Source organism: Coffea arabica, chromosome 3c (assembly GCF_036785885.1).
Source record: "Coffea arabica cultivar ET-39 chromosome 3c, Coffea Arabica ET-39 HiFi, whole genome shotgun sequence".
Classification (NCBI taxonomy): Eukaryota; Viridiplantae; Streptophyta; class Magnoliopsida; order Gentianales; family Rubiaceae; genus Coffea; species Coffea arabica.
Window position 1 is genome coordinate 31037382 of NC_092314.1, and position 72089 is coordinate 31109470.

Sequence of the window (72089 nt, forward strand, 5' to 3'; positions counted from 1 at the left end):
GTCCTGATTACTTTGCAGATAATGCACATTTAAAAGGGAAAAAATCAACCGAAGATAAGGAGACATGTTAGGTTGAACTTTGAATCTATTAAACGTAAACTATTTCTCTAAAAGCACAACTTTTACCATATGCCATAGCAGCTAGAGAGAGCTGAAGTGCCATTTCATTCAAGAGTTCATTATGCAACTATAAAAAAATGCACTGAAGTCAAGTACAATCAGCCAGAGGAAAGATGATAGACAATAACCAGTAGCATTCATTATAAAAAGGGACTCCTTGATTTCAAACTGGTATCTGAAGACACAAACGTAACAAAAGATAGACATTTAGCTGTCTCTAGCTGCCAATCTGATTCTCTCTAGTTTCATTAATAGACGTATATTACTGTATCAAAAAGCATGAATGACTTGTGCAGGAACATGAGCCTATCTTAACAAAGAACCTTTACATGACATCACCATATTGACAATTCCCACAATTTTCAATGCTAGCTAAAGTCCAGCCAAAGTCCATCTCTGGAAGAATAAAACTTACAAGCATCTTTTATGTCTTCAATCTAATGCATATCAGGAAGTCAGGCAAACCTCTAGTTTAGGATTTTCAACTGCTCTTTACTAAAAAATTTGGTAGAGTCATAATTCTACTGTTATGTATTAAGACAATGACTTCACCTTGACCTATGCACTACATCCATCATGCAAGTGGCACAGACAAAGAGAAAATTAAAATTACAATCATGTTCACTTGATTTCTCATCTTCATCTTGACACTATCGGCACACAATTAACTGCAATTACAATTTTCAGACCATCATCCTAACAGTATGAGTTATACAGCTAACTTATTAATATTTGTCAAACTTCCCAACATCATTAAAATCTGGTTCAAATAAGACATCCATAAGTAAAAGCATCATCAAAATAACCAATTTTCGCTGCATATATATTTGACACATAACTGACGCATAATATTTCAAGCATAAACTCTGAAATTTAAAATGCTTAAAGCTCCGAAACTGTTAAGAAACTGGCTATTTTTTTTCTTTTTTTCTCTTTTCCTTCTCCCCTAATCCTTGGGTAACAGAAAATTCTATTTTTTTGTTCCAAAACAAATAATAATGCCCACAAAATTAAATTTTTTCTTCAACCCTTCAATTCTTTTCTCATCAAATTCCACAATCCCTTTACAAAATATAATCAATCCCACGAAACCAAAACAGTCACGACAAGATATACATACATTTACCTGAAGGGCTAATTCTACTTCGTTTTGCCTTTGCAGCTCGTATAAAGTATCCAACAAGTCGGCCTTCATGAGTCTGCTGATTCTATTGGCAAAGACCTCTGCTAATTTGCCTGGAGATTTTGCTAATTTCAAAGATTGGACAGCTTGTATGGCTTCTGGAGACAACACCCTTGACCTCCACATTGGTTTTCTTGGTCCAATCTTTCTCGACCCGCATGTAACTTTTAGCCTTGATGGGGGCATAGGCAGACTGGGAAAAGAGAGATCGAAGTTTCGGTGCAAACCCACTTGAGGAATGCTCGATTTCAGTGAATCCATGAACGAAATAAGGCAGGACTCAGGAGGAAACAGAGAGAAACAAATTGGTTTGACCTTTTTCCTCTCTTTCCTTCTTTAGTATTGCGGTTGTATTTCGCCGATTCTTTTCTGGGGACTAAGGTTAATTGCAATATGCACCCCGGAGTTGTCATTAGCTTGAATTTTACTGTGTTAAACTATTGATTATAGCACTTACATACTTGTAATTTCAATTGGTAGCATGTCGCTCAAATCAACTAAAAATCGATGAACTCGACCTATTTTAGCAGTTAAAAGACTTTAGTAGCCCTATACTAGCAATTCTTTTTTCCAAAAACTTTATCCATTCTGGGATAGTAAGAGAATTCCATTTGAAAAAAATACCAAGGATAATTAGTGTTTTAACTAATTTTTTTGTATATATTTCTATATACAAAATCTAAACAAGGTTTGGTGTTAACAAAATATGTCATTTTTTGAATTATCAATTCTACCCTTATTATTAAGGGCTAAATGGTTACAATATAGTTACAATTAAAAACTAAAAAGTCAATATTTGTCTTTCCACGATAATGCATTTGTTCTGATTTGATTTCTCCATGTTATCTACACCTCCATATTCATCCGATGGTACTTAAAACACTCTAAAACTACTACATATTTGTTAGAGCACTTGTCCCTTCACCATTGATAAATAATCATGATTTCATTTTACTTGTATAATCCTGTGTTTTATTTACCAACTTTTATGCTTTTTTTTCTTTCATGTTTACACATTGTTTGTATTTCTTAGAGCATCATATGTTTTTTAATGCGCACACAAATTGAGTGTGTCCCAATCACTAGTATTTATAAAGCATGAGGTCTTATTTGGTGTAAAACTTTTCGCCTTTTTTTATTATCCCATTTTTACCCTGTCATAAGTAAGTATTTATGCAACATAACCGTCACAAGGAAACTATAGATGGTTATTAGATTTTAATAACACCCGAAATATGACTATAAACATGTAGAGTTGGCGATTTATAGTTGACTTCTACTTTTTTATTACAAAATAAATATTTCTTTTTTTTTAATTTGGACACCCATGGAGTATGCTTTTTCCACTAATTTAAATAATGTGCCACAAATTATTAGTGTTAGGTTTTGAATTGGTAAGATTGATACTTTATGATCCTAAGTTTTTGAATGGGTAACATAGATACTTTATGATCCCTAAAAAAACAAGTTTTCGCAATGCACACTGCGAATAATCTTACGTATAACTGCTAATTTATTAGGTGCATGATTGAGTTATTAGATAACTCAAAATGTGTAAAAATATTATAGTTATTTTAATTCGTAATTGATTATCCATAGTAACAACCAATAGTTTCTAAGGTTATACAAAATTGAGATAGTGGAAACAACAAATATCAACAATTTTCATTTTAAAGATGTAAACGAGAAAGAAAAAGAGGAGGAACTAATGGCAAGAGAAAAAATGAAGTGAAGAAATGGAAGAAAGGAATGAAAAAATAAAATAAAAAGGATGATTGTAATTTTCATTAACATTTATTTAGTGTGAGGGCAAAAAGTATCTTAGATGTGAGGGAAACTTAGTAAATGGGTACCATTATGGCTAATGTATTGATTTTCAAGTACCTATGCAAAAGTCAATGAATTCACAATTCCCAATCTGTGTAAGAAAATTCTTTTAATTTTCGGGAAATTTTGGTTTTTGATATAATTCTATAATATTTATATTTTATTTGTTTCTAGAATAAATAAAAAAGAGTTAAAATGAAAAATAAGCAAATCATGAAGTAAACATAAAACAAAAAACAGGAACAAAGTTGAAGAACGAAAAAAGGTGGAGAAGTCATTATCCTCACTATTGTTGCAACTGCCTATCTGTTACGCCTACTTGCAATCTAAGAGGGGAGTGAATTTGGTTATATTGAACTAAGAAAATTATGACAAAACACCCAATTTTAACTAGTCAAATTCACCTAAGTGAACGCACACTTAATTAAGCTAAATAGCAATAAAAATAAGGCAATTTAACCATACAAACAAGTAATGAAGCAATAAAAGGTAAAAAGAGTTTCAAACCAAACAAACTCCCAAGTTTCTTTCAAATTTGGAGTTGATTCTTCCATAGTAGTTTCTTCAATTGATGGCGCAACAAACCACATTGTACATAAGAAAAGTCACTGTTTACTCACGATAAATATCCTTTAGTTGAGTTAAAAAGTTTTACAACTTCACTCAATATAACCCTCACTATATTAAAATTGAATGCCTCTAACCAATTAAGAACTACTACACTTTTCAATCTCACCAAGATTACAATTACATCTACACACAATAGTATTTTCTCTCAAAATCCCTCTTACAAAACTTGTAGTCTTGTATGCAAAAGTCTCTCTAATATTCAGACCTGGAATTATTTATGAATAATGAACATTTTCCCTAAAAGTCTCTCCAATGGTAAAAAACTAGCTATTTGAGCTGTTAGGCATTCAATAGTTCAATTTTGTGTCTAAAGGTTGTTGAGTTGGTCTTGACTAGTAGTTTGAAATGTCAATGTAGCATTCAAGAAATGCATCTGATAAAAGCAGAGAATTTAGCCAACTTGTCAGACGTTCGATAGGCATGTTATGTGTTTGAAACATTGTCCAATTATCGAAATTTCACTTTCTTCATTTTTTGGATGTCCAATTCTTCTAACCAGTGTTAGAAACTGCATTTGACCCTAAGTGATAAGTTTTATTCAAACTTATTTTCCTCATTTCTTTCCTCGTTGAGTTTGGACCTGTTCCTAGCAACTTTCTCATGAAAAGATATTAGTCCAAATCATTATTTTGGCTTGTTAATCATCAAAGTCAAGCATTGATCAATCTAGGTCTTCACCATCACTTCCCAATTGATGTTTTAAAGTGCAAATGCATTGGAAGGTCCTTTTTATCTCATTTTTGCTTTTAATTCCCAAGTTCATGCAACTTATTTGAATGTTTAGAGTTTTTTTAATTTAGGTTTTCTTTGTGTATGTTTTTACTAAATTCCTTGGTAATTTGTTTGCAATTTTGGGATTGTCTACTCCTTTAATGTGACATAAATAATTAGACTTTTAGTTGGATTCCTAACTTGAGCCCTTCTCCACTTGGAGTTTTAGCAGATTTTCTTGAACCTTTTCTGTTTGAGACATGCTTGATGATAGAATAAAAGAAAACTTTGGTTAGTGATTTTGTTGAGAGTTAAAGACGTGTGGTATTGTCCAGTTTGTGACAAAGGGAGAACAAATTAGGCTCCCATATCTAACGCCCCTGACCAATATTGTCCCACAGTTATTCGCCCCTACTTGGGCCGTGGGTTTTGTTCCTGGAGGTGAGGTTATAACCCACAACAAGTGAAGAGCCCAATCTCTACAGGTCAAGAAACCCAGCACCCCTCCAAAAGGTCTCGATCAGGTGGGAGAGACTATTACAGGCTATTAAAGCAGCCCCAGGACTTCCTCCCTAACCGATGTGAGATCATAACAATCCATCCTCCTCATAAGAGACCCAGCGTCCTCGCTGGCACATCGGGGTCGGGAGTCGACTCTGATACCAACTCTAACGCCCCTAACCAATATTGTCCCACAGTTATCCGCCCCTACTTGGGCCGCGGGTTTTGTTCTTGGAGGTGGGGTTATAACCCACAACAAGTGAAGAGCCCAAACCCGCAGGTCAAGAAACCCAGCACCCCTCCAAAAGGCCTCGGTCAGGTGGGAAAGACCACTACAGGCTATTAAAGCAGCCCCAAGACTTCCTCCCTAACCGATGTGGGATCATAACAATCCATCCCCCATAAGAGACCCAGCGTTCTCGCTGGCACACCGGGGTCGGGAGTCGGCCCTGATACCAACTCTAACGCCCCTGACCAATATTGTCCCACAGTTATCCGCCCCTACTTGGGCCGTGTGTTTTGTTCCTGGAGGTGGAGTTATAACCCACAACAAGTGAAGAGTCCAAACCCGCGGGTCAAGAAACCCAGCACCCCTCCAAAAGGTCTCGGTCAGGTGGGAGAGACCACTACAGGCTATTAAAGCAGCCCCAGGACTTCCTCCCTACTCTAACGCCCCTGACCAATATTGTCCCACAGTTATCCGCTCCTACTTGGGCCGTGAGTTTTGTTGTTGGAGGTGGGGTTATAACCCACAACAAGTGAAGAGCCCAAACCCGCAGGTCAAGAAACCCAGCACCCCTCCAAAAGGCCTCGGTCAAGTGGGAGAGACCATTATAGGTTATTAAAGCAACCCCAGGACTTCCTCCCTAGCCGATTTGGGATCATAACAATCCACCCCCCATAAGAGATCCAGCGTCCTCACCGGCACACCGGGGTCGGGAGTCGACTCTGATACCAACTCTAACGCCCCTGACCAATATTGTCCCACAGTTATCCGCCCCTACTTGGGCCGTGGGTTTTGTTCCTAGAGGTGGGGTTATAGCCCACAACAAGTGAAGAACCAATCCCGCAGGTCAAGAAACCCAGCACCCCTCCAAAAGGTCTCGGTCAGGTGGAAGAGACCACTACAGGCTATTAAAGCAGCCCCAAGACTTCCTCCCTAACCGATGTGGGATCATAACAATCCATCCCCCCCATAAGAGACCCAGCGTCCTCGCTGGCACATCGGGGTCGGGAGTCGGCTCTGATACCAACTCTAACGCCCCTGACCAATATTGTCCCACAGTTATCCGTCCCTACTTGGGCCGTGGATTTTTCTTCCTGAAAGTGGGGTTATAGCCCACAACAAGTGAAGAGACCAAACCCGCAGGTCAAGAAACCCAGCACCCTCCAAAAGGCCTCGGTCAGGTGGGAAAGACCACTACAGGCTATTAAAGCAGCGCCATTACTTCCTCCATAGCCGATGTGGATCTGTGTGTACCTATTGTTATTTGCTTATGCTTATAATTATTTTAATATTATCTTTACACCTCGACCTTAGATTGATTTAGATCAATGGAGGGCACTCATAGTGGACGAGGCCATGGGCGTGGAATTAGGCAATCCACATCTAAATGGGGTACTGTGGAAACCTCATTTGGACCAAACCCTGAACCTAGGGTTGATCCCAATGTCCAAATAGCAGCTGCCATGCAGCAAATGACTGATTTGCTAGTCCAAGTGGTGTACCAACAAGGTCACAACCCTAACCCCAACCCTGGGAACCCTGATAATCACGTGGAGATCGAGGACCGGGCCCTCGAGAGGTTCCAGAAGTTTGCCCTACCAAAGTTTATTGGAGGACCTGATCCAGATGTAGCCGAAAGGTGGCTAGAGAAAATGGTGGATATTTTTGCTGCCCTGCACTATACTGAGGAACGACAGGTGACTTTTGCTATTTTCCAGTTGGAAGGGGTGGCCCGTTCCTGGTGGAACGTTATTCGGCAAAAATGGGAACGGGAACAAATGCACAGGACTTGGGTGAATTTTATGCGGGAGTTCAACGCGAAATTCTTCCCTCCTCTAGTCTATGAGCGGAAGGAAGATGAGTTTATCTGATTTCGCCAAGGGACCCAATCTGTAGCGGAATATGAAAGCCAGTTCACCCGCCTATCCAAATTTGCCCCTGAGTTGATTATGACCGAGCAACGGCGGATCAGGCGATTTATCTAGGGCTTGAACGTGGAGATCCAGAAAGATCTAGCCGTATCCCAAATTAACGCCTTCAGCGATACCGTAGAGAAGGCGCAACGAGTAGAGAATGCTAGGTTGCAGGTGAAAAACTTCCAAACCAAGAAAAGGGGCTTTCCTGGGAGTAACTCTGAGCAAGAAGGTACAAGTACGCCCCCTAAGATTGGAAAGGGAAACGGGGAAGTACGACAACCGGGGGTGTCGCGTGATGTCTCTCAGGGGGGACCGGTCTCTACTACTCGTGGTCCCTATGGAGGCAAATTGTTGGAAGAAAAAGGGAAAATGTCAGCGCTGCTGAAGTGCCGATCATCGGATTGCTGACTGCCCAGTTCGATTACGAAAAGGAAAAGGGACCCAGCAACCAATTAAGACTAACCCTGGACAGTCGGAAAAGGAAGGGACTGGATTGAAAGTACCGGCTCGGGTATACTCTTTAGAACACCATCAGGCCCCTGACTCGTTTGAGAACGTAGAAGGTACGATCTGTTAGGTACCCTAGATTTTGAAAGATTCCGTTGATAAGAAAATTTAGAGGACGAAATTTCTTTAAGGGGGAGAGAGTGTGAGAACCCGTAATTTTCTTAATTGCTAGGTTTTATTTTCTTTTAATTGCACGCTTTTCCACATTTTATTTATTCAAAAAATTGTGAAAATAATTTTTATGAGTAAAGATGGTTTTGAAATCATTTTTTCTAGTATAAGTTAGTTTATAAGGTTTTAAGAGTGTATATCGGATGTGGGACCTACTAGTGCGGTAAGTTTAATAAAATTCAGTCGATTAGGTTAAGTTGTGTATACCGGGTATAATTTATCAGGTGTGAAGAGATAATTAGAAGTTACCTAAATGAATTATCATTGGAGAGACAAAATGATAGAGTTGCATTAAATAAGGGTGACAAGTGTCACCTTGTGGTTTATTCTTACCTTTGACTATTTTACTTACCTTTACCAATTAACCAAAATTGATCAAAAATTCATCACTTTCATCCTTCTCTTGGCCGAATTTCTTCGAGAGAAAAGAGAAAAAAATCCTCCAACTTCCTACTTCATAATCTTGCTCCAATCTTCAAATCTAACCAATAAAACTTCAAATCACTCCATAAAAACTCTTCTCTAGGTAGGATTAAGGTTCTTGGTGAAGTGATTTGGAAGAAATTGGTGCTAAGTAGCTTCCTTTCTTGAGGTTGCAAGATGAGTAGCTAGGGAATTCTTTCCTTGGTATTGATAATGTCAAATTAATGACTTATGGTGGCTAAAGATGTGATTTGGTGAAAGATTTCTTGATTTTGGTTGAGATTGGTGATTTTTCCTATTTATTCATGATTTTTCTATTTTTATATATTTAATATTATGTGACCATGGATGATGGTTGGGAATGGTTTAGAATGAAGCCATAGTGCATAAATTGTGGCTATTTGCGGAAAATTTCAGCTTTGAAAGGAAATTTCGGAATTAGGGTTTCAATTAACCTCATTCTGCCTGGTACTATTTCCTCTAGTTAGAGGCCGAATTAGCCTTAGGCTAAAACATGAAAGTTGTAGAGAATGATGTTTTATAGTTGCCTGCAAAATTTCAGCTCAATCGGAGCAACGTAGCCTGTGAAAAAACTGAAATATCCCTACTGCCCTGTTTCTATCCGAGCATGCTAATCAGCTTATGTAATTGGTTATTTTGACCAGGAATACTACCGAATTGGTTGTTGGTATCTTATTAAGAATTATAGCCTTGTATCTTAGCTTTCAAATGGCTTTGGAATTACTTGAATTGGAGTTGTATGTGCTGAGATATGATCGAATGAATCAGGACTACCACAGTAAACTTCGAACTGGAAAATCTGGGGTTGCTTTGGTAAATTTGACCTAGATACATTGTAAACTGGACTGAGTGGCCTTCTTTAACATTGTAGCCCTTTCTTTTAGCTTCGAAATGGTGTATATTTCACCCCAATCCGATAAGCATAGCTTAGGTTCCGATCGAAATATCAAGAGACGTCAAATCTGCCTGTTTGGCCTATTGTCTTTCAAATTGGTTTTCGGTTACATTATTAAACTTGTGTTGTAATTGACTATATATAAAGGGTATTGTGACCCTAATTAGATGTTTTAATAGCTTGTGAAGTATATTTGAGGTTGTGGTTGATTTGGGTTGAATTTGGTGATGAATTGTAGGGTGAAAAGTAAGAAAAATAAGGGGAAACGCTGTTAAAATTTTCGCAGGAACCCCGGAGCAGTTCTGGGAAATCTGCAATATCTGGATGTCAAAGTATCGAAATTGAGTTCCGTTTATTGTGTTTTAAACTAGATTCACAAGGCTATGAACCGTGTAAATTTAGTCTCTGGTTTGATCTGTGGGATTTATGGTGATTTTTCAAAGTTAACTGAAATTGTATACCTGTTCTGCCTTTTTCTGGTTAAGACAGCAATTTGAGGCTCGAATTTGATTGGCTTGTGATCTGAATCTTCTAAATGTGTCTTCTGAGAAATTTTACCCCTTTGAGTCTATTTTCCAACAGTGTAAATCTTACCAATTTCAGATTTAAGAATCCTAAGATATGATTTTTCAATTAGGGGTGTGCAAAACTGGAAAAATTCTGTTTTCTTGGAATTATTCTCGCTTTCAATTTCACCTTGAGATATGAGCTAGTACATCATTGTAAGTATAATTTTGAGAGGAGTGAGGGGTTTTGGAGTCGTGTATGTTCTTAGGACCAAGCATTTTTTTTATTCTTAAGCCGTCTTTTATTTTTTTTCCGTACTAGTATATAACTTGGAGAGGTACCTGACTAGTAATCGAACCTCAGTTGTGCATCCTATTTACTCGGTTTTGGATGAGAAAATTCCAACTGTTTTACCTTTGTTATTCTTAGGGTTTCACGGTGATTAGGCCACTTTGGGTGGAAATTTTGGAAGGACCTGTACTTGAACTGGTGAGTGTACCACTCCCCTCACTTGTTGTTTAACTCGGTTTCTGTACATGCAATCTGTGATATGAACGACTGAACTATCTGTTTATTTTGTTTGAGACGAGGGTGTACTTTATCATACTCGTTCTCTTGTCTGTTCATATGCCAATTTTTGGTGCGAATCTGAATCTGTTATCTGTTCTGACGTCGTTTGGAAGCTTGTATCCAACGACTTTTCTGTGACCTTTGAGCTCAACACCTGTGGCTAGTTACTCGAGTCAAGCCGGCAAGGGTCTGGTCGATTAGATAACGAACCACGGTAGTCTGTTTTGGGATCTTTGGGTATTGAGACCCTTGATTCCGGTATACTCGAGTATTACCACTTCTGAACTGATTGGAGTTTGGGCCCGGTAGGGGTATGTGAGGTGGAAGGAATCGGAGAAAGTGGAGTCTACGGTATTGGTTACTCCTTTAGCGTTGACGGAGTGTCAACTATTATTTCGATCAAGCTCCGGTGAAGCAAATGGGAATTTGGCTCCTGAGAGCCACCTGTATCCTTCCTATTTGAATCATTGTGTCTAACTACTTTATTTTACATCTGGCATGTGTACCTGATTTGTTAAACGTGAAATTGCTATGATTTTACTGCTATATGTCCGGTATCTCATTGAGCGCAAGCTCACCCCTTTCTGTTACCTTTGTTTTCCTTACAGGGTTCCATGTTTTGAAACCAAAATTTTTGGAAGAAAAGAGTTGAGCTAGTTGTAGGACTTCTCTTGTTTATGCTCCTCTGTAACTGAAACCCTAATTGTATTTTGTGTGGCGTGAATACTCTGGCTTGTATTTTGGGTTCACTTGTTCAAGACTTCGATGTAAAAATATGTATAAGTGTTTCACCGACGTTCTATACTTCCGTATGGTTTGGTAAGCTCTGTTGTAACTGTTGGTGGTCTGCAATTGTTCGTTTTCTTAGATCATTTCGAGCGTACTATATTAGGTTTGTGTGAATCAACTCCGTAGTCCTGGCGAGAGTTGGACAGGCGGTCCGCTGAACCCTTTGGTTCTCCTTAGGGTGAGGTGGGGCTGTCACACCATAGGCATTTCGAAAAGAGGTTTAGAGATCTTAGTGTTGGTTTTTGGTGATTTATCTCCTTTTTTTTAAAAAAAAATTTTCCTATTTGTTGATGTGAGACGGATCTAGACGAACACCAAGTTGAGTGGATTTGCGGAACTTTGACCCTTCTAGAATCACGAGCCACGAACTAAGGAGATTCCTTAACCTACGACTAGCAAATTTAGTGAACCAAAAGTATAGATAGAAGAACGCCACAATCAAGGAGACTACTTGATTGATAAGTTCGATGAACAACTTGAGACTAATGCTCAAGTATTCAAAGGAAATTCTCTTGAGGCAAGAGAGAGTGAAATAACTCACATATATTTTATAAAATCTGAACTGTCTTTAATGAATGAAAACCTAGGCTATATATAGCCTTACATGACTCAAACCCTAGAAGGTCCAATGGACGATCTTGCCCTTCATTAAGGGTAAAATATCTAACAACTAATTGGCTAAATTAAGACTCTAAAATTCGGCCAAAGTGAAGTGGAAATTGACCGAAATTATTAATGCTAACAAAAACTAATAATGGTAACGAAAACCCTAATTAGCAATCCAGCACTTAGCAATCTAGAACTCTGTGGACTAGTCTTCACTTGGGTCTTCCGTTTGAAGGAAAGTGTATAGAGTAGTTTCTCCATTATGTAACCCTTCAATGGACCTCAAGTCATCACCAACTCGTTCTTGAATCGTGCAAACAAGAGCTTGAAGTGATTCTTGAATTCTCCTAGCACGCGCTCTTGTAATTGGACCATTGGGTATTTGCATGACTTGAGCACTAGAAGTTTGAGCAGCCTTGAGCCCCTCCTCATTAGTCCCCTCCTCTTGAAAGCGATTTGTCCTCAAATCAAACTCATCGTCTGCATGAAAAGGACTCAAGTCAGAGACATTAAAAGTAGCATGTACCCCATACTCACCTGGAAGTTCAAGTTTGTAGGCATTGTCATTGATACGCTCCAAGACTTGGAATGGACCATCTCCCCGTGGAAGTAGCTTACTACGCCTTTTGACCGGGAACCTCTCTTTGCGCATGTGTATCCATACCCAATCACCAGGCTCAAAGACCATCTTGCGGCGCCCCTTGTTGGCACCTTGGATGTATTGAAGTGTACGCTTCTCGATGTTGGCGCTCACCTTAGTGTGTAACTCACGTACATAAGCAGCTTTATTCTTACCATCCAAGTTAACTCTCTCATGAACAGGTAAAGGAGTTAAATCCAAAGGTGTGAGAGGGTTAAAGCCATACACAATTTCAAACGGCGAATAATGTGTAGCAGAATGAACAGTGCGATTGTAAGCAAATTCCACATGTGGTAAGCAGTCTTCCCAAGATTTAATGTTCTTTTTAATAATGGCACGCAATAGGGTGGATAAAGTCCTATTAACCACTTCGGTTTGACCATCAGTTTGTGGGTGGCTAGAAGTAGAAAATAGCAATTTAATACCTAGTTTACACCACAAAGTTTTCCAAAAATAGCTAAGGAATTTGGCATCCCTATCAGAAACAATAGTGCGAGGCATGCCATGTAATCTAACTATCTCACGAAAGAATAAATCTGCAACATGCTTAGCATCATCTGTTTTGAGACAAGGAATAAAATGAGCCATTTTGGAAAAGCGGTCAACTACCACATAAATTGAATCATGTCCTTTTCTAGTCCTATGTAAACCAAGCACAAAATCCATCGACAGATCAACCCATGGTGCATGTGGAATAGGCAAAGGTGTATAGAGACCATAAGGGTGTACCTTTGATTTTGCTTGGTGACAAGTCACACACCTTTCAATGTGCCTTTCCACGTCACTCCTCATGCGGGGCCAGAAGAAATGCTCTTGGAGAATCATCAAGGTCTTGGCAATGCCAAAATACCCCATTAAACCACCTCCATGAGCTTCCCTTACTAGGAGCGTGCGTATGGAGCTCTTGGGAATGTAAAGCTTGTCTTTGTAGTATAAGAACCCCTGAGAGATGAAATAATGCTCACGAGAGTGTCGTGGCAAAGATTTAAAAATCTCACCAAAATCTGAGTCAATTGCATAAAATTCTTTAAGGAATTCAAACCCAAGCAACTTAGCATCTAATGTAGTGATAAGGGTATGCCTTCTCGAGAGTGCATCAGCCACTACATTCGTCTTACCTGCCTTGTATTTGATCACAAAGGTAAAACTGTCAATGAATGTAATCCATCGTGCATGTCGCTTACTCAACTTGTCTTGGGATTTGATATGCTTGAGCGACTCATGGTCGGTGTGCAAGACAAACTCACGAGGGCATAGGTAATGTTGCCATGTTTGGAGAGCCCGTACCAAGGCCATTAGTTCCTTATCATAGGTTGAGTAGTTGAGAGCAGCTCCATTCAACTTCTCGCTAAAGTAGGCAACCGGGCGACCCTCTTGGAGTAGAACAGCTCCAATACCTATACCAGAAGCATCACACTCTACTTCAAAAGTTTTGTCAAAATTAGGTAAACTAAGAACAGGTGCATGTGTGAGCTTGTGTTTAAGTAATTGGAAAGACTTAGCTTGTTCCTCTCCCCAATGAAATTGCACATCTTTCTTGATAATTGATGTAAGTGGTGCAGCAATTGTGCTAAAATCCTTGACAAAACGCCTATAGAAGTTTGCCAAGTCATGAAAACTTCTCACCTCACTTACATTGGTAGGGGTTGGCCATTCATTAATAGCCTTCACCTTTTCTTGATCAACATGAATTTCCTGCTCACTAACAACATAGCCTAGGAAAACCAATTGGTTTGTGCAAAATGTACACTTCTTAAGGTTAGCGTAGAGGCTTGCCTTGCGAAGTGCATCGAGGACCATTTGTAAATGCACAACATGCTCATCTAGATTCTTACTATAGATCAAAATGTCATCAAAGTAGACAACCACAAATTTACCAATGAAGGAGCGTAAAACATGGTTCATGAGTCTCATAAAAGTACTTGGCGCATTGGTTAGCCCAAAAGGCATGACCAACCACTCAAAAAGTCCATGTTTTGTTTTAAATGCAGTTTTCCATTCATCTCCTGCTTTCATGCGAATTTGATGGTAACCACTCTTCAAATCAATTTTAGTAAAAATGATAGCACCATGCAATTCATCAAGCATGTCATCCAAACGAGGTATAGGATGGCGGTACTTTACCGTGATGGTATTAATTGCCCTACAATCAGTGCACATTCTCCACCCACCATCTTTCTTTGGAACAAGTAGAACTGGTACAGCACAAGGGCTTAGGCTCTCTTGAATCCAACCCTTACTAAGCAATTCCTCCACTTGTCGTTGTTGCTCCTTGGTTTCCTCAGGATTGGTTCTATATGGTGCCTTGTTTGGAAGGGAAGATCCAGGAATGAAATCAATTTGATGTTCAATTCCCCTTAATGGAGGCAAACCAGTAGGTATATCCTCAGGAAAGACGTCTTGATACTCCTGTAAAAGGTTAGTAATACTACTAGGCAAAGAAGTATCAGGAGCATTAGTGAATAAGGACCCTTTGCAAAATAAAATAAATAAAACCTGGTTAGAGTGCAAGGCCTTTCTCACATCTTTTACCTTGGCAAGCATGCTGGATTTTCTCTCCCGTGTGGGCTCAAAGGCCGAATGAGAGGGATCCAACTTGCTTGAGGAAGGATCGGCCAATACCAATTTCTTAGTTTTGGTGTTGTCCTTCTTTGTGGTAGTATGCAAGTCATACTCTTTTTGGAGACTAACTTGATCCTCATGCACTTGTTGAGGTGTAAGAGGTGCAAGTGTAATCTTTTTACAATTATGCATGAAAGAGTATTTGTTCAAGAAACCATCAAAAGTGACTCTTTTGTCAAATTGCCAAGGACGACCTAAGAGTATATGTGCAGCTTGCATTGGTACTACATCACACATAACATCATCTTCATACCTACCAATGCGAAAAGTAACCAAAACTTGTTTGTGCACACGTACCTCCCCACTGTTGTTTAACCACTGGAGTTTGTAGGGACGGGGGTGGTCACTAGTTGGCAAGTTGAGTTTCTCCACCATCAATGCACTAGCAACATTAGTGCAACTTCCGGGATCGATCACCAAGCTGCATACCTTATTGGTCACATGGCACCTAGTGTAGAAGATGTTGTCACGTTAAAGCTCATCTTTACTAGCTTGAGTAGCTAGTGCCCTTCTTGCTACCAATCCAACCTTGTCTTGAGTTGGAACTTTCTCTATCTTATCTTCCTCTATCGCATCTTCAACCAAGGGAGGCATGTCTTTGTAATCCTCCTCCTCATCATCAGTGACAATGTCTCCATTTGGTAGGACAAGCATGGCCCTTGGGTTTGGACATTGGCTTGCAATATGGCCAACTCCTTGACATCTCCAGCATTTGGTGTCACGACTCCTAGGTTTTGAAGTTTCGAATGGTGGCTTGGAAATAACCTTGGAGTCGATTTTGGCAAAAGGTGGTCGTGAGCTTGACCCTTGGTCTTGTTTTGGCTTTTGGGAATTCCAAGCGTTTGGGCTTCGCTCCTCCCTCCTGGGCTGGAATGGTCGAGTAGATGGGTGTGGATTAGTGCTATAATTTCTGGTGGTGGTTCCCCTCCGCTTGTGTAAGTCCCAAATACAACCAAGAGGGGGGGTGAATTGGGTTGATTAAAATCCTAACCAAATTTATGCACTTTTCCTTTAATTGAAATTTACCTTCTTTTCTAGTAATGATTTGCCAAGTAAATTAGAAGACAGGAGCAATATTGATCAGAAAAACAAGTATAGAAAAGCAATGAGAATTTTATTAAACAGAAAAGTAAAATAGGGAATCAAACCAGGTGTCTACCAAGCTATCCTCAAACTTGAAGACCAAACACTAGGAAGAGCAACTTCTCTTTGATGAAAGAAGATCGACTAGATGTACAATGGAGGGAGCACTTCCTCCTTGCCCTAAGCCTTGCTTAGTCAAGCTAAGAAGTTTTACAATCACTCAGAAAACCCTCAACAAAGCTACACTAAGGATCCTTTCAACCACAAAAGAAATGCTCAACAGAAATTCACACCGCTTTAATACAAATCTGCTTTGGAGACTATTTTCTAGCTAAAATATCTCTTGAGAACTTGTAAACAAAGTGAGCAAAAGTCACTCCTTGGTTCTAACCAGTTTTGTTTTAAAGGGAACCAGAAATGGGCTTCATCAATGCTTCCAACGGATAGAAGGCAGCTGAAGAGTCAACTAGCCGTTGGAGCTGTCGGACGTCCGACGAACAAATCATCGTCCGAACCAATCGTCCGAAAACAGCAAGTTTGACGTTCGGACGTCCGATGAGTGTTTATCGTCCGACAGTACAGCGTCCGAGCTTAGGCCGAGAGTTGGCAAGTTAATTTGGAATTTCTCGGACGTCCGATGCGGTTGATGTGCGTCCGAGGTGTGCGTCCGAACCTTCTGGACGTCCGATGGCTCTTTATGAGCGTCCGACATAGCTTCCTTTTTGATGTTCTTACTTCTTTCGGATGTTCGACAGTTTCCTTTCGGCCGTCCGACCTGTTTGTCCTGTTTTTGCTTCTCCTTTTGATTGTTTTGCATTTCATGACACATTCGAACCTGATTCTAAACACAAACACTCATATTTGAAGAAAGTTAGATAAACATTTCAAAGTACCAAGAATAACACACTTGACGTACTAACAAGACAGTATCTTTTATTGGAACAAAACAATGACTAAATTCATTCATATTATTTCAATCTTGTTTGCCACATCCAAAGCATCGTAGACTGAAGTCAATTAAACATATGCTTTCTTTGTTTCATCAGGCCTGATCAAAGTGTTCACTTTCTTGGTCTGTATAAACAAACTTTTGTGATCATCAAAACCAAGAATAACATTCTCCCCCTTTTTGATGATGACAAAACAAAAGTTTGAAATGAAATTGATGATTGTAATGAAAACTCCCCCTGTCTTAGTGAATCCTAAAATTTAAAAATTTTGAAAAACTCCCCCTCACTTGGCTGCCCATCCGAGTTAAACAATTAAGCATATCAGCCAATCCAAATTTAAACAATCAATCCAACATATCCTAACATCACTAATCATCAATCACCAATCATCACTCAATCCAATCATTATACCATCTCCCCCTTTTTGTCATCACAAAAGGGCAACCAATCACATCAACATCAACATCCCTTTTTGTCATCCACACAGTCACAAATTTACACAAGTTCACAAATCAACATCCTGGTGACACCATCCAACACATCCATCAAAACAGTACTTAAAATAGACAATCATATTCAATAGACAATCATACAATCCACAAATTCATTACATTCACACAAGCAGAATCAAAATATTTAGACATCCATCAAAACAGTACTTAAAATATCCACCAGATCATACCAAAAGAAACTTAAAATATCCATTACAATACATATTCATTGTTGAATACCACAAACACATAAAAGAGACAAACAGAATGCAAATGTCCTAAATGATGAACTAAGTGGATCCAGAAGTCCTCCGAGAGAGCTGATATTGAGAGAGGTCTTCCTCATCAGTTTCTTCATCATCTTCAGCAGGTTCTTCAATTGGTGCCTTGCCTTTGTCTGATGTGGAAGGGCCATGAGGAGTCACAGGAGTTGATGGATTCGGATCTGGAACTGATGAACCTGGATCAGTGGTTCGAGGTTCTTTGTCATGTGAGACTTCCTCAACCACAGGTGGAGAAAAAAGAAGGTTCTTTTTATCAAGAAAGGCAGCTTGTTGCTCAGAAGACATGGTGAGCATTAGGCCATGTTCTAGAAGAAGAACATGCTGTTTGAGTTCATGAAGAAGCTCAATTACCTCATTACTGGAAGAGGAAGATGCTTTAGTGGTAGACTTCCTAGGGTGAATGGGAGTGAGTGAAATGGGTGAAGAATCATGTACAGTCTTAGATCTTTGTTCACTAGATGATGCCCCCTTATATGCCCACAGATTATCTTTAAAAATAAGATTTTTCCTTTCAAAATATGCTCTGGTAAAAGCATAAGAAGATGCTTCTTTGGGACAAACACCTAGAATTGGAACTTTGTAAAATTCAAAAATCTTTTGAAGAAACTTCCCATAGGATAGTTTTCTTCGAGAGTCAGTAGCATAGCGAAGTAAAAACTTGCACATGACAAAGCCAAAATCAATCCGAATTTTTTCTCGAAAACAATAAAAAAGATACAGCTCCATTTTGTTTGCATCAGTTCTATGGCCATCAGTGGGCACAAGCAAGTTTGAAATGATAGAAAAGGCAATCAAATTCACAGGAGCCAGATCATTCAACTTAGCATCAGCAGGTGAAGAAAAACTTCTTTTGAAATAAGTTAACATTTTTGTCCCATCAAAATGATTTGCAGCAGTAGGAAGCTCTTCATAAGAAAAGAAATTAGCAACCTTATCTTTGCACAAACGTTCAATGGTAGTCTTTAAAATGGAATTCACAGTATCAGAATCAAAGATTAGGTCTACCCCATTTACCCTAGACATGATCTCAGTTTGGTCAGTTCCTTTCCTAAGGTTAGCAAAAAATTGATGCAGCATATCAGGATAGTAGACATTGGGCATGGAAATGAGATGCGACCATTTCTGGAAATCAAATAGACTTAGAATGGATTCTAAACCTATGGAACGAAATTCAGAGGGGTTTACGGTTCTTTGAGGGATGACACCCTTCTGTGATATCCAGGCGTATTTGTCTTTTGCAGCATCATCAAAGAATGGAGGGAGAGGGACTGATTTTGGAGGCGGTTGAGAGGAGGTCCCCTGTCCAGATTCAGGCTGAGATGTGGGTTGTGGAGTAGGCCGTGACATTTGACCCTTGATAGCTCCCCTTTTGAAGCGTTTGGATGTCCGTTTGACAGTAGGAAGATCCTCATCCACATCCCTGAGTGGATGCTTGCGTCCGGCAGTAACTTTTCCTCCCCTTAGATTCACCATTGTTCTAAATGTGTGGAATGGAGGATGCAAATGATGCACACAGCAGTAGGGAAGTGAATCGCACAGAAATTTTGGGACAAAAACACCTTGAACGAGATTTGACAGAGCGGTTATGCAAGAGTAGGGTTGTGAGGAAAATTTGGGGATTTGCGAAATGTTACTCAGTTTGGTGAAATGATCAGGAGAAATAAAACGCAAACGATGGGGAAATGTTTTGGTTGAGTCAATTTGGGAATGGTAGCTACAGAATGGTACGAATTTGAGAGTGAGGGAAGAGAGAGTTTTCGTCCGAGAGGAAATAGGATATGAAGAGACTGAAGCAAATAAGGAAGAAAGTTGATTTAAAAAATGAGCCGTTGCACTGTCGGACGGCCGACCGAAGTTGTGCGTCCGACAGCTGCGTCCGAACAGGCGCAATCTGGAAAATGACTGAAGAACATCATCGGACGTCCGTTCATCTTCTTTCGGACGTCCGAAGACCCAAAGAAAATTAAGATGATTTTTCGATTATTCCTAATTTTGATCTTAGATGAATGAACTGTTCTAATGGCAAAGCTTTCGTAAAAATATCAGCAAATTGATCTTTAGAACAAACATAATTTACACAAATTTCACCTTTTTGAACAAGATCACGAATAAAGTGATGCTTTATATCTATGTGTTTTGTCCTAGAATGATGAATAGGATTTTTGGTCAAATTGATAGCACTAGTATTATCACAGAATACAGGCATGCAGTCATACAACAATCCAAAATCATTCAAAGTGTGCTTCATCCATAGAAGTTGAGCACAACATGCACTAGCGGCAATATATTCCGCCTCGGTGGTAGACAAAGAGATTGCACATTGTTTCTTGCTAAACCAAGAGACTAAACAATTTCCAAGAAAATGACAAGTTCCACTCGTACTCTTTCTATCCACATGACAACCTCCAAAATCAGCATCCGAATAACCATATAGAGCAAACTCATTAGATCTAGCATACCAAAGACCATAGTCTAATGTACCTTTCAAATACCTAAAAATTCTTTTTACAGCATTCAAATGTGATTCTTTTGGACAAGATTGAAATCTAGCACACAAGCAAACAGCAAACATAATATCAGGTCTACTTGCGGTTAAATAAAGTAGGCTTCCGATCATACCTCTATAATGCTTTTCATCCACATGATTACCTTCTTCATCTTTGTCAAGCTTTGTAGAAGTGCACATTGGAGTTCCAACTTGTTTTGAGTCCTCCATGCCAAACCTTTTCAGCAATTCCTTGGTATATTTTGCTTGATTTATAAAAATTCCCTCAAGAGTTTGATGTATTTGAAGTCCAAGGAAGAAATTTAATTCTCCCATCATACTCATTTCAAATTCATTTTGCATAGTGGTGGAAAACTCCTTACATAGATACTCATTAGTAGCACCAAAGATAATATCATCAACATATATTTGCACAATGAGAAGGTCATTCAACACATGCTTAGTAAAAAGTGTGGTGTCCACAATACCTCTTTTGAAACCTTTTTCAATCAAGAACCCACTTAATCTTTCATACCAAGCTCTTGGAGCCTGTTTTAAACCATATAAAGCTTTAGAAAGTTTAAACACATGACTTGGAAATTTTGTATTTTCAAAACCAGGGGGTTGATCCACATACACTTCTTGATCAATAAAACCATTTAAAAAGGCACTTTTAACATCCATTTGAAACAATTTGAAACCTTTGAAGCAAGCAAAAGCAAGAAGCATTCTAATAGATTCTAATCTTGCTACGGGAGCAAATGTTTCATCAAAATCAATTCCTTCTTCTTGTGCATATCCTTTAGCAACTAATCTGGCTTTATTTCTTACAACAACACCTTTATCATCCAACTTATTTCTAAAAATCCACTTTGTGCCAATGATAGGCTGATTTTGAGGTCTATCAACAAGTGTCCAAACTTCATTTCTCTCAAATTGATTAAGTTCCTCTTGCATAGCCAAAATCCAGTTTTCATCCTTTAAAGCATCATTGATATTTTTAGGTTCAAAAAGAGAAACTAAAGCAAAATTATCAATCAATTTTCTAGATGAGGAACGAGTGTTTACCTTCTCGGATGGATCACCAATTATAAGTTCTTTTGGATGATTTTGGCTGAATTTCCAAGCCTTGGGAAGATCTTTGAGTGGATCATCATTTTTGTTTTCATCTTCCACTTCTTGATCATTATGAACTTCATTTTCCATTTCAGTTGCTGCTGGTTTAGAACTTCCTTCATTTCCAATTGATAGCTTTTCCATTCCTTCTCGAACACCTACATCATCATCCTCACACAAACTTTTGGAATTATCATCATTGGCTTCATCAAATGTTATATGTATAGCTTCTTCAATCACAAGTGTCCTTCTATTAAAAACTCTATATCCTCTTTTATTCTCACAATACCCCAAAAATATTCCTTCATCAGATTTTTTGTCAAACTTACCAAGATGTTCCTTTAGATTCAAAATAAAACATTTACAACCAAATACTTTGAAATAACCAACCGTAGGTTTCTTATCAAAAATCAGCTCATACGGAGTTTTCTTTAAAATAGGTCTCAAGAGTATTCTATTCATCACATAACATGCAGTGTTTACCGCTTCAGCCCAAAGATATTTAGGCAACCTACATTCATTCAACATAGTTCTAGCAGCCTCTTGGAGAGTCCTGTTTTTCCTTTCTACAACACCATTTTGCTGTGGAGTCCTTGCAATAGAAAACTCATGTGTTATACCATTATGATCACAAAATTCTGGAAAACCACAATACTTGAATTCCGTCCCATTATCACTTCTAATCCTAACAATTTTTAACCCAAGCAGATTTTGCACTTTAGCAAACATTGAAGTAAAATTCTTGAAGGCATCATCTTTATGAGCAAGAAATATCACCCAAGTGTATCTAGAATAATCATCAACAATTACAAAACAATATTTTTTACCTCCCAAGCTAGTGATTTGAGTAGGACCAAATAAGTCCAGATGCAAGAGTTCTAAAGGTTTGGAAGTAGATACACACTTCTTTGGTTTAAAAGAAACTTTTGTTTGCTTTCCAAATTGACATGCATCACAAATTTTATCCTTTTCAAAACTGATTTTTGGCAAGCCTCTAACAAGCTCCTTTTTCGAAATTTCCTTTAGTAAATCCATGTTAAAATGACAAAGTCTCCTATGCCACAACCAAGGATCTTCATTTGAAGCTTTAAGACATTTTAAGCTAGAAGAATCAACTTTATCAAGAATCACAATATATATGTCGTTAAACCTCTTCCCTTTGAACACAATATTATATTTGGAATCAAGTACAATGCATTCATGCTTTTTAAACAACACATACAAGTCTTTATCACACAATTGACTAACACTAAGCAAATTATATCCTAAGTTATCAACTAAGAGCACATTATGAACAAAGGTTTCACCATCCTTACCAACATCACCTATTCCAATTGTCTTAGCTTTCACATCATCACCAAATGTCACCTTTCCACTTGATTTTGATTTCAGCTTTATAAACAAAGAAGGATCACCGGTCATATGCCTTGAGCAGCCGCTATCAATGAACCATTTGGACTTGTTTGATCCTTTTTCCTGAAAAGATAAAGTGTTTGGTACCCTTTTTAATTTTTGGGTCCATAAGAGTTAGCATTGTATCTAACTAACCACATGCATCTCATCCCTTTGTTCAAATTCCTTTTCACATAGCAATCTCTACTCAAATGCCCTTTTTGACAACAAAAACTACACATAATGGAAGAGTTTTTAACATGTACTGGTTTAATATATCTTAATCCACCTCTTCTATATGTTGTGAAGCCATGTGCAACTTTGTTGTGTGGAAATGTTTTTTGACAAGCAGTAAGATGAGTAGATGACATGTTCTTTTTGAAGAAATCCTGCTTTCTTGCATTCAAGGTTTCATCCAATTTATCCATTCTTTTCTTCAAATTACCATGTCTTTCCTTCAGCATTTCACAAATATTTGTCTTTCTATCAAGCTCATTTTGAACATTGCATCCGGCTCTTACAAGACTTTCATTGTCAGTCTTTAGTTGTTTATTTTGTTGAAAAAGATTTGTATTTTCTTGAATGAGAAAAGCCATTTTCTGTTTTAACTGCTTGTTTTTATCATACGATTCCTTCAAGGCATCATGCAGTTTCTCAACAAAGGATTCAAGATCATCATCTTCATCATCATCACTTTCAGATAGAGAGTGTGTGGAAGTTACCTCATTATTTCCAATAGCCATGAAGGCCATTTGAGCTGATTCTTCTTCTTCTTCAACTTCCCCTTCGGAGTTGCATTCATTCCAAGTAATCTGAAAGTTGTTGAATCTTGGCTTCCTATCAGTTTTTCCATCTTTCATCTTCTTCATGGGGCATTCGTTTGCATAGTGTCCAGGTTGTCCACATTCGAAGCATTTGTCCAACTGTTTCTTGTTGAAATCTTGTTTTCCTTTGTACTTTGCAATAGATGGCTGATTCTGGAATTGATTGCTAGGACCTCCCCTTCTAAACTTTCTTTTATTCAAGATTCTCTTGAAGCCTCTGGTTATGAGAGCAAGATCATTATCATCACCCTCTGAGTCTTCATCATCTAAGTGAGCTGTATCATCTTCACCTTGAGTAGTCTTTAGAGCAATGTTTCTCTTTGCTCTAGCATCCTCTTCCTCCTGCACTTTAGATTTCAGTTTCAACTCATAAGAGGTTAGTGAGTTTATGATAGATTCAATAGGCACAGAACTTAAATCCTTAGCCTCCTCTATTGCAGTCACTTTATTTTCCCATTCTTTGCCCAATGCATTGAGAATTTTCCTGTTCTTCTCTCCCAAAGTGTACTCTTTGCCCAATGCTTCAAGATCTTTGATCAAGTCAGTGAACCTGCAATACATTTTGTCAATATCCTCAAGAGGTTCAATTTTAAATGATTCATATTTTGTAACCAAGATAGCCTTTTTCTGTTCTTTCACGTTGTCACCACCCTCATGGATTTCCCTTAGTTTATCCCACATTTCTTTGGCCGATTTGCAGCCTTTTACTCTAATTGATTCATTTGAATCTAGGGCACTATAAAGAACATTCATGGCCTTGGCATTCAATGTGAGGTTAGTCCTATCTTGAGCATTCATTTCAGCTCTCGTTTTTGGCCGAAGCAACCCTGTATCTGCATTAAGAAAGTTAGCTTCATGCGGTCCTTCACTCACAATAAACCATAGTTCAATATCAATAGATTGCAAAAAGATAATCATCCGTTCTTTCCAACTAACATAGTTAGAGCCACTGAACATGGGAGGCCTAGTAACAGATTGCCCCTCAACAAACATAGCATGACTGGTTGTCATCTTTACTCCAAGCCGTTAGAGCTTAATCTCAAGGAGACCAAGCTCTGATACCAATTGTAAGTCCCAAATACAACCAAGAGGGGGGGTGAATTGGGTTGATTAAAATCCTAACCAAATTTATGCACTTTTCCTTTAATTGAAATTTACCTTCTTTTCTAGTAATGATTTGCCAAGTAGATTAGAAGACAGGAGCAATATTGATCAGAAAAACAAGTATAGAAAAGCAATGAGAATTTTATTAAACAGAAAAGTAAAATAGGGAATCAAACCAGGTGTCTACCAAGCTATCCTCAAACTTGAAGACCAAACACTAGGAAGAGCAACTTCTCTTTGATGAAAGAAGATCGACTAGATGTACAATGGAGGGAGCACTTCCTCCTTGCCCTAAGCCTTGCTTAGTCAAGCTAAGAAGTTTTACAATCACTCAGAAAACCCTCAACAAAGCTACACTAAGGATCCTTTCAACCACAAAAGAAATGCTCAACAGAAATTCACACCGCTTTAATACAAATCTGCTTTGGAGACTATTTTCTAGCTAAAATATCTCTTGAGAACTTGTAAACAAAGTGAGCAAAAGTCACTCCTTGGTTCTAACCAGTTTTGTTTTAAAGGGAACCAGAAATGGGCTTCATCAATGCTTCCAACGGATAGAAGGCAGCTGAAGAGTCAACTAGCCGTTGGAGCTGTCGGACGTCCGACGAACAAATCATCGTCCGAACCAATCGTCCGAAAACAGCAAGTTTGACGTTCGGACGTCCGATGAGTGTTTATCGTCCGACAGTACAGCGTCCGAGCTTAGGCCGAGAGTTGGCAAGTTAATTTGGAATTTCTCGGACGTCCGATGCGGTTGATGTGCGTCCGAGGTGTGCGTCCGAACCTTCCGGACGTCCGATGGCTCTTTATGAGCGTCCGACATAGCTTCCTTTTTGATGTTCTTACTTCTTTCGGACGTCCGACAGTTTCCTTTCGGCCGTCCGACCTGTTTGTCCTGTTTTTGCTTCTCCTTTTGATTGTTTTGCATTTCATGACACATTCGAACCTGATTCTAAACACAAACACTCATATTTGAAGAAAGTTAGATAAACATTTCAAAGTACCAAGAATAACACACTTGACGTACTAACAAGACAGTATCTTTTATTGGAACAAAACAATGACTAAATTCATTCATATTATTTCAATCTTGTTTGCCACATCCAAAGCATCGTAGACTGAAGTCAATTAAACATATGCTTTCTTTGTTTCATCAGGCCTGATCAAAGTGTTCACTTTCTTGGTCTGTATAAACAAACTTTTGTGATCATCAAAACCAAGAATAACAGCTTGAGTCTCTGCTCAATTTTGATAGCCTTGTCCACCATATCATCTATCTCCACATAGTATTGAAGCTCAAGTTGGTCGGCTATTTCAGCCCTTAGACCACTGAGAAATCTTGCCATTGTAGCCTCTCGATCTTCTTGAATATCTGCTCTTAACATGGAGATTTCCATGTCCTTGTAGTAGTCCTCAACTGAGCGTTGACCTTGTGTCAAGGTTTGAAGTTTTTGGTACAAGTCTCTATGGTAGTGACTTGGTACAAATCGCTTCTTCATAAGTCGCTTGAGCTCAGTCCAAGTGGTGATAGGTGGTTCGCCACACCTTCTCCTGCTGGTAGCCATTTGTTCCCACCAAACAATGGCATAGTCGATGAACTCTACTATGGCAAGTCTCAATTTCTGTGCATCGGTGTAGTCATTACAATCGAATACGAGTTCTACCCGACTCTCCCATTCAAGGTATGTAGCCGGATCGGATTTGCCTTGGAATGGAGGAATCTTCATCTTAATCCCTTTGATTGCATCACCAATTGCTCTTGTGTTTCTCTTCGGCCTCCCTTGTCCGTAGGTCTCACGGTCCGAATCGGCGTTGGAGTCACTAGATTCCTCCAGGGCAGATTTTCCTTTAGATTTCCTAGATGAAGCCCTAGATGAACTTAGGTGATCAATCTGCTCATGGATCGTTTCCAGTCGTTGGTCCAGTCTCCTCTGCATTTCCTTCCACATAGCATCCATTTTAAGTGATAACTGAGCAATGGTAAGTTCATTTTCCTGAGACATGGTGAACCTGCAAAACTTGACAAATTGTTAGTAGAAAAGGTCTCACTTGCTCCCTTAAGTGTTTCACTCCTCTCGTGTTTTTACTCAAGTGTGAAGTCGCCACTTGGTGGTTCCCTTTGAAGAAATCAGAAATTTCTCAAGGAAATTCAATCAAACCTTAATCAGGTGGCTCCCAATTGTAGCAAAGTAACAAGAAACAAAAGTAGAAACGGAATGAAATGAGGAATGATTTTGATAAGGAATGAAACGAGGAATATCCAAATACAATGATGGAGTTTCCCAAGTGTTTCCTTAATTTTCCTAATTGATTTTTCTGGAAAACAAATTAGATGTTGTATTTTTTTTTTGGAAAGTTCCTTAAGGTCGGCTAAATGGAAACAGGATTGGTTCCCAAAAATTCCAGATTTTGTACCCCTTAACCTTCCTCAAAAATCAGTTATACCAAAATAGAATTGTTTCCAAAAATTTTCCAGATTTCCTTCTCCTTGTTCCTTTCCTAAAGTCGGCTGGTCAACCAAGTGCAAAACAGAATTTGGGTAGTTTCCTATTCCAACCGAAACTGTTCTCTAAAATTCCAGAATTCTGCTCCTAAAACCCTCCATAAAACTCGGCTATGCTACCCTGTCCTTGCTCCCAATTTTCGCTCCTTACTCCCCCCTCAAAGAACAAGTAATTCAGCCCCTCCTCTTCGCACCACACACGGACAGATTGGACTGTTGGTCCTAGGCAATGGCGTCACAAGGTAATGTAAGCGATGTTACACAAGAACTTCCCCAGCGGCTTGCCCAAGAAACTCCCCAGAATTTTATTCCTAAACCAAGGAGGTCCTGTATGGATGCAAGAGCGTACAAGAAGCTGTTTGTGCGAAGAGAGGTACAGGTCTTCACGAATCAAGATGATCAAAAAACTCAAAAGGTGACACAAATAATCAAGAGGCCAAGTGTTGGAGACCTTCAAGAGGAGGTTGGTCAGAATTTTTAAGTATTCTTTTCTTGATGTAATTTTCTGGTTTGTGGGAACAATTGCAACAAGACAGAATTTGGCAAATAAATGTGCGGCTTCCTTCTTTGTTGTTTGCTACCCGAATGCCTTTTCTTTTTTTTTTGACTCTAAGAACACACAATTACTCGGCTACTTGTGGGTAAAATTCCAGAATGTAATGTCAACCGAAACTTGCGCCCAAGGAAACCCTAGTTGCAAGTGAAACCCTAGCCGTCGCAAATTTTTTTTTTTTAATATTCAAACACAGCTCGGTTACACTTGAAAGCAGGCTTCAAGACAGAATCACACAACCAGGTAATGGACGAAGTGTATGCGAAGCAAAAGAAATCAAAGAACGACGCAACAAGAGCAAACAAAGGCGGACAGAATTTTTTTTTTTTTTTGTAATAACAATCGGACTTGACACAAAGAAAGACACGACCAGATTTGAAGACAAATACTAGAAACTTACGAAGAAAAGAAAAGGAGAAAAACAAAGAACCTCAACGGGATATACTTGATGTCGTCGACTAGCTCTGGATACCAACTGATGTGAGACGGATCTAGACGAACACCAAGTTGAGTGGATTTGCGGAACTTTGACCCTTCTAGAATCACGAGCCACGAACTAAGGAGATTCCTTAACCCACGACTAGCAAATTTAGTGAACCAAAAGTATAGATAGAAGAACGCCACAATCAAGGAGACTACTTGATTGATAAGTTCGATGAACAACTTGAGACTAATGCTCAAGTATTCAAAGGAAATTCTCTTGAGGCAAGAGAGAGTGAAATAACTCACATATATTTTATAAAATCTGAACTGTCTTTAATGAATGAAAACCTAGGCTATATATAGCCTTACATGACTCAAACCCTAGAAGGTCCAATGGACGACCTTGCCCTTCATTAAGGGTAAAATATCTAACAACTAATTGGCTAAATTAAGACTCTAAAATTCGGCCAAAGTGAAGTGGAAATTGACCGAAATTATTAATGCTAACAAAAACTAATAATGGTAACGAAAACCCTAATTAGCAATCTAGCACTTAGCAATCTAGAACTCTGTGGACTAGTCTTCACTTGGGTCTTCCGTTTGAAGGAAAGTGTATAGAGTAGTTTCTCTATTATGTAACCCTTCAATGGACCTCAAGTCATCACCAACTCGTTCTTGAATCGTGCAAACAAGAGCTTGAAGTGATTCTTGAATTCTCCTAGCACGCGCTCTTGTAATTGGACCATTGGGTATTTGCATGACTTGAGCACTAGAAGTTTGAGCAGCCTTGAGCCCCTCCTCATTATTTGTTGCGAGTTCTAGTGCATATACTGTGTGCATGAGTGTGTAAGAGATAGAAGTTAGTGTTCAAATACTACCGCAAGCCAGCCTAACTTCTAGAGAAGAAGAGGATTGTCAAGAACCAAAGTTAGAAGACTAGAATTAAGAATTAAATGAGAGAGAGAGAGAGAGAGAGAGAGAGAGAGAGAGATTAGGAGGAGGAAAAGAGAAAGGCAAAATAAAGAAGATAAATAAGTGAGAGAATTTGCATTTCACTAAAACTGATCAATGATTATAATTGAGTAGTACAAACACTATTTATAAAATTACTCAATACATCTCAGCCATCCGATCCTCTAGAATTAACTACCTAACTAATTAGGATCATGACAATATCCCTCTCTTAAAAAAACCCTAGTCCCCAAGGATTGAGATCAGGAATGATACTACATAGCTTGGCCTTTAAAAGAATATGACCAAAGGAGTAGCCTATATCAATTTGTTTTCGAAGTCTTGAGGTCAATTTTGGAAGTTGCAACCTAGTAGATATTCCCATCCTCCCGGATCCTGTGAAATTCTCTCTTCCAAAAGTTTGTAGCCTTGAATTGAAGCCCCTATTGCAGGCCTAGTTCTTGCAATTATCAAAATCTTAGACATACCACAAACTTCTATGAAAATATCTTGTCCTTGTTCAATTACAACTTTAACATAGTCTACCTCCACTTGATTAGTGAAACAAGTATCTAAATGTTTAGGAGACTTGATCTAAAATGAGAACCCAATTGCATCTTTACAATCAAGTGCAACTCAATAATTTGAATATCTTGAAACCTTGCAACCAAGTGTATACTGATGCAAACCAAAAATTTGCTATTTCCATGAGGATATTCCCACTTTCATTTCTTCCCGAAGATTAATCCCTCTAGAGTCAGCGTCAACAAGAGCCTGATAGGGTGTATGTTGTTGGTATATTTATGATTATTTTCCCCTTGATTGTAGTCAAATACTGTTTTAATTGATTGATTCTATTTATATTGGACATTTGGTGCTAATCGTAGGGAGGTGCAGCAAAAAGTGATAAAAGAGGTAATTTTTCAAGAATTGCTATCAAATCCAGAGAAGCCAGAATTTATGCACGTGATAGTTTCCCAATTCAAGTTAAAGTCTTAAGGAGCATATTTCCAAATACAATTGGGAAATGATTTAGATTGTTAGGGAATTAACTTAGGAAAATTAGGAAGTTTCTTTTACTTTGAAAGCTACAAAATAGGAGATAATAAAGGTTGACTATTGGTACTTGGAAACGGCAACGATTCTGATTAGTTAGAGGAGCCTTTGATAAACTACTAGTTTCGGCACAAAGACGGAACCACATGGGCTTTCCTCTTTGTTTTCTTTTCTTTGCTTTTCTATCGTGGAACTTCATGCAACTTTCATTCGCGAAATTGCATGGGTTACTCTCAATGGAGAGTAACTAATTTCTTTTTCCAGTCAAGGAGTAACAAAGGATTTGATTCATCTACATCTATGAGACCTAATTATTTTATTAATTTCTGTTATTCATTAGTATTCGTATGTTTTCTGATTTAATTTCTCATGGATGTTTTATTGTTTGAATATTGGGACCTGGTATTTAATTCAACTTAACAAACTAATGCCAGTTAAATCTGAAATTGTTTAATTGTCTTAAATTAGTGGCAATTAATGTGATTGGTTTCATGTTAGGAAAATATGTGATCTAATTTAAATAAGTATTGGTAGTGTGTTTATTAATTAGAACAGGGTTTTTCTAGTTCCTAATGCAATCCAGGGATTAAATACTACGAGTATACCTAGAATTGCTTCTTGATTAGGGAAGTTGTTAAATGACGTACCTTAACTATCAAAACGGTAAGGAAAAGTTGGCTGTTTATCGTGTGTATGACAACTATAACCTGTTTATTAACAAATAAATAAAATAATTCTCGCATTGATGAACAGTTATATGAACCACTTTCGAAGTTATATGCTTGGCTAGACCTTCATTATTCCTGATTTAAATATAATTTACTTCTACTTAGGTATTTTTATTTCTGTTGAGTAGTTATTTTTAATTTTAATTCTCTAAAACCTCCCTAATTGGTTTTGCTTGGAAAGAAACGAATTTTTGTCAATCTCTATGAGACGACGACCCTGTGACGCCTCTACTTCTCCCAAGGGCAAACCCAAGGGTATCCGCGAGACGCCTGCCCAACTCTCGCTAGAACTCGGTACAAATTCAATTCAAACTTAAGAATAACCAATCGATACTAAAAGTCGAAGATATAAAGGAAGGTCAATTCCGTAATAATCGTTCAAGTCTTACATCATAAGTTACCAAAATATACATTCCCAAAATATACAGTTTCCAAAAGTTGTCTAAACAAATACATTCAAAATTCTAGTCAAAAGGGCCATCAAGTCGACCTTTCCATAATTTCCTCCATTTCGGCTCCTGTTAAGGAAAATAAAACTAATGGGATGAATTGACGCTCAGTGAGGCCAAGAAAATCATGCAAGCAGGTAATTCAAGTAGCAATAAAACTGGTACGAGAGATAAAACTATAACATTCAAGTAATTCCCGATTATTCACAAAACACATTCAAGAAGGAAATGGGAGCTCTTAGGAGCTCATTTCAACTTGCTTTGCCAAAATCCAATCCAATAGTCCGTAGAACTTTACTTATTCCTTTATGATTCTGAGTCGAATGAGAGGTACCTCCCACCCGAATCAGTGTGGTACATACTATCGCTCAGTGGTCGATGAGACATCGCTCCAATCGACTTATGCTTTGCTTATAGTTCTGAGTCGAATGAGAGGTACCTCCCACCTAAATTGGTGTGGTACATACTATCGCCCAATAGTCGATGAGACATCGCTTCAATCGGCTTAGGATGGTTTATGGTTTTGAGACGACATGAGAGGTACCTCCCACCCGGATCGGTGTAGTACATGCTATCGCTCAGAGAACCGATCATTTATTTAGGGTTTTGAGCCGACATGAGAGGTACCTCCCACCCGAATCGGTGTGGTACATGCTATCGCTCAGAAACTCGATTATACGATTATAATTATAAGGGTTGATGACATTCAGTCCAATCGACAAATACCATTATAGGCTGATGAGCTCACTCCAATCGACAGTCATACAGTTTAATTATGAATCGAGGAGATTCACTCCAACGACATATACAGCCATAGCATATAATGCAATTCAATTCAGGCAATTCAATTACAATTCATTTTATTGAGAACGCATTCGATAAAGTACACCCTCGACTTAGCAGTTATAAACCATCCATTTCATAATTAGCAATTCACATAAATTCCAAATATTCATGCACTTGACACTCACCAATTGAAACAAGAGAGTAAGTGCGTAAACAAGTCTTTAGGTGTTCCCCTCGAGGTCCTCTTAAAGGACTCCTTGAGCACCTGAGCAAACTATACTTGTCTATTACACACTATCACTTAAAATCCCTAATTTTCAAGGATGATTGCACTCTTGTACAATCTAAGAAAACGTCACGAAAATGAGTCTTAATTTCTTATAAATCGAGACTCAAAAGTGGGGTTTAAATATACAAGAAAAATCCAATTTTCATCTTTGAAATCGTTGGACGGAAACGAGTAGGTATAAATCATATTTTTGCAAATGAATGATTAAAGATGGACTGTAAAAGCCACGTCACAATCCGACCAAGAATTAGCCGAATATCCGGTCGAATTGTCGGCCGGATTCAAGCCAGTGAGGATCCAAAATTTTTCAATTTTTACCACCAATCCAGCCACTTATTTGGCCAAGAACTGGCCGAATATACGGCCAGATTCTTTGAAATTGTTCCCGCACGAAAATTTTTCAAAAGGTCAAGAATTATTGAATTTAGGGGCATTCTTGGTAAAATCATAACTCACTCTTTGAAAGTCCAAAATTGGAAAATTTGGTACCGTTGAAACTACTTCCAAAGAACTAAAAGTTCCTAGAAAACACTTTTCCATGATTTCAAATGGATGACATTCAAAATGTGGCTCAAATTGGCTATTTTGGAATGCCAAGACAGATTTGGCCTGATTTTCGGCAAAATTTGGAAATTCAGCAAAATTCATACAATGCGAACTAACCTCTGAAATTTAGAACTCAATTAGAGTTACAATCAAAGTTTTCAACACAACAAGAGGAACAAGAATTGGAGTTTTGAGCACCAAGATATTGTGGCTCAAAGTCACTGAAATTTCCTCCTCAAACAGGGTTTTCCAGGTTTAAAGATTGAGTTTTGGTACTTTTGTTGAGCATATAAATGAACTTAGAATGGCACCAAAGTTAGCAGTATTACACTACCATCTAAGGGCTATTCCTCTGTAAATTTTCATGCAAAAACTCGCACGGGAAGTCAGTTAACAATCTATTGAAGTTTCAAGAATTTCCAAGGCAAATCTGCCTTGTACTTTAGTTTTCCTTTTCTCAAATATTTGGCCAATGAACATTCCTCAAACACGATTCATTTATAAGAACAAAGTCTAGGAAACATCCAAAATACATTTGATAGGTGATTAACACCAAGGTTTTCGAATAACAAGTCCCAAATCAAGATTAGCTATAGATTAGTCCAGAATTAGGGTTTTCTTTCATGAAGACAGTTCTGAAATTCGGCCACATCTCACTCAACTCAACTCGGAATTGAGCGTGGTTAGTGGTGTTGAAAACTACATTCATAAGGCTATAATTTCTTAGAAATAATCATTTTAAAATTCTGTCCACAACTAGCTCATAATTGAGTATCAAGTTGCAGCTCAGAATAGAGGTTCTAGTACAGACGAGAAACAGAATAGGCAACTTTACAAAGTTGGTACGGCACACTCAGGTGGAATCATGGCATGCATTTTATACCATTGGAAAATTGGAAATGTCTAGTTTCTATTTCCGCAAACGACACTCGATTTTGATGTCGGAGTAAAAAGTTATGGTCGAAACAAAAAACACTGCCAAAGCACTCTGGACACCCATTTCCAGATTTGGCAAATTTTCGAAATCTCAACATTCACTCATCCAAATCACGTAAATTTTTTAGGAAACTTTATACACAATCTATATTACACATTTACATCAAAAACAAGTCAATTGGACCATAAGAAAGTACACCAAAGTGCACGGCAATGGCAGGGGCAGAAACGATAAAAATTTCCTTTTCACTTCCTTTAAGCTATCTTTCACAAAACAACTTATTTTCACTAGATTAAACACTAATCCAACATAAATAACATCAAATCCCATCAAATCAGTTCATCAAGCCAATGTGGGTTTTCATAGAGCCCACTCACAAGATTTCTAACAATATAAAGCTACCCATGTGAATCTATGAGCTCATAAGTGTAATATAACTTTCATAAATCAAGAATTAAGAGATTAATCGTTCTATACCTTCTTAGATGATTAAGGTAGAAAATTTCGGTCAATTTAAGCTCAAGAAAAACTGTGAGATGAAGCTTCTTTCCTAACTTAGCTTGATCACCAAGTGATTTGCAAGTTATGTGTAAATTTTGAGATGATTTGGGTGAGTTTTGAGTGATGAAATGAAGAAGAATTTTGGTGGTTTCTTCCTCCTTGTTGGTCGGCTATCTTGAGTGAAGAGAGAGAGAGAGTTGTGCTGAAAATGAAACTAATGAGGAGGGGCTCAAGGCTGCTCAAACTTCTAGTGCTCAAGTCATGCAAATACCCAATGGTCCAATTACAAGAGCGCGTGCTAGGAGAATTCAAGAATCACTTCAAGCTCTTGTTTGCACGATTCAAGAACGAGTTGGTGATGACTTGAGGTCCATTGAAGGGTTACATAATGGAGAAACTACTCTATACACATTCCTTCAAACGGAAGACCCAAGTGAAGACTAGTCCACAGAGTTCTAGATTGCTAAGTGCTAGATTGCTAATTAGGGTTTTCGTTACCATTATTAGTTTTTGTTAGCATTAATAATTTCGGTCAATTTTCACTTCACTTTGGCCGAATTTTAGAGTCTTAATTTAGCCAATTAGTTGTTAGATATTTTACCCTTAATGAAGGGCAAGGTCGTCCATTGGACCTTCTAGGGTTTGAGTCATGTAAGGCTATATATAGCCTAGGTTTTCATTCATTAAAGACAATTCAGATTTTATAACATATTCGTGAGTTTATTCACTCTCTCTTGCTTCAAGAGAATTTCCTTTAAATACTTGAGAATTAATCTCAAGTAGTTCATCGAACTTATCAATCAAGTAGTCTCCTTGATTGTGGCGTTCTTCTAAATATACTTTGGTTCACTAAACTGGCTAGTCTTGGGTTAAGGATTCTCCTTAGTTCGTGGCTCGTGATTATAGAAGGGTCAAAGTTCCGCAAATCCACTCAACTTGGTGTTCGTCTAGATCCGCCTCACATCAGAAACTTCCTTGAGAAGCTTAAGTGTGTGGTTCAAATTGTCTCAAAAATCCACTCTATCCTCGCGCGTAGACATGCGCGTTTCGTGCTCAATTCCTTTCGAGTTTGTTTCACTTGTGCACTAAACCTCTAATGCACTTCCATTCATATTATTATTATTCACTCTTAATGGTCTAAAAATAAAGGTCTGAAGTCCCTCAATTAATCGCGCACGCGAAAATGCATACCTCCGATTTGTGCGCGATAAAGTGAAATTTTCAAGAAATTCTTATAATGATAGTATCACTAACTAATAATTGAACACTTAAACATAAAAATACCTATTTGTACAAGTCTCCAATTTTTCAAGTTTATTGTAACTTCGAATCGATTATTGTCTCCAAACGCGCATCCACTATTCACTCTAAACGAGCTTTAAAAAATTTAAATTTTGTAACAAGCCATTTTAAAAATATAAGCAAGTCATAGTTCCAAACAATTGGGTCAAAATAAAATATTCGAAGCAAACGGGTAAATAAATATTTAAATAAGCTAGTAATAGGAATTTAAAATAAAGAGAATTTGCGAATCCTCATAGACCCTACTCACCATTATATGCAAATTTTTATTTTTCTTGTGTAGGTTTTTATTATTACAGAGGTTCGACACCTGTCAAAGCCAACGACTTAATCTTCCTCATCTCAAATTGGTTTCTATTGGGATAAATAGGCACCCAAGCTCCTACCAGAGTTATGTTGAGGGATTGCTTAAAGTTTAAAGCATACTTCACACCCAAGCCCGATTCTTCTGCCCTCCATTTCGGTTGTCTTTGAGTAATCAAGTCTCCAGTTGGGTGACCACTATTATCAATATTTTTGTAGGAAGCCAAAGCCTTTCCATACTGTACAAGACAATTTGCCATTAGAAAATTTAGGCTCAAAGACTTTGAAAAAAAACTCAACCTGAGAATCCGCTATATCATCATTCTCCATATCCATCATAGACTTCCTTGATTCCTTATTGAGAAAAATTTTATCAATGTAGCTCCTTCTATGTACATGAGAGTTGGCCCACCCAGCAATAAGGAAATTTGACCTAACAATTTTTTTTTTTTTTGGAATTTTGTCGTCCCTTATGGACGTATAATAAATAAACCCTTAAACTATTATGGAATTTGACTATATTTTGTTATCTCAAGCAACCTTTTCTTGAATTTGGCAACATCTGAAACTTTTTCAATTTTCGTAGGTAAGGCATCATCTAGTTTTGAAAGTTTATGGGTACTTTTAACCTTACGAGTGAGTACGGATTGAGCTCTCTAAGTCAAGAATGACCCTAAATGGATGCCAAAAGGCAAAGAAGACAACTATTCCTCTGAATAAGGAAAAGCTAAATTGTCATCACGAAGGCCATTAAAGCTCCTTATTCACGAAAATTGCATATTGCACTAGTTGTCTTCAGTTAGATTCCTCTCCATAACTGGGGAAGATTTTCCCTCAATTACATCTAAATAAATGTAATTTTTGAAAAATAAAAGCATCCATATTATATTCTCCAGTTGGTTAAAGTATATACAAAAGTTGAAATAAAATTGATTAAATTTTACTATTGGATCAAATTTTACAATTTTCACAGCAATTTTGACCTATTTTGTACTATCAAAATATCTTGTACAAATTGAATTATAAAATATTCATAAATGAGCTTAATTTTTGAGTATGTTGATATACTTGTAGAAATAAAATTATTGACACAAACAGATTATTGTGAGAAAATTTACTTGTATAAATATAAAAAATAGATAAATGAAGAGAAAAATAAAAAATATATAAATGGAGAGAAAAGTAATAGAGAAGATCTCATCCCCAATTTTCTCATATAGGAGTTTATTATAGTCTATACTCCATAGTACAACACCAACTATATACAACTGCAATACAACCCTCCATCATCACAGGCTTTGTGGTGGGCTGTTTTATTTCAACTCTTTAAGGGGTTGATATCCATCCTTTTTTTTTTTTTTTAATTTCCTGTCACCTTCACCTAGAATTCTTAAGTCTAACACGCTTGATTTTGTTTGCAAAATATTTGGCTTGACTAATTACGCAGCCGTTTTTTGATCATCCCTTTGGTGTATCAGCCATTTCGCAAAAGCGTCCAGGGTTTTCATATCAGATCTGTAATGTTTCTGAGTGAATTCAAGCAGCTCTGACCATGTAAAATCTGGAAACATCCTTGGATTATCAAAAGATACCAATTCTTCCGGGGGGCTTACAACCTTATCCATTTTGGGACACAGGAAAAATGCAATAGATTTTCTTGGAGTTCGAGAGTTCACAATAGCCCTATGCAAGCAACTTTTGTAGATTCCATTTGAAAGAGCCTGAAAGACATTAGTCTCCAATAAGTTTTTCAGTCCCGAATTAACAAACCGAACATTTTGAGCAAAATGAACATTTTTTTTCATAAACAAACAAGAATTCTGAAAATAACAATATAAGATAACAAACTTATTCTATTTCATTTTTTTTCTTTTTCAAAATGATCTTTTGAAGAAATCAAACAATCAAAATAAGATTTGGAGCAAAGCAGTAGATTAGACAAAGAAAGAGCTAATTACAGTGACACCAAGGATTACTATACTATAACTCACCATGAATGTGTCGCCAATATTGACAACGAAAGCCTCAGGGTTAGGAGGAACAGAGTGCCATTTTCCATTGACATACACTTCAAGGCCTCCAACATGATCCTGATGAAGAATTGTTAAGGATGTAGGGTCGGTATGAGGACCTGTTCCAAGAGTTAGATCAGGTTTTTGGCATGGAGGATAGTAGTTTAATCTCATTATTGAATCATTTCTTGTAAAGAATTCTCTGAAATGTTTCGCTTTTACTCCAAGACTGGTTCCCAGAAGCTCCATAATTTTAAGAGATAGACTGCTCATGGCTTCACTGTACTTTTGGAACACCTTCCTAAAGACAAAGACAAGAAAAAGCAATGCATCATCAAAAGTAGGAAAGCAAAAAAAAAAGCTTTTATTGTACTAAGAAGAAAAATAACTAGTGGCATGTATGCAATTTTATACCCAGATTCTCTAAAATCTTCACCCATTGCATCCAAGAAGTAGCTTTCAACAATGTTAAGGGCTTGTTGACCATCATCACAATATCGAAACGAGAGCGTTTCTTTCCATGGAAGTTTGGAGGAGAACCTATTAGTGAAGCTGCTAGCATAACCACAATGATCCCCAAGTTTTCTCTGGACTCTTTGTTTTTCTTGTAGTGGCCTGTCAAAGAAGAAATCCAAGCACTTGTGGGCTTCTTTTAGGAGTTGCAAGTCCATCCCATGATTAATGACAAGAAAGAAACCATGTTCAAGACATGCCTGCTTTACTAGCTTAGTTGTGGTGGAGAGAGCGACAGGGTCCCCAGAGAGGAAGCCATTCAAATCTATACAAGGCACATGAAGCACTGGGGGAGGTTCAGGACAAGGCTTTTCCTCATCAGGCCATATGAACTCATAGGGAATGTCGGATTGGTTTTGGAGAAAAGATGCGTCAAAGACAAGTGACTTTTGTTCACCTTTGGCTTCATTTGTTGCTGGAGATGATGATAACTGATTTTTAGCACTAGGCATTGCCAAGTTAATATATTTGATTTTGGCAATTGATAGTTGGTGTTGCCTCTGTATATGTATGTATATATATAAGTTGATGGTAGGTGGAGAAGGCAATGTTACCATAACCATTCATCCATCCATATCTTTAGCTAATACACGGAGATGGATAAGTAATAATAACTAATACGGATATCTATGGAAAGAAAATCTGGATTTCAATGCATGGTTGAATCATTTTGTTATTTTTTTAGTACAAAAATTTTGGGTGGATTCGACTTTGGTCACCATCACAGGTTAGAACATGCCCTTTACTCTATCCATGAGTAAATATTTCAAAGTTGCCTTATTAGACCGTACAACTTTCTTAGTATATCTAGATAATATAGGTAGGAGTATAAACTGAAATACTCTGGAGCTACAAAAATAGTGAAGTTGTTAGCAGCTTATAAAAACATTCCCCCTAGACTAGTTATAGGGATTCTTACAGGTCATCCACCAACATTAGGGATGAACAAAGGGGGATGGATAAGGGCATCTGCCTCCTCAACAGTTTTCAAAATATTAAAATCCTCCCTATGATTTTAGTTGTCAAACTAGAATTATATTGCTTTGGTCCACCTAAGCATAATTACTAGTAGTTGTTTTCATTATTTTGTTTAATTTCATTTTTGATAAATTGTCCTAAATCAACCTAATAATTAGTTTCCTTATAAAGTATATCATTGGTATCTGTTTTACTATACGATTAGTAGTACTTGTGAATAACAATTACAAAAATACTAAAGTTTCTTTTAACCAAATTTCTTATAATAAATTAGCTATTAATTTCTTGATTCTTGTAACTTTAAAATAGCAACTGAGGTAAACTATACATGTTACATGGGAAATCCAAGACAAACAAAACAATAAAAAAAAGAAAATTCAACTAAAAAGAACTGATGGACAGACTGAAGTGGTTAATAGGACTTTATCCACCCTATTGCGTGCCATTATTAAAAAGAACATTAAATCTTGGGAAGACTGCTTACCACATGTGGAATTTGCTTACAATCGCACTGTTCATTCTGCTACACATTATTCGCCGTTTGAAATTGTGTCTGGCTTTAACCCTCTCACACCTTTGGATTTAACTCCTTTACCTGTTCATGAGAGAGTTAACTTGGATGGTAAGAACAAAGCTGCATACGTACGTGAGCTACACACTAAGGTGCGAGCCAACATCGAGAAGCGTACACTTCAATACATCCAAAGTGCCAACAAGGGGCGCCGCAAGATGGTCTTTGAGCCTGGCGATTGGGTATGGATACACATGCGCAAAGAGAGGTTCCCAGTCAAAAGGCGTAGTAAGCTACTTCCACGGGGAGATGGTCCATTCCAAGTCCTGGAGCGTATAAATGACAATGCCTACAAACTTGAACTTCCAGGTGAGTATGGGGTACATGCTACTTTTAATGTATCTAACTTGAGTCCTTTTCATGCAGACGATGAGTTTGATTTGAGGACAAATCGCCTTCAAGAGGAGGGGACTAATGAGGAGGGGCTCAAGGCTGCTCAAACTTCTAGTGCTCAAGTCATGCAAATACCCAATGGTCCAATTACAAGAGCGCGTGCTAGGAGAATTCAAGAATCACTTCAAGCTCTTGTTTGAACGATTCAAGAACGAGTTGGTGATGACTTGAGGTCCATTGAAGGGTTACATAATGGAGAAACTACTCTATACACTTTCCTTCAAACGGAAGACCCAAGTGAAGACTAGTCCACAGAGTTCTAGATTGCTAAGTGCTAGATTGCTAATTAGGGTTTTCGTTACCATTATTAGTTTTTGTTAGCATTAATAATTTCGGTCAATTTTCACTTCACTTTGGCTGAATTTTAGAGTCTTAATTTAGCCAATTCGTTGTTAGATATTTTACCCTTAATGAAGGGCAAGGTCGTCCATTGGACCTTCTAGGGTTTGAGTCATGTAAGGCTATATATAGCCTAGGTTTTCATTCATTAAAGACAATTCAGATTTTATAACATATTCGTGAGTTTATTCACTCTCTCTTGCTTCAAGAGAATTTCCTTTGAATACTTGAGAATTAATCTCAAGTAGTTCATCGAACTTATCAATCAAGTAGTCTCCTTAATTGTGGCGTTCTTTTAAATATACTTTGGTTCACTAAACTGGCTAGTCTTGGGTTAAGGATTCTCCTTAGTTCGTGGCTTGTGATTATAGAAGGGTCAAAGTTCCGCAAATCCACTCAATGGGTGTTCGTCTAGATCCGCCTCACATCAGTTGGTATCCAGAGCTAGTCGACGACATCAAGTATATCCCGTTGAGGTTCTTTGTTTTTCTCCTTTTCCTTTCTTCGTAAGTTTCTAGTATTTGTCTTCAAATCTGGTCGTGTCTTTCTTTGTGTCAAGTCCGATTATTATTACAAAAAAAAAATTTCTGTCCGCCTTTGTTGTTCTTGTTACGTTGTTCTTAGGGTTTTCTTTTGCTTCGCGTACACTTCGTGCATTCCCTGTTGTGTGTTGCTGTCTTGAGGCCTGCTTTCAAGTGTAACCAAGCTGTGTGCCTGCGTTTGCTGTTTGAAAAAAAAAAAAAAAATTTGCGACGGCTAGGGTTTCACTTGCAACTAGGGTTTCCTTGGGCGCAAGTTTCGTACCAAAATCTGTTCCAGCTTTAGTTTATTCCCCAAGTTGTTTTCCATTAATCTCCTAAACTGATTTTTGTGGTTAAACTTGTTTGGGGGTTGGAATCTTGAAGAGGGACTGCAATAATCTAGGGTTCTTGAGTTTCTTGAACTAATCTTGAAGTCTCGAATTTTTTAATAGTTATTGGGGGATTGAAGGAGAACTTTGGGTTGACATTACATTCTGGAATTTTACCCACAAGTAGCCGAGTAATTGTGTGTTCTTAGAGTCAAAAAAAAAAAAAAAAGGCATTCGGGTAGCAAACAACAAAGAAGGAAGCCGCACATTTATTTGCCAAATTCTGTCTTGTTGCAATTGTTCCCACAAACCAGAAAATTACATCAAGAAAAGAATACTTAAAAATTCTGACCAACCTCCTCTTGAAGGTCTCCAACACTTGGCCTCTTGATTGTTTGAAGCACCCTTTCAGATTTTTGACCATCTTGATTCGTGAAGACCTGTACCTCTCTTCGCACAAAAAGCTTCTTGTACGCTCTTGCATCCATACAGGGCCTCCTTGGTTTAGGGATAAAATTCTGGGGAGTTTCTTGGGCAAGCTGCTTAGGAAATTCTTGTGTAACATCGCTTGCATTACCTTGTGACGCCATTGCTTAGGACCAACAGCCCAATCTGTCCGTGTGTGGTGTGGTGTAGTGCGAAGGGGAGGGGCCGAATTGCTTGTTCTTTGAGGGGGAGTAAGGAACGAAAATTTGGGAGCAAGGAGAGGGGAGTATAGCCGAGTTTTATGGAAGGTTTTTAGAAGCAAAATTCTGGAAATTTCAGAGGATAGTTTCGGGTAGAATAAGAAGCTACCAAATTCTGTTTTGCACTTGGTTGACCAGCCGACTTTAGGAAAGGAACAAGGAGAAGGAAATCTGGAAAATTTGGAAACAATTCTGTTTTGGTATAGCTGATTTTTAAGGAAGGTTAAGGGGTACAAAATCTGGAATTTTGGGAACCAATCCTGCTTCCATTTAGCCGACCTTAAGGAACTTTCCAAAAAGTACAACACCTAACTTGTTTCCAGAAAAATCAATTAGGAAAATTAAGGAAACACTTGGGAAACTCCACCATTGTATTTGGATATTCCTTGTTTCATTCCTTATCAAAGTCATTCCTCATTTCATTCCGTTTCTATTTTTGTTTCTTGTTACTTTGCTACAATTGGGAGCTACCTGACTAAGGTTTGATTGAATTTCCTTGAGAAATTTTCTGATTTCTTCAAAGGGAACCACCAAGTGGCTTGAGAGGTGAATTGGTAAGAGCATTAGAGTGACTTCACACTTGAGTGAAGACACGAGAGGAGTGAAACACTTAAGGGAGCAAGTGAGACCTTTTTCTACTAACAATTTGTCAAGTTTTGCAGGTTCACCATGTCTCAGGAAAATGAACTTACCATTGCTCAGTTATCACTTAAAATGGATGCTATGTGGAAGGAAATGCAGAGGAGGCTGGACCAGCGACTGGAAACGATCCATGAGCAGATTGATCGCCTAAGTTCATCTAGGGCTTCATCTAGGAAATCTAAAGGAAAATCCGCCCTGGAGGAATCTAGTGACTCCAACGCCGATTCGGACCGTGAGACCTACGGGCAAAGGAGACCGAAGAGAAACACAAGCGCAATTGGTGATGCAATCAAAGGGATTAAGATGAAGATTCCTCCATTCCAAGGCAAATCCGATCCGGCTACATACCTTGAATGGGAGAGTCGGGTAGAACTCGTATTCGATTGTAATGACTACACCGATGCACAGAAATTGAGACTTGCCATAGTAGAGTTCACCGACTATGCCATTGTTTGGTGGGAACAAATGGCTACCAGCAGGAGAAGGTGTGGCGAACCACCTATCACCACTTGGACTGAGCTCAAGCGACTTATGAAGAAGCGATTTGTACCAAGTCACTACCATAGAGACTTGTACCAAAAACTTCAAACCTTGACACAAGGTCAACGCTCAGTTGAGGACTACTACAAGGACATGGAAATCTCCATGTTAAGAGCAGATATTCAAGAAGATCGAGAGGCTACAATGGCAAGATTTCTCAGTGGTCTAAGGGCTGAAATAACCGACCAACTTGAGCTTCAATACTATGTGGAGATAGATGATATGGTGGACAAGGCTATCAAAATTGAGCAGAGACTCAAGCGGAGGGGAACCACCACCAGAAATTATAGCACTAATCCACATCCATCTACTCGACCATTCCAGCCCAGGAGGGAGGAGCGAAGCCCAAACGCTTGGAATTCCCAAAAGCCAAAACAAGACCAAGGGTCAAGCTCACGGCCACCTTTTGCCAAAACCGACTCCAAGGTTGTTTCCAAGCCACCATTCGAAACTTCAAAACCTAGGAGTCGTGACACCAAATGTTGGAGGTGTCAAGGAGTTGGGTATATTGCAAGCCAATGTCCAAACCCACGGGCCATGCTTGTCCTACCAAATGGAGACATTGTCACTGATGATGAGGAGGAGGATTACAAAGACATGCCTTCCCTGGTTGAAGATGTGATAGAGGAAGATGAGATAGAGGAAGTTCCAACTCAAGACAAGGTTGGATTGGTAGCAAGAAGGGCACTAGCTACTCAAGCTAGTAAAGATGAGATTCAACGTGACAACATCTTCTACACTAGGTGCCATGTGACCAATAAGGTATGCAGTTTGGTGATCGATCCCGGAAGTTGCACTAATGTTGCTAGTGCATTGATGGTGGAGAAACTAAACTTGCCAACTAGTGACCACCCCCGTCCCTACAAGCTCCAGTGGTTAAACAACAGTGGGGAGGTACGTGTGCACAATCAAGTTTTGGTTACTTTTCGCATTGGTAGGTATGAAGATGATGTTATGTGTGATGTAGTACCAATGCAAGCTGCACATATACTCTTAGGGCGTCCTTGGCAATTTGACAAAAGAGTCACTTTTGATGGTTTATTGAACAAATACTCTTTCATGCATCATTGTAAAAAGATTACACTTGCACCTCTTACACCTCAACAAGTGCATGAGGATCAAGTTAGTCTCCAAAAAGAGTATGACTTACATACTACCGCCAAGAAGGACAACACCAAAGCCAAGAAATTGGTATTGGCCGATCCTTCTTCAAGCAAGTTGGATCCCTCTCATTCGGCCTTTGAGCCCACACGGGAGAGAAAATCCAGCATGCTTGCCAAGGTAAAAGATGTGAGAAAGGCCTTGCACTCTAACCAGGTTTTATTTATTTTATTTTGTAAGGGGTCCTTATTCACTAATGCTTCTGATGCTTCTTTGCCTAGTAGTATTACTAACCTTTTACAGGAGTATCAAGACGTCTTTCCTGAGGATATACCTACTGGTTTGCCTCCATTAAGGGGAATTGAACATCAAATTGATTTCATCCCTGGATCTTCCCTTCCAAACAAGGCACCATATAGGACCAATCCTGAGAAAACCAAGGAGCAACAACGACAAGTGGAGGAATTGCTTAGTAAGGGTTGGATTCAAGAGAGTCTAAGCCCTTGTACTGTACCAGTTCTACTTGTTCCAAAGAAAGATGGAGGATGGAGAATGTGCACTGATTGTAGGGCAATTAATGCCATCACGGTAAAGTACCGCCATCCCATACCTCGTTTGGATGACATGCTTGATGAATTACATGGGGCTATCATTTTTACTAAGATTGATTTGAAAAGTGGTTACCATCAAATTCGCATGAAAGAGGGAGATGAATGGAAAACTGCATTTAAAACAAAACATGGACTTTTTGAGTGGTTGGTCATGCCTTTTGGGCTAACCAATGCACCAAGTACTTTTATGAGACTCATGAATCATGTTTTACGATCTTTCATTGGTAAATTTGTGGTCGTTTACTTTGATGACATTTTGATCTATAGTAAGACTCTAGATGAGCATGTTGTGCATTTGCAAATGGTCCTCGATGCACTTCGCAAGGCAAGCCTCTACGCTAACCTTAAGAAGTGTACATTTTGCACAAATCAATTGATTTTTCTAGGCTATGTTGTTAGTGAGCAGGGAATTCATGTTGATCAAGAAAAGGTGAAGGCTATAAGTGAATGGCCAACCCCTACCAATGTAAGTGAGGTGAGAAGTTTTCATGGCTTGGCAAGCTTCTATAGGCGTTTTGTCAAGGATTTTAGCACAATTGCTGCACCACTTACATGAATTATCAAGAAAGATGTGCAATTTCATTGGGGCGAGGAACAAGCTAAGTCTTTCCAATTACTTAAACACAAGCTCACACATGCACCTGTTCTTAGTTTACCTAATTTTGACAAAGCTTTTGAAGTAGAGTGTGATGCTTCTGGTATAGGTATTGGAGCTGTTCTACTCCAAGAGGGTCGCCCGGTTGCCTACTTTAGCGAGAAGTTGAATGGAGCTGCTCTCAACTACTCAACCTATGATAAGGAACTAATGGCCTTGGTACGGGCTCTCCAAACATGGCAACATTACCTACGCCCTCGTGAGTTTGTCTTGCACACCAACCATGAGTCGCTCAAACATATCAAGTCCCAAGACAAGTTGAGTAAGCGACATGCACGATGGATTACCTTCATTGACAGTTTTACCTTTGTGATCAAATACAAGACAGGTAAGACAAATGTAGTGGCCGATGCACTCTCGCGAAGGCACACCCTTATCACTACATTAGATGCTAAGTTGCTTGGTTTTGAATTCCTTAAAGAACTTTATGCAACTGACTCAGATTTTGGTGAGATTTTTTCCTCCTTGCCACGACACTCTCGTGAGCATTATTTCATCTCTAAGGGGTTCTTATACTACAAAGACAAGCTTTGCGTCCCCAAGAGTTCCATGCGCACACTCCTAGTAATAGAATCTCATGGAGGAGGGCTAATGGGACACTTCGGCATTGCCAAGACCTTAATGATTCTCCAAGAACATTTCTTCTGGCCACGCATGCGGAGTGACGTGGAACGACACATTGAAAGGTGCGTGACTTGTCACCAAGCAAAATCAAAGGTACACCCTTATGGTCTCTATACCCCTTTGCCAATTCCACATGAACCATGGGTTGATCTGTCAATGGATTTTGTGCTTGGACTACCTAGGACTAGAAAAGGACATGATTCAATCTATGTGGTAGTTGACCGCTTCTCCAAAATGGCCCATTTTATTCCTTGTCTCAAAACCGACGATGCTAAGCATGTTGCAGATTTATTCTTTCGTGAGATAGTTAGATTACATGGCATGCCTCGCACTATTGTTTCTGATAGGGACGCCAAATTCCTTAGCTATTTTTGAAAAACTTTGTGGTGTAAACTAGGTACTAAATTGCTATTTTCTACTTCTAGTCACCCACAAACTGATGGACAGACCGAAGTGGTTAATAGGACTTTATCCACCCTATTGCGTGCCATTATTAAAAAGAACATTAAATCTTGGGAAGACTGCTTACCACATGTGGAATTTGCTTACAATCGCACTGTTCATTCTGCTACACATTATTCGCCGTTTGAAATTGTGTCTGGCTTTAACCCTCTCACACCTTTGGATTTAACTCCTTTACCTGTTCATGAGAGAGTTAACTTGGATGGTAAGAACAAAGCTGCATATGTACGTGAGCTACACACTAAGGTGCGAGCCAACATCGAGAAGCGTACACTTCAATACATCCAAAGTGCCAACAAGGGGTGCCGCAAGATGGTCTTTGAGCCTGGCGATTGGGTATGGATACACATGCGCAAAGAGAGGTTCCCAGTCAAAAGGCGTAGTAAGCTACTTCCACGGGGAGATGGTCCATTTCAAGTCCTGGAGCGTATAAATGACAATGCCTACAAACTTGAACTTCCAGGTGAGTATGGGGTACATGCTACTTTTAATGTATCTGACTTGAGTCCTTTTCATGCAGACGATGAGTTTGATTTGAGGACAAATCGCCTTCAAGAGGAGGGGACTAATGAGGAGGGGCTCAAGGCTGCTCAAACTTCTAGTGCTCAAGTCATGCAAATACCCAATGGTCCAATTACAAGAGCGCGTGCTAGGAGAATTCAAGAATCACTTCAAGCTCTTGTTTGCACGATTCAAGAACGAGTTGGTGATGACTTGAGGTCCATTGAAGGGTTACATAATGGAGAAACTACTCTATACACTTTCCTTCAAACGGAAGACCCAAGTGAAGACTAGTCCACAGAGTTCTAGATTGCTAAGTGCTAGATTGCTAATTAGGGTTTTCGTTACCATTATTAGTTTTTGTTAGCATTAATAATTTCGGTCAATTTTCACTCACTTTGGCCGAATTTTAGAGTCTTAATTTAGCCAATTAGTTGTTAGATATTTTACCCTTAATGAAGGGCAAGGTCGTCCATTGGACCTTCTAGGGTTTGAGTCATGTAAGGCTATATATAGCCTAGGTTTTCATTCATTAAAGACAATTCAGATTTTATAACATATTCGTGAGTTTATTCACTCTCTCTTGCTTCAAGAGAATTTCCTTTGAATACTTGAGAATTAATCTCAAGTAGTTCATCGAACTTATCAATCAAGTAGTCTCCTTGATTGTGGCGTTCTTCTAAATATACTTTGGTTCACTAAACTGGCTAGTCTTGGGTTAAGGATTCTCCTTAGTTCGTGGCTCGTGATTATAGAAGGGTCAAAGTTCCGCAAATCCACTCAACTTGGTGTTCGTCTAGATCCGCCTCACATCAGAAACTTCCTTGAGAAGCTTAAGTGTGTGGTTCAAATTGTCTCAAAAATCCACTCTATCCTCGCGCGTAGACATGCGCGTTTCGTGCTCAATTCCTTTCGAGTTTGTTTCACTTGTGCACTAAACCTCTAATGCACTTCCATTCATATTATTATTATTCACTCTTAATGGTCTAAAAATAAAGGTCTGAAGTCCCTCAATTAATCGCGCACGCGAAAATGCATACCTCCGATTTGTGCGCGATAAAGTGAAATTTTCAAGAAATTCTTATAATGATAGTATCACTAACTAATAATTGAACACTTAAACATAAAAATACCTATTTGTACAAGTCTCCAATTTTTCAAGTTTATTGTATCTTCGAATCGATTATTGTCTCCAAACGCGCATCCACTATTCACTCTAAACGAGCTTTAAAAAATTTAAATTTTGTAACAAGCCATTTTAAAAATATAAGCAAGTCATAGTTCCAAACAATTGGGTCAAAATAAAATATTCGAAGCAAACGGGTAAATAAATATTTAAATAAGCTAGTAATAGGAATTTAAAATAAAGAGAATTTGCGAATCCTCATAGACCCTACTACCATTATATGCAAATTTTTATTTTTCTTGTGTAGGTTTTTATTATTACAGAGGTTCGACACCTGTCAAAGCCAACGACTTAATCTTCCTCATCTCAAATTGGTTTCTATTGGGATGAATAGGCACCCAAGCTCCTACCAGAGTTATGTTGAGGGATTGCTTAAAGTTTAAAGCATACTTCACACACAAGCCCGATTCTTCTGCCCTCCATTTCGGTTGTCTTTGAGTAATCAAGTCTCCAGTTGGGTGACCACTATTATCAATATTTTTGTAGGAAGCCAAAGCCTTTCCATACTGTACAAGACAATTTGCCATTAGAAAATTTAGGCTCAAAGACTTTGAAAAAAACTCAACCTGAGAATCCGCTATATCATCATTCTCCATATCCATCATAGACTTCCTTGATTCCTTATTGAGAAAATTTTTATCAATGTAGCTCCTTCTATGTACATGAGAGTTGGCCCACCCAGCAATAAGGAAATTTGACCTAACAAATTTTTTTTTTTTGGAATTTTGTCGTCCCTTATGGACGTATAATAAATAAACCGTTAAACTATTATGGAATTTGACTATATTTTGTTATCTCAAGCAACCTTTTCTTGAATTTGGCAACATCTGAAACTTTTTCAATTTTCGTAGGTAAGGCATCATCTAGTTTTGAAAGTTTATGGGTACTTTTAACCTTACGAGTGAGTACGGATTGAGCTCTCTAAGTCAAGAATGACCCTAAATGGATGCCAAAAGGCAAAGAAGACAACTATTCCTCTGAATAAGGAAAAGCTAAATTGTCATCACGAAGGCCATTAAAGCTCCTTATTCACGAAAATTGCATATTGCACTAGTTGTCTTCAGTTAGATTCCTCTCCATAACTGGGGAAGATTTTCCCTCAATTACATCTAAATAAATGTAATTTTTGAAAAATAAAAGCATCCATATTATATTCTCCAGTTGGTTAAAGTATATACAAAAGTTGAAATAAAATTGATTAAATTTTACTATTGGATCAAATTTTACAATTTTCACAGCAATTTTGACCTATTTTGTACTATCAAAATATCTTGTACAAATTGAATTATAAAATATTCATAAATGAGCTTAATTTTTGAGTATGTTGATATACTTGTAGAAATAAAATTATTGACACAAACAGATTATTGTGAGAAAATTTACTTGTATAAATATAAAAAATAGATAAATGAAGAGAAAAATAAAAAATATATAAATGGAGAGAAAAGTAATAGAGAAGATCTCATCCCCAATTTTCTCATATAGGAGTTTATTATAGTCTATACTCCATAGTACAACACCAACTATATACAACTGCAATACAACCCTCCATCATCACAGGCTTTGTGGTGGGCTGTTTTATTTCAACTCTTTAAGGGGTTGATATCCATCCTTTTTTTTTTTTTAATTTCCTGTCACCTTCACCTAGAATTCTTAAGTCTAACACGCTTGATTTTGTTTGCAAAATATTTGGCTTGACTAATTACGCAGCCGTTTTTTGATCATCCCTTTGGTGTATCAGCCATTTCGCAAAAGCGTCCAGGGTTTTCATATCAGATCTGTAATGTTTCTGAGTGAATTCAAGCAGCTCTGACCATGTAAAATCTGGAAACATCCTTGGATTATCAAAAGATACCAATTCTTCCGGGGGGCTTACAACCTTATCCATTTTGGGACACAGGAAAAATGCAATAGATTTTCTTGGAGTTCGAGAGTTCACAATAGCCCTATGCAAGCAATTTTGTAGATTCCATTTGAAAGAGCCTGAAAGACATTAGTCCCCAATAAGTTTTTCAGTCCCGAATTAACAAACCGAACATTTTGAGCAAAATGAACATTTTTTTTCATAAACAAACAAGAATTCTGAAAATAACAATATAAGATAACAAACTTATTCTATTTCATTTTTTTTCTTTTTCAAAATGATCTTTTGAAGAAATCAAACAATCAAAATAAGATTTGGAGCAAAGCAGTAGATTAGACAAAGAAAGAGCTAATTACAGTGACACCAAGGATTACTATACTATAACTCACCATGAATGTGTCGCCAATATTGACAACGAAAGCCTCAGGGTTAGGAGGAACAGAGTGCCATTTTCCATTGACATACACTTCAAGGCCTCCAACATGATCCTGATGAAGAATTGTTAAGGATGTAGGGTCGGTATGAGGACCTGTTCCAAGAGTTAGATCAGGTTTTTGGCATGGAGGATAGTAGTTTAATCTCATTATTGAATCATTTCTTGTAAAGAATTCTCTGAAATGTTTCGCTTTTACTCCAAGACTGGTTCCCAGAAGCTCCATAATTTTAAGAGATAGACTGCTCATGGCTTCACTGTACTTTTGGAACACCTTCCTAAAGACAAAGACAAGAAAAAGCAATGCATCATCAAAAGTAGGAAAGCAAAAAAAAAAGCTTTTATTGTACTAAGAAGAAAAATAACTAGTGGCATGTATGCAATTTTATACCCAGATTCTCTAAAATCTTCACCCATTGCATCCAAGAAGTAGCTTTCAACAATGTTAAGGGCTTGTTGACCATCATCACAATATCGAAACGAGAGCGTTTCTTTCCATGGAAGTTTGGAGGAGAACCTATTAGTGAAGCTGCTAGCATAACCACAATGATCCCCAAGTTTTCTCTGGACTCTTTGTTTTTCTTGTAGTGGCCTGTCAAAGAAGAAATCCAAGCACTTGTGGGCTTCTTTTAGGAGTTGCAAGTCCATCCCATGATTAATGACAAGAAAGAAACCATGTTCAAGACATGCCTGCTTTACTAGCTTAGTTGTGGTGGAGAGAGCGACAGGGTCCCCAGAGAGGAAGCCATTCAAATCTATACAAGGCACATGAAGCACTGGGGGAGGTTCAGGACAAGGCTTTTCCTCATCAGGCCATATGAACTCATAGGGAATGTCGGATTGGTTTTGGAGAAAAGATGCGTCAAAGACAAGTGACTTTTGTTCACCTTTGGCTTCATTTGTTGCTGGAGATGATGATAACTGATTTTTAGCACTAGGCATTGCCAAGTTAATATATTTGATTTTGGCAATTGATAGTTGGTGTTGCCTCTGTATATGTATGTATATATATAAGTTGATGGTAGGTGGAGAAGGCAATGTTACCATAACCATTCATCCATCCATATCTTTAGCTAATACACGGAGATGGATAAGTAATAATAACTAATACGGATATCTATGGAAAGAAAATCTGGATTTCAATGCATGGTTGAATCATTTTGTTATTTTTTTAGTACAAAAATTTTGGGTGGATTCGACTTTGGTCACCATCACAGGTTAGAACATGCCCTTTACTCTATCCATGAGTAAATATTTCAAAGTTGCCTTATTAGACCGTACACCTTTCTTAGTATATCTAGATAATATAGGTAGGAGTATAAACTGAAATACTCTGGAGCTACAAAAATAGTTAAGTTGTTAGCAGCTTATAAAAACATTCCCCCTAGACTAGTTATAGGGATTCTTACAGGTCATCCACCAACATTAGGGATGAACAAAGGGGGATGGATAAGGGCATCTGCCTCCTCAACAGTTTTCAAAATATTAAAATCCTCCCTATGATTTTAGTTGTCAAACTAGAATTATATTGCTTTGGTCCACCTAAGCATAATTACTAGTAGTTGTTTTCATTATTTTGTTTAATTTCATTTTTGATAAATTGTCCTAAATCAACCTAATAATTAGTTTCCTTATAAAGTATATCATTGGTATCTGTTTTACTATACGATTAGTAGTACTTGTGAATAACAATTACAAAAATACTAAAGTTTCTTTTAACCAAATTTCTTATAATAAATTAGCTATTAATTTCTTGATTCTTGTAACTTTAAAATAGCAACTGAGGTAAACTATACATGTTACATGGGAAATCCAAGACAAACAAAACAATAAAAAAAAGAAAATTCAACTATTATACAAATTGAAGAAATTTCAACTACGATATTAAATGCCTGACATTGGTAGTAAATAGAATGGTGTGGAGTCTAATTTTCACATTTTTCTATACACTTTATATTTATTTTTAAAAATTTCTTATTTTTATAGTTTATTGAACTTTCATTTTACATTTAGTATATATTTTTTTGCTATAGAATTTTTTTGTTATTAGATTTTTGATGATTCACCCTTCCTAAACTAACATCTTGGGTCCATCATTGACTAATACAGTCCTCACATCAACAGCTCAATCAGAATACATGACCTCTTGTGAGAAAGTTGCCCGTCCTTATCAATTGAGTCTTTTATTCACCATTTTGTATTATCTAGTTTAATGGTTTTTAGATAGATTATTCATGTGACATGCTTACATTTTTTTTTCTATAAGAATGCAAGGCACGCTTAAATGTCCAGTAGCAAGCTACCATGACAGGCATTTCCCTTCAAAAAATTTATTTAATATCCATGAGCCATGGGCCAGCATATCAAAAGTATAAGAATCAGGAAAAAATAACTGTGTGAGTAGAGATAAAATAGATGAATGATTGAGTTAGTTTTAAGGCACCGTTTACATTGAGGAAATGGGGGGATTTGATTTTTATTGTTTGGATTGATTTTTGTGGAGGGAAAACAAATGAAAGACTCTAATAGTTAGTTTTATAGAGTTTTGATTTCCGCCCAAAAGTGGGCGGAAATGGAGGGAAATGAAGCTAAATTAATTGAAATAATTTAAAAATTTTTAAAAGATCATTTTTTTGTTTTTTTTGGTAAATTAACACTTGATCTTTTCTTTTCCTTCTTCAATCCAAACAAAAATTTAATATTTTCTTTCTTTTATTTTCATCCTTAATCCAAACAAGATAGATGGAAATCACTCCTCTACACACTTTCTCTTTCTTTTCCATTAGTGTCCTTTTCTTTTCTTTGGCTTCCTTTCTCTCAAACTAAACGGTGCCTAAATGTGATGTATGAGCTATGAAGTGCAATCAGGACTAAAGAGAAGAAAGAAAGTCTAAAGTATGTGTGTAGGACCATGGAGTTCTCCAAAATGTTGGCATTCAAGGAATTCCTTGCCAGATTGGATTCATCATTCTCCGTACTTTTTTTTCTCTTTATTTTTTCCTCCTAATAAATAGAATTAATCTTATATTTACAGATAACGTATACATTATCATAATTGGATACATGACATAGATGCAAAATTTAGATTTCAAATTTGAATATGCTTAGTTGTCATGCATCTAGCGATGATAATGTAGATGCAAATAGTATATATAAGATTAATCCTAATTAATAAGCTACTATTTATGTATTTGTCTATTATGGATACTACTCGTAACATGTAATATGTAAACTTATGATTAAATCAATTTGACAAGTGCACTACTAATTCCTTGAATTAATTTTGTTGGGTTCTCATAGCATCAACAAATTTTGAAGTTGATTATATAATAATCTACACATTAAAAGCAAGGAAAACTATCAATTGAAGCAAGTAATAAACAAAGAATATATGGAATCACTCTCTTAAAGTTTGAGTGAATGTATGGTTACATTTGTGTGTTTATATCTGGATAATTGAACCAAAACTAATAGATTGGATGAATTCCACTTACTATTCATTGAACCATAACTAATTACCAACTATTTATCTATTTTGCCGCGTTGACAAGAGATAGAAACATCAACTTAATAAAAGTTCAAGAAAAGGGGATTCAAGATGCTTTGGTAAATTGAGGGATTGGTGGTGAAGAAAAGTAAAGCAAAGACCATCTTCATTAGAGAAGTCAATAAATTAATTATGAAATCTTTGTATTAAGTAGTATTGCACCATTCGTCCTCTTAAGTGTGTGTATGAGTGTTGTATGAATCAAATATGGCACTAAATATGCTAATGCACATAGGCTTTTATCTCTAAATTTTATTGGCATTGAATAACGAGTTTAATGATCTTTATCAATCAATTACTCAATTGGCAGGAGAGATCTTTTTAATATCTTTATCAATTAATTGATTATTTTGTTTACCACCTACTCTGAGAAGTGTCTTAAATTGAATTAACAAAGTGAATTGAATTGATATGATAAAGTCCAATAAATAAGCAATTACTCAACATTCAGATAAAACTTGAACTAAGGCCCTGTTTGGAACTATGGTTTTTTAGCAAGTTTGTTTGCTACTAGTTTTTAATAACTTTTGCCACAGGAACTCAAAAAACTTGCAAAAAATGTTTAGAGGTTGTCTGAAACTTTAATGAAACTACATCGTTTTGGCCTAAAAAACTTGCAAAAAACTTTTTGATCATCTACTGAAACGACGTCAATCTGGCCTTTATTTTTTCCCGTCTTCATGAACAACAAAGCAGTTAGCTCGTTGCACAGATCAATAGCTGCCCTAGTTGCTAAACTGCAGGAGAACACCAAGCTAATTCATTCTCGTTCGTGGGCTGATAAACCCAAAGAGAAGCGGCGCACGAAGTTGGTTGGACACTCCTCTACTGGTGTAGCAGTCTCGCAGCCGACGGAGCTATGTCCATCGAAGGTTCATCATTTTGGAAGGTACTTGCTGTAGTCCGGCAAAGCCTACGGTGGCTGATAGTCATGTCCTCCACCATGGTGAGCCCTGCAACAGCTGCTCTTGTCCGCCCGCTACAAAAACCCTCTACTTTTAGGTGCCAAACTACCAGAACTTGATGAATTGAGCTCGGCTGCTCCCTTTTTTTTTTTTTTTTTTTATGCAGCAGATTGCCATAATGGCTGAGCAGTCACTGTATATTAGATTCCTTTCCATTTGCTTCATTTTTTTTGTTAGTTGGTGGGATTATTGCTAATTTATTTGGCCTTGGCAGTACATTTGTTCTCTTTTTGATCTGATAGTGGTAGAAATGCTTCGGTATGTGTTTTTTCATCATGTAGCAATTAAGCCTTCTACTCATCTACTTGTTTACCACATTCATGGCCACTTTTAATGAATGCAACGTATTCACAAGTTCCTGTAATTATTTTGGCATGACAAATAATCCGCATATTTGTTTGAGATTCAATATTTATGTGAAATATATGAAAATTGCTATGTTAATTTATTTGTATCAATTAGTTGAAAAGAGTAAAAAAATTTTCTACTGTAAAAGTTATTAAAAAAACATTTTTGCTACAGTAAAGTTTTTAAAAAATTTATACAGTAAAATTTTTCTACAACTTCTACAGTGATCTACAGTAAAGTTTTAGACAAACTTCCAAAAAACACAGGTTCCAAACGGGGCATAAGTAAACTAAGTGAACCAGAATTGTTAAAACAGAAGCTAAGGGGTAGAAAACATACATATATATATATATATATATATATATATATATATATCACAAGTGTAGTTTTTATTTATCAAATTGTAATTGTAACTTTACGATATGTGGACAGAAGCCCATCTTTTTACACCAAGTGCTTCTTTGCACTAGGAGGTAGGAATCATCCTTTCCTCATCACAAATATCCTTATACATATAAGAGGTAGTTGCGGTGTTCCACTGTTCATGCTAGACTTTTGTGGTGTTATGCCTTCAAGTGCATAAGCTTGCTTCGATGGATTGTACTTCCAACTTTTACATATGGTTGCCAAGTCAAGCGGCATTCCAGCCTAGATGCTATGAAATTTGGAAACAAAGTAGTTTTTCACCAAGTCAAGCAGCATTCTAATCCAGATGCTGCGAAATTTGGGAACAAAGTAGTTTTTTTTCTTTTGATGTAAACACGAATTTTGTAGTTGTAGTAATCAGCATACCTGAAAAATATTACAATGTAATTGAAGTTGTATTATAATACCAATTTCTAGTTACAACTGCAATTTGCGGTTATTAGTCAAATTGCATAATATAATTTATATAATGTACTTATGATTGAAGTTGCATTACAGTAGTTGTATTATAAATAGAAATTTGCGGTTATTGGTGAAAATGCACAACTAATTTATGTAATTCATTTAGTTAAGCAATGTGCTTGTGTTACATCAAATAATGGATTTTTAATTAAAGGATATATATATATGTGTGTGTGTGTGTAAAAGATAATGAGTCAAATAATGGCTGCTTTTTTGCCGCGGTTCCTTTTTTTACTTGAAAAATTATTTTTAAATTCATTAATGCCACTTTATGCAGCCATAGTGATTGCTATATTTTGATAAAAAAAAAAGTTGGATTGCAAAAAAAAAAAAGACTTTAATATTGGGACTAAGCAACAAATCAACCTTAAAATAAAAGTCATAATTCTAAATTTAACATCTATTTTCTAATCTTGCCTTTTGAAATGTAATTTTAAAAAATTCTAATATGCATTTATTGAGACAATATTTTAATGTTAAAGAACATATATATATATATATATATATATTCATGAATGCCACTTTATGTAATAATTTTAGTAGTTACCAAATTTCCATAAAAAGTTGAATTCCAAAAAATGACTTTAGTTAGTTTATTTGCATATATAAATATCCTTATGCATGCCTTTTAAATTATGATTGCTATTTCAAATTTAATACATGCTTACTATTTCAAATGTATAATCATGTCTAATTCAAATTTAATACATGGTTTTAAATTTTGCCATTTGAAAAATTAATTTAGTCATGATTAAAATTTTTTTATGACATATGTCCTTCTACATACAATACGTATACATATACAATTATGAAAACTTTATAATTAAAAGCTTTATATAATTCTATCATAATTCAAAGCTTTAACCTTTGTGTTTTTCCCTCCAAATCAATCAATGAATTTGTTTTTTACTTTGTTATCCTTCTAGATGCCATTTGTGTGGTGAATTATGCTATATAGTTGAAGATTCTTTTGTACATTTCAAAGACATGATTGTGAGGTTCTATCACATGTCAGTAATGAATATAGAGTTACTACTATTTCATCCTTCTAGATACTAATTCGATGGATTCCTCTATTTTTACCAATGGATTCTTATGTCATTTCACATTTTCTCATCTTAGAGAAAGTTTTTGGCTCCAGTTTTGTCAGCCATTATGTATTAAATCTAAAAGCAAGTGTGTTAGACTAAGAACATCACTCGCTTGTTCATTGCATGTACACTTTGCTCTTATTCTTGCTACATTGTTTCTGTTTCCATTGATCTGCCATTTTGTTCATTCCATTGCTTAAGTAAACTTCCTTTTTGTTTATGCTTTTTTGTTATATAGCTTATTAGTTCATTAGTTTCTTTTACGTATGCTTTTTTGTTGTATAGCTTTATTAGTTCATTAGTTTTAGTTCCTTGATTCCTTCTACTTTCACTTGGCATGATCTGTTTACTTATAACTTTTACTGCACAATCTTCATGTGTTCATGTCTTCTTATAGTCGTGATTTTTGTTTTGCTATTAACTCCATCAATAACTTGTTTAAGTCAGGTTTTCAAAGTATCCATATGATTGTCTTTCCCTCCAAGACAAAATAGCTTAAAAAAGACAGCTGTTCAAAGTAACTTGATTATGGTTGTTCTTTTGCTCTTACTGTAACAATTTTGCATAGTCAACTTATGATATATAACTTTGTCTTTAGCTAATAATCAGTCTAACATTTTATTTGTCATCCATTTAGTTGCCATTGGATATATGCAGTGGATAGGTCATTGCTTTCAGTCAAATGAAGGTATTACCCTACACTGTTCGACACAATTATACTTATCTTATTTGATAATTTTTAACTCTTTAACCTACGCTAGTGAGTTAGTATCCAATATTACTATTTTTGGTTATAAGCCTACCACTTTCTTAACGAAATTCTGCATTAGTTCCTCTGTGCAATCTTTGTTCTGTGTTCTTGAGTTTCCCTTTTACCATGAATTCTTCAAAGCTGAGGACAGATGATGACAGTTGTAATCTTTATGAGAAAAGAAATGATCGAAATCGAAAACAAGGGGAGAATATGCATCATTGACATTATAGGAAAAAGAAATTCTACGTGCTAAAGAACACCAAGCTTATCAAACAAGAAAGATAAAAAAAATTTGCTCACACTATCTACTGCAACACAAATGGAGATAGTTAGGAAAGGACATGAATTTTTTGAAATGTTTGTTCATCAGCCAAATCAAGAAACTGCAATATCTTATACTATGGCTGAGCAGAACGTTGTGAGTGATATAGTTGCTCAACTTATTGATGTGAACACAAAAGATGATGAATCCATCATTTGCACAAATTGTCAGATATTTGATATTATAAATGTTCCTATTACAAGGAAAAGGCAAACATTTCGTCCATTAGTTATTCGAGAATCAGATCAGCAATCTTCTCCAACCACAATTCTTAAAGTATTCGTTGATTCTTTTGGTTTGCTTAAAAAGACTTTTAAGCATATGCCTTCTCAGTTTCTATCTCAAGCAATGACAGTTATTAGTAGCAGAAAAGTTAAACATGGTGTCGTAACATAATCACTGCAAGGTATGAATGCATCTTTTTTCCTTGTGGTTAGCAAATTTAATACTTTATTTATTCTTTAGTTCATTCACTAACTTGTTATTGCATTAGTAGATTTACGAACTCCTACAACTGCTGTTGAAAATAAATTCAAAGATCATATGTATGAGTTTTCTACATATGAACATGGTAAATTACTATTTCATTCTATGTTGACTATCTTGTTCATGAGTTTCATAATATATGACTACTCATAATTTTATATTTGTTACAATCAGAAAACACTCATAAGAACCATCCAATCAAGCCATACTTTTTATCCAACATATTCATTTCATGTATTTTGACATTTAGGAATTAACTCAACCTATTTTCCTTCAGATCAACCGCTCATTGTACAGGCGAATTATGCTTATCCGCTCATTGCATTTTGTCAAGATTGTTATGCTTATCTTCAATAGACACCAGGCGAATTATCAGGTAATGGTCTTTTTATTTGTCCCTTTGATTCATTGTACACTTATATCTGGCCTATATGGACTACTAATTTCCTAGAGTACTATTTATCTCAATACAATGGTCCTTCATGCTCATTTTTGTGCAATAAATGCAACAACTACATCTATTAGCCGTGAAAGAAATGCACAAAGAAATGTGCACCCTTCTCGAATAAGCGCTCTAGTCAATCAAAGAGGAATTCAGGTCTATTTTGCTGCTGCTTAACTGGTAGCAAATGTTGTTCCATTAATCAATAAATATAATCTCATGATTGTATTTTCTCATTTAATAGGCCGTACATCTGCTTCGGGAATTGATGCTTTAAGATGTATTCCTACAACACCAGATGTATTACCGACTAAACTAGATTGTCAGTATTGTGAGGCAAAAAGAATTCTTTCTGAAACTCCAGGCTTTTGTTGCTCTAATGGTCAGATTGTTGTTCAGCAGAACAAACTTCTTGATGAGCTCATTCAATTTGATATGAGAAAAATTGATGAAGCTGCATCTTTTCGAATGTATGTCAGGACATATAATAATACGTTTGCCTCACATCTTTTGGAGTTCAATATGACAAAAAATTATTCAGAAGTTCAAATGGAATCTATACTTTCAAAATTTAAGGACAAACATATCATTTCGTTAATGATTTTATTCCACACGGAGGATCTGGCATGCTTCCGCAACTCTACTTCCATGATATATGTGACAACCCCACCTTCCCCTAGGGCATACTCTAAAGGTTAGCGGACTGCCTGCCCAACTCTCATTAGGAGTCACTACAATCAATTCTCAAAATAACCGTTCAAACCTCCATATGATCACTAGAGTTCTACAATTCAACCAATAATTCAAGCTTAATTATAAACCAAAAGTGAAACATAGGGTATATTAACAAAATATCAAAATAAAATCTAGACTTCTTCATCACAATCACTTACAATCCATTGTGGTCAGAAATCAGGAAACATATGTTACTAATAGATGAGGCACATAACAGAGCAGACTTATTATCTCGAGTCTTCCATGCAAAACTAGATGCATTCGAAGAAGACTTATTAAAAAAAGAGATCTTTGGAAAAGTTGCAGCATCTACCTATATAGTTGAATTCCAAAAATGAGGTTTGTCGCACGCACGCCCATTTTCTAATAATCCTAAAGGTATGCTCCAAACTATATTCTACCAAAGCTTATGATCAAATAGTAAGCGCTGAATTACCTGATGAAAAAGAAAACAAACATCTATTTAAGATGGTGCAAAAACACATGATTCGTGGACCATGTGGCAATAGAAATCCAGAAAATGTTTGTATGCAAGGTACAAGAAGGAAAAAAAATGCAAAAACAGTGGACTAAACATACATTCCATGCAGATAATGCATATCCTACTTATCGCAGAAGAAATAATGGTAAGAAAGTTATTGTTCAAGGCCATGAACTAGACAATAGATGGATGGTACCACACAATCCTTACTTGGTCGCAAAGTTCAATTGTCATATTAATGTGGAGATTTACTCAACTGTTAAAACTGTCAAGTACATATACAAAGGCCATGATAGAATTCATTTTCAGGCTAACTCTATTGATCGAAACACTGCTGTTGATGAGATTATTGAATGTTGCCAGAAACATTTTGGAGGAAAAAGTCTTTGAGTAAAAGAGTTAAGTACATTGTAAAGAGGCACCTCTTGGAATCTGGTTAAAGTAATATATTGAGTAATAGGTTTGGTAAAATATGGATTTTCATTGGTTTTTTCTGGGGTTCTTGGAATTTGTTGAACGGGTCTTATTTGAGAAGAAGTTGGAGTACGAGCAGCTTGACTATAAGTCAATGCTGGAAAATCTTGTAATAATTGAAATCTATTTTGAGTTATAGGAGTAAAACTCATCTCATAGTCTTGAGGAGTCTTGGGTCTAGAACTTCCTGCTTTTGAATCCATGATCCTGCAAAATTAACATCAGTAAATAATTTGGCTAAGTTGTTGGTAAAAGGACTGGTTTTCTTTGTAATAGTATTGAATCTCTTCTTGAGAACGGTTGGCTTTTTTGAGAACGTCTACAAAAATAGTATTAGAATGAATTCGTCTTTGTAGAAGAAAAGCATGTTCTTTTGGAGTAAGGACTGAGAAATAGCTAGGTTTAATATATGTAGTTGGATATTTTTGAATTTGATGATATGGAATGGGTTGAATCTGGGTTTGAGGATTTTTAATATAATAGGTCCAACATCTATAATATAAATTCTTTTCCTCACATTTATAGCAGACAATTTTCTTTTTATAAAATTTTTTGCTTTTCCTTTTGTCATAATTTTCGTCTTTATTAAATTTTTTATATCTTAGGTATTTTTTGTCCTTTTTATTTTTCTTTTTGTATGCTGATGGTGATTTAATTCTTTTTTATACCAAATGCTTCACAAAATGATCCTACTTCTTTTATTTTTAAACCATATTTAATTTGAAATTTTAATTCTGAACATAATATTAATCCTTCTTTTTCACAAAAGCAAATAATTGTAAATTGAAAGAAAAAATAAATGAAATCTGTGCAGAAGACGAAGATATAAAAAATAAATTAATAAATGAAAAAGAACAAAGCACAGAAGATGATTATTATAATGATATAAGTAGTTCAGAAAGTGAAGAAAATTGTAATTGTCTCAACAGTCGAAAATATATAAATGTAATTACAAAAAAGGAAGATAAAGAATTTTTATTAGACATAATAGAAAAAATTGAGGATCCCTTAGGCAAAAAGGAATATTTAGAAAGATTAAAAAGTTTAATCATTCAAGAAGAAAAATGCCGAAAATAATTGAACCCTTTAGCATTTCAAAATTACTAGATAAATATCCTAATATAAACAATATGAGAAAAGAAACTACTAAAGATCTTCAAACAGAAATTAATAATTTAAAGAATCAAGTAAAACAATTACAAAAAGAAATTATAGAATTAAAAACTAAAGATTTAGAAATAGAAGCAAAAATAACATTAATAGAAAATCAACATTCTACTTCAAAAACATTAAGCACAGAAGAAATAATTATTACAGGAAATCTTCCAAATGAGAAACAATATTTAAATATAATAGAAAAAATAACATTTCAAAAGTGGTATACTTTAGTCACAATAACAGTGGAAGATTTTAAAGAAACATGTATAGCTTTACTAGATAGTGGAGCAGATTCAAGTTGTATAAAAAGAAGGAATAATCCCTACTAAATATTGTGATAGAACGAATAAAATTTTAATGGCAGCAAATGGAGAAAATTTACAAGTAAAATATAAATTTACAAAAGGATCAATATGTAATGATAATTATTGTATTAGACATAAATTTTTAATTGTAAAAAATATAAGCAATGATATAATATTAGGAACACCTTTTCTAATTCAAATATACCCATTTTCAGTAGGATATGAAGGAGTTTCTACTAATATTATGGGAAAAACTATTACTTTTAAATTTTTAACCCCAATAAGACAAAGAGAATTGCAAATATTACAATCATCCTCTATTTACAAAACAATAAATACTATTACTAAAGTTAAACAACATATAAATTACATAAAAGAAGAACAATCTTATTTAAAAATTGAAGAACAATTAAAAGAAATAAAAATGCAAAAAAGAATTTTAGAATTAGAAGAATGAATAAAAAGAGAGGTTTGTGCTGACATTCCGAATGCTTTTTGGGATAGAAAACAACATGTAATAAAATTATCTTATGAAAAAGATTTTAATGAGAAAAATATTCCAACAAAAGCTAGACCTATACAAATGAATGCTGAATTATTAGAATTTTGTAAGAAAGAAATAAAAACATTAATGGACAAAGGATTAATAACCCCATCAAAATCACCTTGGAGTTGCGCAGCTTTTCATGTTATGAATCAAACTGAAAAAGAAAGAGGAGTTCCAAGATTAGTTATTAATTATAAACCATTAAATAAAGTTTTACAATGGATTAGATACCCAATTCCAAATAAAAGGGATTTATTAAATAGGTTATATAATGTAAAAATATTCTCAAAATTTGATTTAAAATCAGGATATTGGCAAATAATAATAGCCCCTGAAGATAGATATAAAACAGCATTCACAACACCTTTTGGTAACTATAAATGGAAAGTAATGCCATTTGGATTAAAAAATGCACCCTCAGAATTTCAAAATATAATGAATGATATATTCAATCCCTATAGTTCATTCAGCATAGTTTATATAGATGATGTATTAAAATTTTCAGAATCATTAGAACAACATTTTAAACATTTAAATATATTTTTAAAAATAATAAATAAAAATGGATTAGTTCTATCATCATCTAAAATGAAATTATTTCAAACTAAAATCAGACTTTTAGGACATGACATAGATAAAGGAACAATAAAACCAATAAATAGAGCTTTAGAATTTCCTACAAAATACATTTGTTACAATTAGTTTCACTGATAGTAATGTATTTACAAAATACATTTTGTTTGGTATATAAAATAAGCATATAATAAAACTTACAGATAATCAGAGTAACCTTTGAAACGGAAGCTTTTAATTTCAGAGCCGTTGAGATGAAATCAAACTTCAAATCTTTATTGATCTTGTTGAATAGAAGTGCGTACAAAGGAATATAAAAACTGAGAAAGAAGAGGTTTACAGGGAGATTTTTAGGATTGCTAAAAAACTCGATGCCTCTATAACTGATTTTGAGTTCTATTTATAGAGACTTCCATCTTTGAATTTGATTGCCGACACTTTCATTTGAATTTCATTTGTTTTTCTTGCCGACACCTTATCTTCTTTGGATTGGTTCTTTTTGAGATTCTTATCCTTGAAATCTTATCTTTGAAATCTGGCCGACAAATTTATCAAAAGTCTGTCGGGTCTTGAGCACAAGGACCACTAAAAGGATCAAAAGTAGATTCCGATGATGACCCAGCTGACTCATTTTTTTGGTCTTCTTCTTTTTTGTCTTGATTTTGCAAATAATTCAAATATTCTTTAAGCATCTCCGGATTTTGCATCATTTTTTTCATTAGAAAATCATTAGCAATTGTTTCTGATGCTGAGCTGCTTGATATTTCTTTTTCTTTCTTCTGTGGAGTTGTAGGGATATTAACTCCTCTTGGAATTTGCTGATTTGGATTTATCCATTTGAGCTTTTCTCCCGTCTTTAGAAATCTTAAAACATTCTTTTGATTACAAAACTTTTGATTGAATCTTATCCACCATTTAATCTTGAATTCTCTAACTAATGACATTGGAAGTGATTTTTCTAATTCTTGATGAACTTTGAAACTCCAACAAAAAATCCATGGTACTTTGAACTCCATGTGGAATAAAATTGGCCTTGTATATTCTTCCCCCTTTGGTTTTTTGAGATAGGTCTGGAATCCCATTAAAACATTAGGAGGTAGAATTTCTTTTTGAGGGCCAAACCATTGCCACCAATGACTGAACTAGATTGGAAATTCTCTGCTGCAACTTTCTTCGAATGTAAAAAATCATGAATGATTGAAGGGTCTATACAAAAAAGCATGATACCATGTCATTTTGTAATCTTGATAATTGAATCCATCTGGAATGAATCTTACTGAGAAAGATTTCTTTGAGTAAAGAGAAGTCCATTCATTGGGAGAACAAACTTTCTTTATGATGCATTTTGAATGGCTAATTATTTCTGGGTTCTTTTTACCTGGAATAGGAAAAAATTCCACAGATTGAGTATCTGTGAGAATTAATTCATAATAGTCTAAATTTTTGGATGAATCATCTGGTTGCTAGAAACATTTTGAGGGAAAAAGTCTTTGAGTAAAGGAATTGAGAGTATTATAAGGAGAAACTTCTTGAAATCTGGTCAAAGTAATATGTTGAGTAAATGTTTTGGTGAAATATGGATTTTCATTGGATTTTTCTGGGGTTCTTGGAAGTTGTTGAATTGGTCTTATTTGAGAAGAAATTGGAGTACAAGTAGCTTGACTATAAGTCAATATTGGAAAATCTTGCAATATTTGGAATCTATTTTGAGTTACAGGAGTAAGACTCATCTCATAATCTTGAGGAGTCTTAGGTCTAGAACTTCCTGCTTTTGAATCCATGATCCTGCAAAATTAACAAATAATAGAACTTAATTTCCGTTTCTTCTCTTTGATCTCGCAATTATATTTTTTTATCCTTTCTTTGTCTTCTTCAAAGACTTTTATAGCCCATTCTGTGAGAACCCTAAACCTTTCATACTTTCTAAGAGTTTTGGTTTATTCCCGTTTCCCGTTTAATTGAAGTTTTGTCCACTAATCGTTTCAAAACCGGGAAGGCCTTGTTGTTATGTGCAATTATGTATGAGATATGTATGTATGTGTATGTGTTAGAAGTATGATTGAACGTGGCCTTCACACTTGGAAAAAAAGAAAAAATTTTCGAAAGGGCTGCAGGGCCGAATCCGGCCAGTTCTTGGCCGGATTGCTCGCCGGATTGTTGTGCAGTTTTGAAAAAAAATTTGATTCCTCTCGGCCTCATATCCGGCCAGGAATCCGGCCGGGAATCCGGCCGGATTGTGACAGGACAGCTGGTTTGACCAGCGTTTTTTCTTTCTTCTTATCACTTTTGATCACCAAAATATCTCATTTCTTCCCTTGTTCAGCCGGCTAGCTTGAGAGGAAAAGAGAGAAAAACTCTTCATTCTTCATCTTTGATTTTCCTTCAATCTTGAAACTTCACCAATAGATTTTTAATTCCCTCCGTACAAGTGAGCTTCTTGGAAGGTTAAAGCTTTTGGGTGGAGTGATTTTAAAGGGGAGCTTGGAATTGCTAGTCTTCTTGAGTTGTGAGGTAAGATGATTAAGAAAGTTCTTTCTTGCTTTGATTATGGTATAGTAGTGATTTGTGGTGGTTATACATGTTATATTGTGAATGATTTCACGGGTTTAATGGATTATGGTGAAGTTTTCTAATTAATTATGATTTTTCTGTTTTCATATGGTTATTGCTTTGTGGCCATATATGATGATAGGAAATGATATAGAATGAGGCTAGTTGGTGTAAATGATGGTTAATTGCAAGCAATTTTTGGTTTGGAAGGAAATTTGGAAGGCTAGGATTTCATACCCTTCAATTCTGCCCGGTTTTGTATCTCATGGTTAGGGGCCGAATTGGCCTTGGTTTAAAACATGAAAGTTGTAGGGAATGACATTTTAGAGATTCCTGCAAAATTTCGGGTCAATCGGAGTAGCGTAGCTCATGAAAAGACCGAAATACCCTGCTGCCCTGGTTTCACCCGAATTTGGGACTTGCTTCTGTAATTAGCTAATTTGGCTAGGAATACTTCTGAACTGGTTGTTGAGGTCTTCTGATGAAATGTAGCCTGATGTCCTAGCTATCGTATGGCTTTGGAATCAATGGATTTGAACCTAGGTAGACTGAATTGTAGTTCGTTAACCAGAACGTGGTTTGTCCACCTGTTTTTGCGGTTCTGAACTAGTGTCTTGTATTTTTGACCTAGTTGTACTCAAAACTGGATTAAGTGACCTTCTACAACATTGTAGCCCTATCTGTTAGCTTTGAAACGGTGTATCTTGTACCTCTATCCGATAATCGCAGTGCCTCTGGTGTCAAAACCGTAAAATGATGTCAAAAACTGTTTTATCCGAAAATGTTTCTAGCTTGCTTTTCGTATTTATTTTTGTATTTATATGACTTTTAAGCCTAGTGAACGGCTTTTGGACATGAGATTATTCTATATGACATGTTGGGACTAATTTGAGGAATAATGAAGTCATTAATGACTGGAAAATAGGTAAACACAAAGGACATGCCGTCCGTTTATTTTCTTGTAAATTGAATAAGTTAAAGTGGTTTTGGAAAGGTATTTTGTATCAAAGTGAACGTATTTTCCTTGGAAGTGTCATCGGGTCTTTTAATAAAGGTTCGAAGGCTAAGTTGCTATTCGAACTTGTATGTTATTGTTTGACAAATAAGGTGACCGTTTTACCCTTTTAAAACATGACACCTCTTCCGTTTGAAACTTCAAATGTTCCTTATGCCTTTTATCATATAATGGTGTGAGATAGGGTTTTAACGGCCACAAGTGAATTTCTTTTAAGCAAGGTTTTAAGGGTGGAAGTTAAAGTATTTTGTCTTTTTTTTTCACATGATTTTCATCAAGGCTTCGGTCATTTTATTGGCCACTTGAATATATATGCTATTGAGTCATATAAACAATTCCGAAAGAATTTTGCCTTAGCTTATTCCCTGGAAGATTTGAATTGTTTTGAGTTAAGTGTTTCCGTTAGAGTTTTTATAACCCTTTTGGTTTGGGATGCATTCGGGTTACGAAACCCTAGTTATTACGGTCCACAGGGTCCAAATGTCTTCTTTTCACTTTAAATCCAACTTATACGTTTTACTTTTAAGTGATCGGGTTTTTTGATTTGATTCGATAGTGTTGCTAGATAAATGGTAATATTTTTCTCTTGTTTAATATTAGGTTTCATTGGTGACTGAGAGGAATACCGGTGGGGTATTTTGAACGTTGTTTTGCATAACTAGGTGAGTGTTCCTTGTTTGTTATGTTTCATGATTATATGGCTTGTATGAATGATTGATAACATGTTAAATGCTTTCAGTGATTGCTAAAATGAGTGTTCAAGGCGAGTGTGTACTTTATCGCACTCGGCCTAAATGATTGTGAAAGCTTCAATGATTGAACGATTGAAATGTTATTTGCGCATGAATGTAAACCTTTGGGCTGAACTGGCCTACTGCCCCTTGTTACCGGTCGTCTCGAGTCAGAAGCGGACTCGGTCGGGCGATTAGGGACTTGGGTGAACGTTTCGGTATACTCGAGTATTACCTTGTAGGTTGGTGGAGCCTGGCCAAAAGCCAGGGACGGGGTGAATGAAACGAATGAACGAATGAATGAATGAGGGGTTTTACTTATACAAAATGCATTTTCAAATGATTGAAGGTAGGGGAATGAAAGGAGAATGAATGAACGAACGAATGAACAAATGGCTCCTTGTGAGCCCGTATCCTTTTCATGAATGTGTTTATCGCTTTATTTGTACTTGTATCTTGAATTGTTGTTTATATGTATTGAATGCATTGATTCTCTTGTTGCCTAGGTGTACGGAACCTCACTGAGCTTTGCAGCTCATTCCTTTAGTTTTTTGTTTTCCTTAGCAGGGGAAGACGTGCAAGGACGGAAGCTACGTATAGACTGGCCAATCTAGTACTTTTGATTCTTTTGTTATGGTTCTCGCCCCAATGTTTGGTGGGCTGGTTGTATGGAGAATGGAGAACCTTTGTACATAAGTTGTATTGCTTTTGGGATGGATATGTATATAAGTTTACGTTTAAGTTTGGAATTATTGTTATTTCGATTGTTTTGTGGGTTCCATTGTCTTTTCTTATAGTGACTGACTGAGTCCCGGCGAGAGTTGGGCAGGCGGTCCGCCGAACCCTTTGGTTCGCCTTAGGGGGAGGTGGGGCTGTGACACATTCTCTTTGTAATATATCACTATCAATCATTCTTCTTCTTGCAAAGCATCTTTCTCGAAGGCTAATGATAGCTTTTGAATGTCTCACTCTTACTTCATCATACTTGGGAATATCATAAACCTCAATTCTCTTAAAATTTTCTCCTTGAATTACATAATGTGTTGTATCTATTGAAATAATACGAAGATATTTCCTTGTATGGTTTCTATCATTGTATCTCTTTCGAATTGCTTTGATCAATTCTCTATTTTGCTCCATTTCTCTGTAAAAACTCTCTTGTCAAAAAATCAGGAAGAGAATTATTTTCTCCTTTAACAAATTCAATTTCAAAATCAAATACTGATAAAATTGCTTGCTATCTAGCAAAAATTTGTTTTGAAACTATATTTTGAACATTTTTTTGTAAAACTTCTTTTGCCGATTTACAATCTATTCTAAGTAAAAATTTTTTATTGTACAAATCATCTTGAAATTTTGATATACATAATACTATAGATAAAATCTCTTTTTTAATGGTAGAATAATTCTTTTGTGGATCAGACCATGTTCCCGAATGAAATCTTACTAATTCTTCTTTTAAATCATCTAGTCTTTGTTTTAAAATTCCTCCACATCCTAATTGTGACGCCCCGGAAAAAAATGAGTTTGAGAACCCGAAAATTTTCTAATTTTCTAGGGTTTATTTATTTAATCGCCCGCCTTTTCTACATTTTCTTGATTAGAAAAATTCCCCAGATAAAGTTTATGAGCAAAGATAGTTTTAAAATGATTTTTCTAGTATCGGTTAGTTTTTGAGAAATTAAGAGCGTATTTTGAACGTGGGACCCGCAAGTGCGGTAAATGTAATATATTTTTGATAACTTGTTGGAGTTTTGTGCTAAGTGATATTTTTCTACAAGGTGTTAAGAGATATTTATGGATTGGTGTGAGAGGGAACAAAGAGATAGAGATTCATTATTTAAGTGACAAGTGTCGCTTGGCCATTGGGTGGAATTTTTGACTTTTATGCCATGTCTTACCATTTGACTTAATAAACTAAAACTTTACCAAAAATTTGCTCCATTTCCAAGCTTCATGGCCGAACCTCTCTCAAGAAAGGAAGAAAGGAAAGCTTTCATCTTACTTCTTCATTTCTTGCTTCAATCAAACAATTTAACCGATTAAACTTGGATTTGCTCCATAAAAACCTTTCTCTTGGTAGTATTAAGGTGTGTAGTGAAGTGGTTTGAGAAGCAAAGGTGCTAAGTTGGGTCTTTTCTTGGGTTTGTAAGGTAAGTGACTAAGGAACCTTTCCTTTGATCTTGATAATGTTCAATTAGTGATTGGTGGTGGTTGAATAAGTGATTTTATGGTTGATTTCCTGATTTTGGTTGAAAATGATGAAGTTTTATTATTTTTGGGGATTTTTCTGTTTTCATATGGATATGATTGTGTGGCTATATATGATGATTGGAAATGATGTTTAAGGACTCTATGAGGTGGAAAAAGTGATTAATTGCAATCAATTTCTGTTTTGGAAGAAATTTCAGAAAATCAGGGTTTTGTGATGAACATTCTGTCCGAATTTTTAGGTCCTAGATAGAGGCTGAATTGGCCTTTGCTTAAAACATAAAAGTTGTAGGGAATGATATTTTAAAGGTGCCTACAAAATTTCAGGTCAATCGGAGCAGTGTGGAATGAGAAAAGTCGAAATTACTATTGCTGTTCTGGTTTTACCCGAAATTGAGAAGTGCGTCTGTAATTGGTTGTTTTGGCTGGAATTGCTTCCGAATTAGTTGTTGAGGCCTTCTGATGAAATTTATCCCTGTTTCTTAGCTTTCATCTGGTTTTAGAATTGCTGGATTTGGATTTGGAGAGCCTGAGTTATGATGTTTCCGCTAGAATGCGTTTTGTGAATCTGTTTTTGTGATTCTGGTGTGGTATCTTGCATTTTTGACCTGGTTACACTCGAAACTGGGTTGAGTGACCTTCTGTAATATTGTAAAACTATCTCTTAGCTTCGAAACGGTGTATCTTGCACCTTCATCCGACAATCGTAGTGCCTTTGGTACCATTACCGCAAAATGACGTCAAAACCTGTTTTTTTGGTTTTGAGCTTAACTTTCATTTCCGGACTTCTTCCTAGCTTGACTTGTCTTTGTACTACTTGAAGCTTGCTGAATGACTATTGGATGAACCTGTTGTTGTGTGTGTACCTTTGGGACTGGCTGAGGAAATAATGAAGCCATGATGGCTGGAAAAGTAAGCAAATTTAGGGGAAGTGCTGTCCGAACTTTTAAAGGGTTTGATTGCTTTGAGTTTGTGATCTAAGACTTGGATTTGAGCAAGGCAATGTTATATGATGGATGATTTCTGAGCCATGGAGGTGAGTGACCCTAAACTGTTTCCAAAGTTACTTTTGAAATGTTCCTTGCATTGTTTCTTTGGTTTGCATATCATGTGTGCGCGCATACGAGTTCTTGACATGGTTTGGCTTTAATGAGTTCTTGAGGAGTCTTGTGCTGGACACCAACGTCTCCACCACTTTCGTGAGTTTGTGATATGATCTGGAGCACCGATGCTGCTCCTCTTTAATGTTTATGGTTTCGTGATCTGTTTGAGCGTTGGGTGTTTAGTTTCAATGATTTCACTGGCTCACGAGAGCAAAAATACGTGCATTTGATACTTGAATCATGACATCATGACATCATCGAAATGAATTATTGTGAAAGATATTTGATTACTGGTTTTATTTGGTTACTCGCTGAGCTTCTAGCTCACCCCAAAAATATTTTATTCCCCTCCACAGGGCTCAAGGCGAAGGCAGGACTTGTTGTGCTTATTCATGTGAATGGATGGATTATCTCGTGTATGGTTTGAATTTGGATTTCCTTTTGTGTAATAGTTATTATTAGGGATTGTAATGAATGTTTG

General features: G+C 36.6%; 4 protein-coding genes and 1 pseudogene across 8 annotated transcripts in view; 1 reads left to right on the forward strand and 4 right to left on the reverse strand.

Annotated features, from left to right (window-relative positions):
• LOC113742565 (protein THYLAKOID ASSEMBLY 8-like, chloroplastic) overlaps positions 1 to 1649 on the reverse strand; it is a 4107-nt gene extending 2458 nt beyond the window's left edge. The window contains exons 1-3 of one of the 5 annotated variants that reach the window (XM_072082539.1): positions 1247 to 1649; positions 127 to 187; positions 1 to 10 (exon numbers count right to left, since the gene is read on the reverse strand). The exon at positions 1 to 10 is cut by the window's left edge and continues 391 nt beyond it. In XM_072082539.1, coding sequence (XP_071938640.1) covers positions 1 to 10; positions 127 to 187; positions 1247 to 1564 — 389 coding nt within the window. In that variant the 5' untranslated portion in view covers positions 1565 to 1649. Of the gene's footprint in view, positions 11 to 126; positions 188 to 1240 lie in introns of all 5 variants that reach the window. The other 4 variants (XM_072082538.1, XM_027270427.2, XM_072082540.1 and 1 more) reach the window with 4 other exon arrangements.
• Positions 1650 to 5018: 3369 nt separating this feature from the next.
• Positions 5019 to 26597, reverse strand: LOC140037904 (uncharacterized). The gene is made up of 7 exons (XM_072083069.1): positions 25812 to 26597; positions 15394 to 15732; positions 15163 to 15294; positions 14415 to 14652; positions 13004 to 13661; positions 12130 to 12640; positions 5019 to 5339 (listed from the first exon to the last, which is right to left on the reverse strand). Exons 1-7 carry the CDS (start codon positions 26595 to 26597, stop codon positions 5019 to 5021), a joined length of 2985 nt encoding a protein of 994 aa, XP_071939170.1.
• A 10507-nt stretch (positions 26598 to 37104) lies between these two features.
• On the reverse strand, positions 37105 to 39137 carry LOC113733708 (gibberellin 20 oxidase 1-D-like). Its single transcript, XM_027259898.2, has 3 exons — positions 38348 to 39137; positions 37913 to 38234; positions 37105 to 37642 (listed from the first exon to the last, which is right to left on the reverse strand). Exons 1-3 carry the CDS (start codon positions 39007 to 39009, stop codon positions 37361 to 37363), a joined length of 1266 nt encoding a protein of 421 aa, XP_027115699.2. The 5' UTR covers positions 39010 to 39137; the 3' UTR covers positions 37105 to 37360.
• Positions 39138 to 42932: 3795 nt separating this feature from the next.
• LOC140037905 (uncharacterized) lies at positions 42933 to 47436 on the forward strand. Its single transcript, XM_072083070.1, has 4 exons — positions 42933 to 45159; positions 45862 to 46742; positions 46884 to 47372; positions 47419 to 47436. Exons 1-4 carry the CDS (start codon positions 42933 to 42935, stop codon positions 47434 to 47436), a joined length of 3615 nt encoding a protein of 1204 aa, XP_071939171.1.
• A 2597-nt stretch (positions 47437 to 50033) lies between these two features.
• LOC113733709 (gibberellin 20 oxidase 1-D-like) lies at positions 50034 to 52077 on the reverse strand (annotated as a pseudogene).
• Between the last annotated feature and the right edge of the window lie 20012 nt (positions 52078 to 72089).

Excerpts from the sequence above, each read along its gene's own strand:
- LOC113733708 (XM_027259898.2), bottom strand. The coding sequence starts at position 39,009 with ATGGTTATGGTAACATTGCCTTCTCCACCTACCATCAACTTATATATA. Across the intron at positions 38,235-38,347 it reads GAAGATTTTAGAGAATCTGG|GAAGGTGTTCCAAAAGTACA; the intron begins GTATAAAATTGC and ends CTTTGTCTTTAG. Across the intron at positions 37,643-37,912 it reads ATATTGGCGACACATTCATG|GCTCTTTCAAATGGAATCTA; the intron begins GTGAGTTATAGT and ends AATGTCTTTCAG.
- LOC140037905 (XM_072083070.1), top strand. The coding sequence starts at position 42,933 with ATGTCTCAGGAAAATGAACTTACCATTGCTCAGTTATCACTTAAAATG. Across the intron at positions 45,160-45,861 it reads GTACCGCCATCCCATACCTC|GTATTGGAGCTGTTCTACTC; the intron begins GTTTGGATGACA and ends CTTCTGGTATAG. Across the intron at positions 46,743-46,883 it reads ATTTATTCTTTCGTGAGATA|ACCGAAGTGGTTAATAGGAC; the intron begins GTTAGATTACAT and ends ACTGATGGACAG.
- LOC140037904 (XM_072083069.1), bottom strand. The coding sequence starts at position 26,597 with ATGTCTCAGGAAAATGAACTTACCATTGCTCAGTTATCACTTAAAATG. Across the intron at positions 15,733-25,811 it reads GACTCAAGCTGTTATTCTTG|CCCAGGAGGGAGGAGCGAAG; the intron begins GTTTTGATGATC and ends CGACCATTCCAG. Across the intron at positions 12,641-13,003 it reads GTGGAAAGGCACATTGAAAG|CCACCCACAAACTGATGGTC; the intron begins GTGTGTGACTTG and ends TTCTACTTCTAG.